Here is a 72089-nt window from a genome sequence, read left to right as displayed (position 1 = left end):
TTCAGATCAACTACCCTAAGCTGACGGAAATCGTCGACTCCAAGATGTAAGATTGAATTCTTTGGCGCCGTCATTATTGACATTGGATACCACCGGAAGGACCCTGAGCCTCGTTATCGTAATTTTCAAGGGGAATAACTCTGAATTGCCGTGGTTATTTACGAATGTGAAACTAGACTATTGTGTAATTGGTTAAGTTGATACCAAACAACAAATTATTCACAGGCTATCTCCTGATGCATTCAGACTAGGGTAACGTTTCAGTCTGTTTCACTCAGTTCAGCACCCGGTATCCATGGTTACTAATATATAAACATAAAGTTGTATTTATTGAAAATGGGTAAAATATCTGTTTTCATTCTAATTACACTATTTTATATTGGGGTTTTTTCTTTTGATTCTGCATACAAATTAAATTTGGTTAATAACAGGTGAAGAAAATATTTTTTTTCTAGTGAAATTTGTGAAATGAACAAATTCTGATGGTCTGACTGTCAATTCTAGGTGAGGAAAGTAAACAACGGTTACTATGGTGTCACTTGTCTGATGTTTCAGAATATCTGACATTTTTTTTGCTGTTCATCGGTTACAGGAAGTGTGTCTGTTGCTAGTTTGTTGTTGTGATGGGTGTTCTGGTGTTCATTTTGATATCAGTGAGCCTTGATGATGTCATAGATGCCCATTGATGATGTCATAGTTATGATGACATCACAGTAACTTTGACATCATCAAAGAAGACAGAAACATCATAGTATCACTGTACTGTTTGCTTTTCATATGCATATGATCTCACAGCATCATATTTCACCCAAAATGAAATTTTATTCATAAAAAGTACAAACCTATTCAAGTTTTCATTTTTCAGATTACATCCCTTTGTTGGTAGTTTGAGAGCAGAATTGGTAAAAAATCATCTGTCAGGAGAATTCATATTACTCAGTCACTATTAAAGCGAGTGTACAGTAGCGTATGGTGGCCATGGGTGATATTTTTAATACAATTTGAATAACCTCTTTAATAATACCTGTATCAAAATTAAAAACAAAAATCAGCACAATAAAATTTGCATATACATAATGAAGTTCGTGGACTATGTGGACTTCATATTTTTTTTTAAAATAAATTGAATTAGGTTCGAGACTACAGTTTTGGGCATTTACAAATCTGTGTCTACACAACAAAAGCTAGCTTTTCATGTTGTCTTTTTGTACTCGGCACATGTGTAAATATCGTGAAAAATCCACTGGAATGAACTACGCTACAACGTGAGTATTTTATCTTACATAGTAGGCAATATTTAATTTACGACAGGTTTTAAGAAAAATATTCTATATGCAGGGGGTCAAATTTTGGGTTATAAATCATGATATTTGTATTTTTTGGTGTTTTTTGATGTGGTAACCATGGTGTTCACACGTCTCAAATCTGGGGAAAACAGTTTTTGAACAAAATCAGTTCAATCAGTCTTCTAAACAAAATGTAGTTTATAAATATATATATATATGTAGGTGTGTTGTGCAGGTTGAATCCACTATCCATGTTTATCTGAGACATGCCCTTTATTTTTAGGATCAGGTCATTTCTACTGTACTCTGCTACCTAAGGCATTTTATTATATAACCCTGTTACCAAGTTTGAAGAAAATCGGTTAACATTTGTTGCAGTTATTGCATGGAAACGGCAGATAATGACGTTTTTCGTTACTCAAGGGGCCATAACTCCGCCAAATATAATCCACTGAAAATGTTCATTGAACTTGGCCGAGCCCTACTACCAAGTTTAAAGAAAATCGGTTAACATTCGTTGTAGTTATTGCACGGAAACGAAGCGTGTCAGACTGACAGACGGTCGGACAAATCCAAATTAATATCCCCCGTTTCGGTGAAAGTGGGGGATAAAAAAAGGTAGGTCACAATACACTGGAATATTGTATTAAATACAAAAACAGAATACATGTCTTGTTGTGCCACAATATTTTTCAAAAGCTTACTTTCATGTTTATGTGTTTTCAGGTGACAAGATAACCTTGCAACAGGCTTTACAAGTTGTGAGGTTTGGTTGAAATTTCAATTATACCTTAAATCTCAATAATGAAAGAAAATATATGATTCAATTGACAGTATCTTTTTCAACTCACTTTTTTGAATTATACAACATTTGTGGTACATTGTATAGGTACATACATTGCAAGATATTCCTTCTGTATAATTTCGATATTTTCTGAAACACTCTTAGTGTGCTGTGACAACCCTAGTAAGTCAGATACAACACCCAGGCTACTTACAAGCAGCAGGACAAAAATAATACCATGGCAAAAGAAGAATTTTATTATGAGTCATAAATTAATCTGATTTTGTTTCAATCAAGATGAAAATATGTTTTTGCTTAAAAGTAACATGTCAGTTTGCAATCACATCTTTTACTCTGCAATATGCCAACCAGTCAATCATGATGCCATCATTATTCACTGCAATTAAATACGTTTAGTTTTGGAACTCGTCTATTTATCGCCCATGCTGTGAATTCTGCAATACCATTATGGTCCAAAATCAAGGAAATGAATTGAGAAAAAATGTATAAAAAAAGGAACTTCATGATTTTGGTAAGAAGTGGCAAAGATTTAGTAATTAAATTGGTAAATGAATATAACCTTTTCAATGTGATTTTGCTATGCCATTCTTAAAAAGAAGTAACCCAGTCAAAAAGAACAGTGTGAACATTGTTGTATTTGCTTCAGTTATTTAAGAATAAATTTGAGAGATTTGTTTTTTAATTAATATTTGCTGCCAGCACTGTTTACATTCACTACCAGGCAAAGGGACATCAAGCAAAATGAGGAATGTGCACAGAGGAATGCCAAAAAGTGCCAAGCATCAGAACTGGAACAGCATGAAACTAGCCTCCAATAGTTATACATTGTTTGTATATATAGAGAGAGAGGATATTTGATGGTGTCATCAGTAATAACAAATATATTTCACGAGTGTGGATAATATTTTGATATTTTACATGAGTGCGCAGCACGAGTGAAAAATATCAAAATATTAGCCACACGAGTGAAATATATTTGTTATCACTGAAGACATCATTAAATTTTCTATTTATTACATTTTTAGACGTAAACACGAAAAATGAAATGCATTAAAAAGGGCGAGAATCAGGAGCGTAATAATTAGCGCCATATCCTTATGACGTCACACTTGACAACAAGGCTACGCACCATTTTGAATGGGATACTCAATGCAATTCCGACATTTTCTGCTGTTTTCTGGTATTATTGCTTATAAAAATGTTATCAATTATATATTTATGTACATACTTAAGGTAATAGGATTGTGTCACCATTTCTCAGCAGAATTTCTTCAAAGTTTTGTAGTTATATTGCTTTGAAGTAAAGAAAAATTTCTGCCACAAAAAAAAATATAGGTTGTCAGAATTTTAAGGATTATAAATGGAAATTTATGTAAAAAGGAATGAATTTTGAAAAACAAATGAAACTCACAATGTTTTGCAATATAATGTCAATAAAAATGATACTGACATAGATTAGTATCGTATTAATGTATATCAATTTCATAAATGCTGAAATTGTGTAAAATCAATTATCTATAAACGATTAAAAATTGACATTTTATAATGAAACCATATACACATAGTAATTGCATGTAAGAGTTATCGTTCTTGAAAAACTTCACAGAAGTGAAATAGGTAGCCGGTTTCCTGAAGTACAGAAAAATGGACACATGTGACTCATTGATTAAAAAACAACTGAATTAATACCTGGAAAATAGGCTTAACATTTGATACAATATCTGTAGCAGTTACTTTACACTAGCATTATGGTAACGGTAGTACAGTATTAGCCTAGTACTACAGTATAGTACTACTAATCTATTTTTAACAGTATTGTCAGTAATCAACTATATACATACCTAACAGTAGTAATTATCTCCGCAGAAGTTATCTCCCTTGGATAAAGCTATAGTAGTTCAAGTTTAAGAATTAGTACTCTCGTGGCCAAAGCTACAAGATTGTCTGACATGAACGTCTTTCGCGCTCCCTTTTATACCTTTATCACATGATCACCTGATCCATCTCAACCATTGAAATTGCTTCTCACATCAACTCTCACAAAAAGTTCCTCATCCTCTCGCATTATAAATCTAGTATTTACAAAGTTACAATTTCCTAACATGTGTCCTCTTTCTGTCCTTATTCTTATAATTATAATTAAAAGTGATTAAATCAGTAAGGACAAGATAAAACACAAAACTCATAAAAAGCACAAACACTTTCGGTCTCAGTTTGTCTCGCAAGAATAGCAGACGACATGCGTAATGTTACACAAAAATGGCGCAATAAGGCTAGAAAGATAGTTTTAATGATTATTACTATCATAATAAATCTAGAACATTTCTTGTATAACCAATCTTGTAGATAATATTTAAATATCAGCAATATTTCTATGAATTTATCATCTAGCTTACAAGTAGACACAGAAGCTCTTTTTCAAGGCCTAGCTTTACATTACATTCCAATCGGCAACTCACTTCCGGTTTACAAGCAGCTTCACACTCGCTAAATATAAGCAACAATTCAACAAGTTCTCGATGGCGGTTCGATATAAAAGGTATGTTGAAACGATGATAGAATGTCCCGTGTCTCGATGTCTTTACTTCCTTCTAGTAATGTCCTAATATATATATATAGCAGCAGTACTCTCTTGCATTACGTAGTTGATCCAGCTCTTCACATAAACTAGTTGATCGACGGTTCTTCACTTAAGAAGTAGGAGTTTTAATTAACTAGTGACATGCTTGTATGTTCACTACATTATTTCCTCCTTTCAAAATATTATTTCACCAGAAATATTGGAATTATCTATATAAAATGTTTGTTAATATGGTCTGATATATGTGAAAGTCCTAATCACAAATATGCTGTCCTCTAATATAATATAAGTTTTTATTTCTTAGTGTCCACTTTTTAGTCGGAGGGGAATGCCAGTCCTGTCAATGATGTCCAGGTAGCAATCTACTCTTTCACTCCTGACAACTGTTGCTGCCTTCAGTCCTTCGACGAACTCCTCATCCACAGACTCTCCGATCGCCACTGTCCTAAGTGCCTCATAATTGTAATACCTGGCTTTCCTTAACACAGGTTTCTCGTCATGCTCTGGGCGCAGTGTGCCTGGCAGAACAAGAAAATTATACATATCTAGTAGATCCCTCCTATCAATTGCTGGAAACAGTCCTGTCCTCCTTCTTTCGAGGGTCATTCCCGCGAACTCCACGGCCAGCAGACGAGTATCCATGGGCATCTTTTCCCATTTCCGGGGAGGCCATTCCAGCTCGTCAGTGAGGGACAGTGTCTGTCTTCCCCAATCCCTTCTTGCAGGTGGAAACAGCGGCATACAGCCTTTCCTTAATAGCCTCTCTGCTTCCACACAGCAAGATGGGAGTTGAGAGACAGACAATTCCGGCATCACATCAAAGCTTTCATCCCGAGACTCCTCCTCTGAAACTGCTTCAGTAACTGGGATGGAAGATGGTGCTGCTGGTGGAGGTCGAGGTGGTGGCGGCACTGGCACGACACTTCGTGGTCCTGTAGGGGACTTTGGTGTTGGGCTGCAGTTTGCTTGCAGCTGCCGAAATATTCCTTTACAGTAGGCAGAGGAAAGTCCAAGGCACCTAAACGTGGCATGTTTGTAATCTGCCAACTGGTGTGGTTCCCTCACCTCATACCATCTTCCTGTTGGCAGTGGCACATCATCCACAAGGCATGACATCCTTCTTGTCAGGGTCTGCATAGCCCTTGGATCCCTCAGGATTTCTCCTCTGAGTTCTACTCTAACCCAGCTCCCTCCTCGAAGAAACGCTGCCCATATGTCTCCGCACATGATTGATAGTGCCTTCAGCACAGTCGGCAGGCCATCTCTCCTTGGGTAGTCCATGCTTGGATGATCTGGGTCATAGGATTCCCTCCGAGGTTTCTTCATTGATGACGGAACACATGATGTCTCATCATAATCAGGGACAAAGGCACTTTCACTCTCCATAGATGGTGCTCTGGAGAATGAAAGACCTAGTGCTGCACTCTTCTTTGGCTTGGGATGTCCCTTTTCCCATCCCATAGTCCAGGTCTTCTGCTTTCCACCTCCCATCTTCTTCACGTGCTCCAGGATGCACACCCTTGCTCTTGTAGCCGCCAGTGAGTCCCAGTCTGTTGATACAACAGTCTTGGCATAGTCCAGACACTTTAGAGCAAACCAAAAGCAGTTTGGCTCTCCAAAGAAATCATCCGGCATATCCTTGACCACGTTGGTGTGTTCTTTACTGACATGGGTCTTCAGGTCTACTGCTCGCCTGAATAATCTGTCTTTAGGGCACCAGCAACAGACAACCTGAAGCACATTATGCAGGGCAGTGGACAGATGGTTTTTCAGGTCTCTCCTCTTATCGAACTTGGCAGGACACAACCACGTCTTCACGTGCTCCAGGATTCACACCCTTGCTCTTGTAGCCGCCAGTGAGTCCCAGTCTGTTGGTACCACAGTCTTGGCATAGTCCAGACACTTTAGAGCAAACCAAAAGCAGTTGGCTTTCCAAAGAAATCATCCGGCATATCCTTGACCACGTTGGTGTGTTCTTTACTGACATGGGTCTTCAGGTCTACTGCTCGCCTGAATAATCTGTCTTTAGGGCACCAGCAACACACAACATGAAGCACATTATGCAGGGCAGTGGACAGATGTTTTTTCAGGTCTCTCCTCTTATCGAACTTGGCAGGACACAACCAGCAGGACTCCATCATCTGTAAGATAGTAGGTAATGAAATATAGTTTTTCTGCTTGAATGGTACGTCATACATTTCCTCAATTGAAATCAGGACATCATAGTTCTTATTTACAGCAGTACACATTGTCTGTCATTTGTGTCAGTCATCATTCCTCACATACAGGTAGGGTAAAAGCTCATCACACTCAACTTCATTTTATTAAGAAAACATCCTTGTTTGAGTATTGTTTTATTGAGACATCATTATGAACAATTAAATTGAACACTGGTAGCTTCTATTCTCCTTCAGGATGTCGGCAACGCCTGTCATCGCTTCTGATCCTTGGAATTTTATCCTAAAGAAACAGCCGGCACGATCATGAAGTTCCTTTATTATCATCCACAGTCCTTCAACTGTCACCAGACAATAAACCTCTTCGTCCGGTACAACCTTGTTGAGCCATTGGATGATCAGTCCAGTCCCTCTCCAACAAGGTCCCCGCTTGTAATATATTCCCTAATTACATGCGTAACTCTGGTACAGTGCACTTGTTCACTGTATTTCCAGTAAAAAAATAAGTTGTGATCAATCTTAACTTTCACCTTAATTAACTCAACTGTCCTATTACTCAATGTGCATATAATCCATTATTAGCACTTTTTTTCTTTTAGCTCATCTCAACACCAGACTGGATTCTTTGGCCCTTCATATTTACGAAGTCTGTCAATATGATGCACCTTTGCTGGTTGTTTTAGACTCTTCTTCACCATGTATGTCACATCGTCTATGCGTCTTGTTATCAGGAATGGACCCTTCCATCTCATTGTGAGCTTCTGGCAAACTCCGACCTTTCCTGCGTGTGTCATGTACCCATACCAACTGACCTGCTTTAAGTGTTCTCTTCTTTGCTGTCAGATCATAGTACCGTTTTTGATAGTCTGTTTTCTTTTTCAGGCACTTCCTTGCCATACAGTGGATGTGGTCAAGCTTGCTTTGTAGATCAAGGACATATTCATCAGGTTCACACGACTCCTCATCACTGTCAGTTACTGGTCGTCCTATGACTGCCTGCATAGGGAGAGTTATCTCCCTTTCTAGCATCATTGAGTTTGGAGTTCTGCTTGTGCTCGCATGCTGTGAGGTCCTGTATGCCATCATCACCTGTGAAAGATATTGATCCCAACATCTTTGATCATCTTTGCAATACATGGTTAACATGTTAGCCAGGGTTCTGTCAAATCTCTCAACATTGCCATTGGCTTGAGGTCTCATGCATGTGGTTCTAGTCTTATCAATCTGAAATAAATCACACATGTCCTGAAACAATTTGGATCCAAAATTGGAGCCTTGGTCAGAGTGAATTTGTAAAGGTGTTCCAAATATACACAAAAAATCATTGACAAATGCCTTTGCCACAGTTTTAGCTTCTTGAATCGCTATGGCTATAGCTTCAGTCCATTTTGTAAAACAATCACAGATTACAAAGATGTATCTATTTTCACTTTCTGACACCGGAAGTGGACCAAGAATGTCCAAGGCAACTCTTTCCATAGGTTCACTTGTCAAATATTGCTTCATAGGAGCTCTATTTGATGCGTTCGAAGGTTTTCGTGCAGAGCATAAATCGCATTTGCGACAGTAGTTCTTTACAAAGTCTTTCATCATTGGCCAGTAGAAACTTTTCTTGATTTTCTCTAATGTCTTGTCTGCACCCAAATGTCCAGCAGATGGAACATCATGGTGGTACTTCAAAATGTCTGCTTTTCTGTTTTCAGGAACTATCAGCTGAAGAACAGACTCGTCTCCATCATCAATCATCCACTTTCTGTACAGCATGCCACCATGCATCTGAAGGCGATCCCAGTGTCTCCATAAAGTCTTGAGAGCTGCAGGATACTTTGAAACATCATTCCATGTAGGGCGGTTACATCCACTTTCGAAAGCACTCAGAATTGGCGCTATGTTTGGGTCAGTTAGTTGTTGTTCTTTTATCTCATCAGGATTCCAATCAGATAGTATGCTACACCCCATTGTTAAGTCACGCTCTTTCTGATTGTTATTCTGACTGCGTGTCACGACTCTAACAATGTTGCTCCTGACCGTGTCCTCAGGCATTTCCTCAGCAGGACATCCTGCTGCCTTGTGCAAACTTTACATGGATTACGGGATAATGCATCTGCATTTGTATGCTTCCGTCCAGGTCTGTGAGAAAAAGACAGGTTGTATGTTCCTTATAGCTCCAACAACCGCGCAACTTGTCCAGTTGGATTCTTCAGATTTCTCATCCAGCTGACAGCAGCGTTGTCTGTTCTTAGCAATACTTCTTGACCATACAAATACGGATGGAAGGTTTTCAAGGCACAAACTACTGCCAATAGTTCTTTCCTTGTCACACAATAAGACTGCTCATGTTTGTTCATAGATTTGCTCATATATGCTATGACTCTTTCAGAACCTTCAAATTCCTGGGATAGAACTGCACCGACAGCAAAAGCACTGGCATCTGTATCGAGGGTGAAGGACTTGTTTGATACTGGATACATCAATATTGGAGAGGTCACTAAAACTCCCTTCAGCTGTTCAAAAGCAGTCTGGCATTCAGACCCCTGTATGAAACGTCGATAATAGGAACATAACCCAAGAAAACTTCGTATTTGTTTTGCATTCTTGGGTACTGGCCAGTTTTTCACTGCAGAAATTTTGTCAGGGTCTGTGTGTATCCCATCTTCGGAACAATGTGTCCCAAAAATTTAACTCTCCTCTGAAAGAAAACACACTTTGAGGGTTTGAGTTTCAAATTGGCATCTAACAGTCTCATGAATACATGTTCCAATCTGTCTAATGTTTTTGAAATGATCTTCCTGGAACAATAATATCATCCATATAAAGCAGACATTCCTCCCATTGTAAACCTCTAAGAACGTCTTCCATTAGCCTCTCAAAGGTGGATGATGCATTAGCTAAACCAAATGGCATCACTGTAAACTGATAAAGACCATGACTTGTTGTAAAAGCTGTCTTCTCTTTATCTTCAGGTGCCATCGCAAGCTGCCAATACCCAGAATTCTAATCCATAATGCTGAACCACTTCGCTTCAGAAAGGGAATCCAGACAATCATCAACTCTAGGCAGTGGATATGCATCTTTGGTTGTGACGTTATTAAGGCGGCGGTAATCAACACAGAACCTTGGAGTTCCATCTTTCTTGGTTACCAGTACCACAGGGGAAGACCAGGCACTAATTGCAGGTTCAATGACACCTCTATCAAGCATTTTCTTTACTTCTTCCTTCTCTATTTCTTTCTTTCCAATAGGTAAGCGCCGAGGAGGTTGCCTGATAGGTTGTGCTGTCCCTGTATGTATGCGGTGTTGAACCCTGTCAGTCTTCCCTAGATCCGCACTTGATTCAGCAAAGGCTTTTTGATATTTTATCAACAAAGCAGTCAATGTATCTTTTTCCTTGTCATTTAAATGGATAGAGCTCCTTTCTTTCAAATCTGTCAAGTATTCAGGTAGTTGTTTGGAAGGAGATGTTTTGTCAGTTATCTCTACTCGGGCACATCGGTTAATACTGGAAGAAGTGGAATCTTCATAAGATGATTCACATGTTCCTATATTCATGTTTGAATACAAGGTAGCATCTGTCTGACCAAAATTGACAACTTGGATGTTTTGTTCTGGTAAACTGGTGTTCACTATTCCCCGTACAACTGCTATTTTATGATTTGAAAATGTTTCGGAAGAACCTTCAATGTAACCACTCTCAGCCAAATGGTTTGGTGTCTGTACTTTCACCTTGATCCACATTTTTGAATTCGGTGGTACCACAGTCCTCTGTCTAACTTCAACTCGACAAATGGCCTCTGTTTCTACCCCAATCCAACATGGTATCTCAGTCTCATTTGTGTGTAGAATCAATCTTTTATAATCTATCCTGTTGACATTTTTCATAAGAAAATCTTGACCTAATATGCCCTCTGGAGTAATGTCACATATCACCACTGTTTGATCATGCATAACATCTCCTAATAAAACTGTGAAATTTCCTGTGCCATAAGTCTTCAGTACCTTGCCATTTACATCTTGTATGTCAAGTGATGATTTTGTCAAATCAGGTCTGTCACATTCAGGTATACTCATAAAGGTATTATGAGATAGTAGATTTATAGTAGACCCACTGTCTATAAGAAACTCAACCTCAGATTTTCCAACAAGCCCAGTTGTATGAAGTCCATTATCCCATTTTCCTCTCTTTGCTCCAATATGACCAATATGTTTCTTCTTTTTTTGTTGTATTTGTGGCCTTCTAGTACTCTCCGTCAGCTCTCGGCCTTCTTTGCTGACGGAAGTTAGTTTTCCTGTTTGTTGCTTGAGCCAGAGTTCCCAAAGTTATTATTGTTCTGTTGACGTCTATTGTTTTGTGGACAATTACGGCACAAATGATCTGTGGAACTACAAACAAAGAATTTCTTGACTTGTTGAGAAAAAATAACCTCCTTTGTTGTACTGAGCAGCCTTATTATTTTCAAGCTGTGCAATTCTCTCCAGTAACTGCTGAATGTCTTTATCTTCATACTTTGCTTTTGTATTAGAGTCAGTTGTATCCTTAGTATTCAACTTTTGATTGGTGGTCATACGAACGGTTGCTCGTTTTTTATCGCTGGTTTCTCCAAGGACAGCTTCATACCTCTCAATGACTTCTACAGCTTCTGTGACATTCCTGTAATGTCTGTCAATGCAACGACATTTTATTTCAGTAGAGATACCTTTATACAGTTGATTCAAAGCAAGAACATCTTGAGCTTTGGTATCTAGGTTCGAATATGCTCGTTGAGCCATTTGCCTCAGGTCATCACCCAATGCAGCTATGGACTCCCCGGGTGACGGTTCCTCATCTCCAGTCTTGAGAGCCACCTGTTCTGCTGTCTGGTACTACCAAATCTCTGCCCAAGCTTAGACTTCAAAACTTCAAAAGTTCTCTTCTCTGAACCTGACAAGCTAATGTAAAATGTCCTAGCTGGACCTCGGAGACTAGCAGCTAATGTGATACCTTTGTTTTTCCCTGTCCATTGCCCAAGCTCAGCACAGTCTTCAAAATGGGAGATGTATTCTTCCCAGTCATCTTTTCTATCATATGGCTCAGGTTTCATGATAAAACCTCTGTGATATTGCCTCATCTCAGCAAAAGGGTGGCAGTCAGCATCCCCTTCAGTACGGTTACAGTCATAGAACTCATCATTGACATTCGGTTCTTTTTCTTTATGATCTGTATCATCATCACCCACAGTTGTGTCCCCTTGACCAATCTCTTCTTCTTCTTCATTAAGTTTAAATGGGTCATCCATATTTAGTCTTATCTCAGGATCTGGAGATGCTGCCATCATCTATTTGTTATATAGTACTTATCAATATACTTTGCTCCAATGTGTTTTGTTTGTGTTATAATAAAATAACAGAACTGTTGTTTTTTTTTTGTTTTTTTTTCACAAACACCTATAACAGTGTACAAAAATAAACTAGCAGCGATAGAAAATATATTTAATTTAAGAAAATGAGGAGCGACCACACTACGTTTTTAAGTAGAGAGATTCAGGAACTTCAGGTCCGCATCACAGGATGTCTATTACATTGAAGACATCCCACGTCTGACACCAATTTGTAGCAGGCCTGGCTTTGGTCTTCTGTGGTCATCAATTAGAGTTCACTAACACAATAAAAACAGTTCACTCATCCTCTCGCATTATAAATCTAGTATTTACAAAGTTACAATTTCCTAACATGTGTCCTCTTTCTGTCCTTATTCTTATAATTATAATTAAAAGTGATTAAATCAGTAAGGACAAGATAAAACACAAAACTCATAAAAAGCACAAACACTTTCGGTCTCAGTTTGGCTCGCAAGAATAGCAGACGACATGCGTAATGTTACACAAAAATGGCGCAATAAGGCTAGAAAGATAGTTCTAATGATTATTACTATCATAATAAATCTAGAACATTTCTTGTATAACTAATCTTGTAGATAATATTTAAATATCAGCAATATTCCTATGAATTTATCATCCAGCTTACAAGTAGACACAGAAGCTCTCTTTCAAGGCCTAGCTTTACATTACATTCCAATCGGCAACTCACTTCTGGTTAACAAGCAGCTTCACACTCGCTAAATATAAGCAACAATTCAACAAGTTCTCGATGGTGGTTCGATATAAAAGGTATGTTGAAACGATGATAGAATGTCCCGTGTCTCGATGTCCTTACTTCCTTCTAGTAATGTCCTAATATATATATATAGCAGCAGTACTCTCCTGCATTACGTAGTTGATCCAGTTCTTCACATAAACTAGTTGATCGACAGTTCTTCACTTAAGAAGTAGGAGTTTTAAATAACTAGTGACATGCTTGTATGTTCACTACAATATTTTCATACTGTGAAAATATCACTTTTGATATTTGTTACAGTGTGAAAGATATCAGTTTTATCAAGTTGATAGAATCCGATATTTCACTGGCAAAAATGTATTAATAAATATATATATGTAATACATACTGCACACTGCACAGGCCTTTGAGTCTCCACATCTGATATGTAAATATATATAGGATCTTACATGAGTTTCCATTTAATATGAGATTTATTGAAATGAAAATGAGTGTAAGATTCTTTTTATCACATAATCAAGATTTGTGGCATTTATTCATATAAAATGACAATTTTTAATGCAACATTGAAATGTAAAAATTGCCGTCATTTTGACTCCAGTGCATAAGTCTGTGACGTCCTGTACTTGTCCTAGTGTGACGTCACAATTGAAACTTACAACCAACACACCCACAGGGCTGATAGGTCATATTACATGGGTTATACGTAAAAAATATGACATGGGTATAATCACAGGATAACACAGTACATTATGTGATAAGTAAAAATATGAAGTAGTCTTCTCTACCCTACTATTTCTCAAAAACAAATAGCAGAGTTGATAAGATAAGTTACTTCATATTTTTTGTTATATATATCTACATAGCATTGGGTGACCAGTTTCTAAGCCCTAATTAAGGTAAGTCAAATAAACAAATTAGAAAAAAATAAACGGCAATGTTACATTATTTATCAATAGTGTTACCTGTTACATTGTAAGTATTTAATTTTTAAATGGAAAGTCAATTTTAAAACATTTCCTTTTCTCTACAATGAGACCTTAACCCACCCTGTTGCCATCATTGAACAATGCCATTTCATTACCAGTTTCTGTGTATGTCTCCTGTAAACACACATTGTATATATATGTATACTGTGATACCACTACACTCCATAAATGTTTGGTCAAGCTTAAGTCCTATTAAATGCTTTGGTCATTAAAGGACGAGCCAGGTTTTGGTGGTGGTGGAAAATCAGGAGTATTGGAGAAAAACCACCAATCTTGATCTGCAGCCAGTACCTGGTGAATACCCCACGTAGGCCTTGAACCCAGTGTTTGAGGCTGAGGGCTACTAGTGATTGTAGACAGTCAGAACCTTAACCTTAATAATCGAAATTGTTGAAGTACCGAAACAACTTACAAAAAGTACCGAAACATCTTCTTTTTGAAGCGGCGAAACTACCGGGTACCGAAACGACTGTCCCCCACCCCTGTGAGCTCATGAATACGGAAATGTATCAGTAAAAAAATTCACAAAATTATTTCAATGTCTGTACTGTATCTGCTATAATTTTAAATGAATTGAATGTACCCTACAGTACAGGGACCAATACAGCAACGCGGACAGTACAGGAGCCAATACAACAATGCCGACAGTACAGGGGCCGATACAACAACGCCAACAGTACATGGGCCGATACAACAACGCCGATAGTATAGAGGCCGATACAACAACTCACATTCAACGGGCCGATACATCAACGCCAACAGTACAGGGGCCGATACAACAACGCCGATAGTATAGAGGCCGATACAACAACTCCATCATTAAAAGGGCCGATACAACAACCGACATTAAAGGGGCCGATACAACAATGCCAACAGTACAGGGGCCGATACAACAATGCCAACAGTACAGGAGCCTATACAACAATGCCAACAGCACAGGAGCCGATACAACAATGCCAACAGTACTGGGGCCGATATGACAACGCCGACAGTACAGGGTTGATACAACAACGCCGATAGTATAGAGGCCGATACAACAACCGACAGTACAGTGGCTGATACAACAACGCCAACAGTACAAGGTCGATACAACAACGCCGATAGTATAGAGGCCGATACAACAACCCCTAAAGTACAGGGACCAAAACAACAACCGACAGTACAGGGGCCGATACAACAAACGACAGTACAGGGGCCGAGACAACAACGCCGATAGTAAAGGGGCCGATACAACAACGACTACAGGACAGAGGCCGATAAGACAACGCCAACAGTACAGGGACCGATAGGCAAACGCAAACAGTAAAGTGGCCGATACAACAACGCCGATAGTAAAGGGGTCGATACGCCAACGCCTACAGTACACGGGCCGATACAGCAACGCGGACAGTACAGAGGCCGATGCAACAACGCCTATTGTACAGAGGCTGATACAACACCGCCTATAGAACAGGGGATGATACAACACCGCCTATAGTACAGGGGATGATACAACAACGCCTACAGTGCAGGGGTAAATACGACAACGCTGATATTATAGGGGCCGAAACAATAACGCCTATAATATTGGGCCGATAAAATAACGCCTTCAGTACAGGGGCCGATACAACACCACCTACAGTACAGGGGCCGATACCGCAACGACTACATAACGCCTTCAGTTCAGGGGTCGATAGGACAACGCCTAAAATACAGGGGCCGATAGGACAACGCAAACAGTACAGGTCCGATGCAACACTGCCAATAGTACAGGGGCAGATAAAAAAAAAATCCTATAGTACAAGGGCCGATTCAACAACGACTACAGAACAGCGGCCGATAGGACAACGCCAACAGTACAGGCACCGATAGGCCAACACAAACAGTAAAGTGGCCGATACAACAACGCCGATAATAAAGGGGCCGATACAACAACGCGGACAGCTACAGCAACGCGGACAGTACAGGGGCCGATACAACAAAGCCGATAGTATAGACATCGATACAACAACGCCAACAGTACAGGGGCCGATACAACAACGCCACCAGTACAGATGCCGATATAACAACGACAATAGTGCAGGGACCGACAAAAAAACACCAATAGAACAGCGACCGATACAACAACACCAACAGTACAGGGACCGATTCAACAACACCAAAAGTACAAGGACCGATACAACAACGCCAACAGTTTAGGGGCCTATAGGTCAACGCAAATAGTACATCGACCGATAGGACAACGCCGATAATACAAGAGCCGAAAAAACAACGCCAACAGTACAAGAGCCGATACAAATACGTCATCAGTACGGGAGCCGATACGGTGGCGCCAACAGTATACATGGACCGATAGGACAACGCCGATAGTACAATGGTTGATAGGACAACGCCTACAGTACAAGAGGACGATAGGACAACGCCTACAGTACAAGGGCCGATACAACAACACCATCAGTACAGGAACCGATACAACAACAGCATCAGTTCAGGGGCCAATACAATAACCGACAGTACAAGGACCAATAAAACAACGCAAACACTACAGTGGCCGAAAGGACAACGCAAACAGTACAGGGTTCGATACAACAACGCCGATAGTATTGAGGCCGATACAACAACTCCTAAAGTACAGGTGCCAAAACCACAACCGACAGTTCAGGGGCCGATACAACAAACGACAGTACAGGGGCCGAGACAACAACGCCAACAGTACAAGGTCGATACAACAACGCCGATAGTATAGAGGCCGATACAACAACTCATAAAGTACAGGGGCCAAAACAACAACCGACAGTACAGGGGCCGATACAACAAACGACAGTACAGGGGCCGAGACAACAACGCCGATAGTAAAGGGGCCGACACAACAACGACTACAGGACAGGGGCCGATAAGACAATGCCAACAGTTCAGGGACCGATAGGCAAACGCAAACAGTAAAGTGGCCGATACAACAACGCCTACAGTACAAGAGGACGATAGGACAATGCCTACAGTACAAGGGAAAAATAGGACAACGCCTACAGTATAAGGGCCGATACAACAACACCATCAGTACAGGAACCGAAACAACAACAGCATCAGTACAGGGGCCAATACAACAACCGACAATACAGGGGCCAATACAACAACCGACACTACAGGGGCCAATACAACAACCGACACTACAGGGGCCAATACAACAACCGACAGTACAGGGGCCGATACAACAACGCTGAAAGTATAAGGGCCGATACAACAACGCCTTCAGTACAGGAACCGATACAACAACAGCATCAGTTCAGGGGCCAATACAATAACCGACAGTACAAGGACCAATAAAACAACGCAAACACTACAGTGGCCGAAAGGACAACGCAAACAGTACAGGGTTCGATACAACAACGCCGATAGTATTGAGGCCGATACAACAACTCCTAAAGTACAGGTGCCAAAACCACAACCGACAGTTCAGGGGCCGATACAACAAACGACAGTACAGGGGCCGAGACAACAACGCCAACAGTACAAGGTCGATACAACAACGCCGATAGTATAGAGGCCGATACAACAACTCATAAAGTACAGGGGCCAAAACAACAACCGACAGTACAGGGGCCGATACAACAAACGACAGTACAGGGGCCGAGACAACAACGCCGATAGTAAAGGGGCCGACACAACAACGACTACAGGACAGGGGCCGATAAGACAATGCCAACAGTTCAGGGACCGATAGGCAAACGCAAACAGTAAAGTGGCCGATACAACAACGCCTACAGTACAAGAGGACGATAGGACAATGCCTACAGTACAAGGGAAAAATAGGACAACGCCTACAGTATAAGGGCCGATACAACAACACCATCAGTACAGGAACCGAAACAACAACAGCATCAGTACAGGGGCCAATACAACAACCGACAATACAGGGGCCAATACAACAACCGACACTACAGGGGCCAATACAACAACCGACACTACAGGGGCCAATACAACAACCGACAGTACAGGGGCCGATACAACAACGCTGAAAGTATAAGGGCCGATACAACAACGCCTTCAGTACAGGAACCGATACAACAACAGCATCAGTTCAGGGGCCAATACAATAACCGACAGTACAAGGACCAATAAAACAACGCAAACACTACAGTGGCCGAAAGGACAACGCAAACAGTACAGGGTTCGATACAACAACGCCGATAGTATTGAGGCCGATACAACAACTCCTAAAGTACAGGTGCCAAAACCACAACCGACAGTTCAGGGGCCGATACAACAAACGACAGTACAGGGGCCGAGACAACAACGCCAACAGTACAAGGTCGATACAACAACGCCGATAGTATAGAGGCCGATACAACAACTCATAAAGTACAGGGGCCAAAACAACAACCGACAGTACAGGGGCCGATACAACAAACGACAGTACAGGGGCCGAGACAACAACGCCGATAGTAAAGGGGCCGACACAACAACGACTACAGGACAGGGGCCGATAAGACAATGCCAACAGTTCAGGGACCGATAGGCAAACGCAAACAGTAAAGTGGCCGATACAACAACGCCTACAGTACAAGAGGACGATAGGACAATGCCTACAGTACAAGGGAAAAATAGGACAACGCCTACAGTATAAGGGCCGATACAACAACACCATCAGTACAGGAACCGAAACAACAACAGCATCAGTACAGGGGCCAATACAACAACCGACAATACCGGGGCTAATACAACAACCGACACTACAGGGGCCAATACAACAACCGACACTACAGGGGCGAATACAGCAACCGACAGTACAGGGGCCGATACAACAACGCTGAAAGTATAAGGGCCGATACAACAACGCCTTCAGTACAGGAACCGATACAACAACAGCATCAGTTCAGGGGCCAATACAACAACCGACAGTACAAGGACCAATAAAACAACGCAAACATTACAGTGGCCGATAGGACAACGCAAACAGTACAGGGTTCGATACAACAACGCCGATAGTATAGAGGCCAATACAACAACCGACAGTACAGAGGCCGATACAGCAACGCGGACAGTACAGAGGCCGATACAACAACGCCTACAGTACAGCGGCCGATACAACAACGCCTATAGTACAAGGGCTGATACAACACCGCCTATAGTACAGGGGCTGATACAACAACGCCTACAGTGCAGGGGCAAATACGACAACGCTGATATTATAGGGGCCGAAACAATAACGCCTATAGTATTGGGGCTGATGAAATAACGCCTTCAGTACAGGCCCGATACAACACCACCTACAGTACAAGGGCCGATACCGCAACGACTACATAACGCCTTCAGTACAGGGGTCGATAGGACAACGCCTAAAATACAGGGGCCGATAGGACAACGCAAACAGTACAGGGCCGATGCAACACTGCCAATAGTACAGGGGCAGATAAAAAAAAAACACTATAGTACAAGGGCCGATACAGCAACGACTACAGAACAGGGGCCGATAGGACAACGCCAACAGTACAGGCACCGATAGGCCAACACAAACAGTAAAGTGGCCGATACAACAACGCCGATAGTAAAGGGGCCGATACAACAACGCGGACAGATACAGCAACGCGGACAGTACAGGGGCCGATACAACAACGCCGATAGTATAGACATCGATACAACAACGCCAACAGTACAGATGCCGATATAACAACGACAATAGTACAGGGACCGAAAAAACAACACCAACAGAACAGCGACCGATACAACAACACCAACAGTACAAGGACCGATACAACAACACCAAAAGTACATGGACCGATACAACAACGCCAACAGTTTAAGGGCCTATAGGTCAACACAAACAGTACATGGACCGATAGGACAACGCCGATAATACAAGAGCCGAAAAAACAACGCCAACAGTACAAGAGCCGATACAAATACGTCATCAGTACGGGAGCCGATACGGTGACGCCAACAGTACAGGGGCCAAGACAACAACCGACAGTACAGGGGCCAATACAACAACCGACAGTACAGGGGCCGATACAACAACGCTGAAAGTATAAGGGCCGATACAACAACCGACACTACAGGGGCCAATACAACAACCGACACTACAGGGGCTGATACAACAACGCTGAAAGTATAAGGGCCGATACAACAACCGACAGTACAGGGGCCAATACACTGGCCGACAGTACAGGGGCCAATACAACAACCGACAGTACAGGGGCCGATACAACAACGCTGAAAGTATAAGGGCCGATACAACAACGCCTTCAGTACAGGAACCGATACAACAACAGCATCAGTTCAGGGGCGAATACAACAACCGACAGTACAAGGACCAATAAAACAACGCAAACATTACAGTGGCCGATATGACAACGCAAACAGTACAGGGTTCGATACAATTACGCCGGCAGTAAAGGGCCTGAAAAACAATGCCAACAGTACAGGGACAGATACAACAACTCCGATAGTAAAGGTTCGATACAACAACGCCGATAGTATAGAGGCCGATACAACAACTCCTAAAGTACAGGGGCCGATACAACAACTCCATCATTACACGGGCCTATACAACAACCGACAGTACAGTGGCCGATACAACAACGCCAACAGTACAGGGTCGATACAACAACGCCGATAGTATAGACATCGATACAACAACTCCTAAAGTACAGGGGCCAATACAACAACCGACAGTACAGGGGCCAATACAACGGCCGACAGTACAGGGGCCAATACAACAACGACAGTACAGGGGCCGATACAACAACGCTGAAAGTATAAGGGCCGATACAACAACGCCTTCAGTACAGGAACCGATACAACAACAGCATCAGTTCAGGGGCCTATACGACAACCGACAGTACAAGGACCAATAAAACAACGCAAACATTACAGGGGCCGATATGACAACGCAAACAGTACAGGGTTCGATACAATTACGCCGGCAGTAAAAGGCCTGAAAAACCAACGCAAACAGTACAGGGACAGATACAACAACTCCGATAGTAAAGGTTCGATACAACAACGCCGATAGTATAGAGACCGATACAACAACTCCTAAAGTACAGGGGCCGATACAACAACTCCATCATTACACGGGCCGATACAATAACCGACAGTACAGTGGCCGATACAACAACGCCAACAATACAGGGTCGATACAACAACGCCGATAGTATAGAGGCCGATACAACAACTCCTAAAGTACAGGGGCCAATACAACAACCGACAGTACAGTGGCCGATATAACAAACGACAGTACAGGGACCGAGACAACAACGCCGATGGTAAAGGGGCCGATACAACAACGCCAACAGTACAGGGGGCGATACAAAACGCCAACAGTTCAGATGCCGATATGAAAACGCCGACAGTACAGGGTCGATACAACAACGCCGATAGTATAGAAGCCGATACAACAACCGACAGTACCGTGGCCGATACAACAACGCCAACAGTACAGGGTCGATACAACAACGCCGATAGTATAGAAGCCGATACAACAACTCCTAAAGTACAGGGGCCAATACAACAACCGACAGTACAGGGGCCGATACAACAAACGACAGGACAGGGGCCAATACAACAACCGACAGTACAGGGGCCGAGACAACAACGCCGATAGTAAATGGGCGATACAACAACGCCAACAGTACAGGGGGCGATACAACAACGCCAACAGTTCAGATGCCGATATGACAACGCCGACAGTGCAGGGTCGATACAACAACGCCGATAGTATAGAGGCCGATACAACAACTCCTAAAGTACAGGGGCCGATACAACAACCGACAGTACAGGGGCCGATACATCAACGCTGAAAGTATAGGGGCCGATACATCAAAGCCTACAGAACAGGGGCCGATACAACAACGACAACAGTACGGGAGCCGATACAGTAAAGCCGATAGTACAGGAACCGATGGGACAACGCCGATAGTACAAGGGCGGATACAATAACGCCAACAGCAAAAGAGCCGATACAACAACGCCAACAGTACGGGGGCCGATACAGTAACGCCGATAGTACATGAACTGATGGGACAACGCCGATAGTACAAGGGCCGACACAACAACGCCAACAGCACAAGAGCCGATACAACAACGCCAACAGTACGAGAGCCGATACAACAACGCATGCAGCACAAGAGCCGATACAACAACGTCAACAGTACGAGAGCCGATACAACAATGACATCAGTACGAGAGCCGAAACAGTAACGCCCACAGTATGACGTCATTTTAAACTTGTTGAAATAATTCGAAGTTTGAAATGTGGTCTGACACAATTGGATATAATCAGCAAGAACCGTATTGTCTGAAGAACCGTGGACAATCTAATATCGATAGATTATAAGATATACTGGTACCCTTATATGTGTCATAACTGATTTGTAGCCTTGAGCTTCAGTCCATTGGACGTTTGAACATGAGGGAAATTAGAAACATACAATGAACTGGAATTGAGTTACACGTGTATATTCCGAAGATCAATATGTGTATATGGTTTTGTTGCAACTGAGAGTTTCTCTTAAACAAGATCATGGCTAATTCATTTTTTACAAAAAAAGGAACGTCAAAATATATTGATGATTACAAAAACATTTAATGTAACTTTTTCTTTTGAGGTGATATAAAGTTACAAGACATTGATGTGAAAGTGCATTATTTAAAACATTTTTAACGCTTTTCAGCATAACTGTTTTGAAAGTACAAATGTACACACCAATAATGTGATATAACAGTACACATGTACATCAAACCCAATACATATTTATGTTGTATGGGTGTGAACCTGGATCCATAAATTGGCCGTAATTGTCATTATAAAAACATTACATGTGTATGGTATTTACAGAACTCCTTGCGTACTTTCACTGAAGGAAAAACAATACAAATGTATAATCGAAATGCCCGGTGATGTGTAAGGCGGAATATCATATAAAAACAAAAACAAAATCTGAAAGCAAAATGTGGAATACATCAAGTACATGTGTCCCTCTGTGAAGATCGCATTTAGCAACAACTAACTATGCCCGGAATACATCAATCGTGATCAAAATTGAGAAAGTTCATGCAACGCTAAATAGTAGTGTTTGTTCAACGCAATGCGCTACCCCGCGTGTCCGGGTTTTTATACACGGGTTCGGGTCATCTTCGGCTTTAGTTTAAGTATCTCCACGATGCAAATACCATCACTGTCTCTGGAAGCTCTTGTCTTGGATTAAGTTGAACATATTCCATTTAATCAATTTCAAGATGTTTGTATCAATTTATCATAAGACTTTTAATAGCTCGTTATATATTTACTTTTTTAAATTCAGTAGCATGCACGATGTAGACTAAGGATGGTATATGTCTATGTATCCAAACATTATTTTTTTTGCTAAATAAACAATACAGCGTGACATGAAGCAGTGACATTTTATATGACTGTAAATTGTAGAGCATGAATTCAACCTCTCCCTACCAAATACACAAACAAATTATAAACACAGGTCGAATCGGCGTTCATTATTTCCCCTGACATTTTCTTACTCTCGTTATATAGTCCACCATAATACATACACTTAAAATGTTCTTTAAAATGTGTTCGGAGGAATGATCTGGAATTTCTGGATGGAGAAATAATTTGGTACAGGTAGAATAGGGTCACAATAGTGTATTAATATGTACCGTTTATAGAGCAGAAAATTCACGTCACCCTTTTTTGGGAGAATTTTAAGTATTCGATTGAAAAAGCTTTAGAAATTACTTCGAATGTTATTAGTGTTGGTGATATAAATGTAGATATGCTAACGTTGTCACGTAATCATATTTTACATCAAGTCATGTTAGAAATGGACTTAGCTATGTACCATAGAACTTCCAGATCATTCCTCCGAACACATTTGAAAGAAAAGGTCACGGGATTGGCTTACTAAATTTAATCAACAGAAAACTGATGTGTTATTAATATCTAATTCGCGAAATATACTTCCTTTACAGATTTGTTCTGGAAATGAGACTCTGAATTGTGTTGAAAGTCATAAACATTTACGCGTAAAATTTAGTGCAGATGCAAAATGGTCTTTGACATATTTCCGAAATTAAAAAAAACATGCATGAAAGTTTTTTGCTAAGTAGGAATACTTTGTTAAGAATATATGAAGTATTTGTGTTGCCTGTGTTGGAATATGCCTGTGAAGTATGGGATGGTTGCTGGGAATTATTACTGGCCTATACTCTTTTTTCTAGGAAACAATCATTGTATCGAAAAATCCAAATTTGAACCTCTATCTGAAAGAAGAAAACTTAAAAACTTTCCCTAATGTACAAACTCCACAATAAACTAACACTTTCTTATTCAATTAACCTTCTTCCTCCTAAAGTATGCGAACGCAATAGCTACAACTTGAGAAACACCGAAAACTACACTGTTCCCAATGTCCGACAGTCTAGTTCAATCCAATTCTTCATCCCTTCTTCTGTAAGACTATGGAACGATTTACCAAATCCTGTCGGAGAACAGATATCCGTTAACATTTTTAAATAATCGATTCAGCGTAACCAAGGTTACGTGTGTGCCTCAGTTTTTCTTTTTGGAAATCGTAAACTAAATATTTTACATACAAGATTGCGTGATTCGTGTAGTAGTTTGTATTATGATTGATATAGAGTTAATATTATAGGTGATCCAATGTGTGAATGTGGAAATGCGTATGAAAATGCAGTCCATTATTTGTTTTGATTGTATGCTGTATACCAGACAAAGGCAAATTTTGATTCATGACATCTCTCGTTATTGTAATATTTATCTTAATGTTATTCTGCACGGTTCTCCAATCTTGTCGGATGAAGACAATGAAAATATCTCCATATAGTCCAAACCTATATTAAAAATAGTAACAGATTTTAAGGTCAGTAATGTTATCGTATCATCTCTCTTTCTTATTCTTCTGAATTTCTTTTTCTTCCTTTTTTCCCTTCCTTTCTTCTTTGTTCATATATATTTATTTCAAAAACATATTTGTTTTTGTTGTCATCTAATTAATATAATGCCAACCTTTTTTGCTGAGTGAAAAATTATCACTAGTATTATGTAACTAACAGAATTATGTTATAATTCTTTGGCATTGAATAAATGCTCATATTCGACAACAAATTGGAATTTTAGTTGTTTTTCTGGTATTTGCAAAAAACATAGCAGAGTTTCCATGTGTGCTACTACAACCTTGTTATCCTGACATTCTAAACATGATGATATAATTGTATTTATGTGAAACATAAAGTAATTTATATCATCTGTTTGAATATTCCTAATTTTTATAATATTGTAATGACCGGATCATACATGTTAATTCCGGATCGTATATCGCCTGTGTTCCGTACTTTAGTATGTCCGTATGTAGGTCATTTGACCTGTTTGTTTTGGTTCGAGCGACAGCTGATTTTGGAGCGGGATATTTTTTTCAGAATTCCCACCACCTTCCCCTTTCACTTTTTGGCCACCTATGTTTAGTTTGAAATGTACATGTTTTTTATGATGTCGAATTATTAATGTACATGTTTTTATGATGGCGAATTATTATGTAACAGAATTATGTTATAATTCCTGATCATATCCTTAGCCCAACCTTTTTTGCTGAGTGAAAAATGATCACTATTATTATGTAACTAACAAAATTATGTTATAATTCTTTGGCATTGAGTAAATGCTCATATTCGACAACAAATTGGAATTTTAGTTGTTTTTCTGGTATTTGCAAAAAAAAACATAGAAGAGTTTCCATGTGTGCTACTACAACCTTGTTTTCCTGACATTCTAAACATGATGATATAAAATGAAATGTGTTGGAGAGGGCGTTTCTAAGTTGAGATAACTTGTGCCTAATCCTTTTTGTTGAATGACACATAAAATATGTTTAAATCAAATATACGTCTCTGATCAGATACATTATAACAGAGGATACGTTCTTTATGATCTATAGTTGTCGTTCTTGATCGTATCACGTGATGATTTATTTTGACGTCATAATTGATTCTGCAATATTCGTCCTGGATACCATTCAGTGAGACACAGAGAACGTTTGTTGATGATTATTTTTACAGACAGAAAATGCCAACTTCTCCGAAGCCGTCCAAGATCTTCTTTTCTAAAGTATCGCCACTTCCAGCACATCAGACTGATGTCGAGGATTCCATCACGCAACAAAGGTGTCCTGTGGAACTATTCCTGGCAAAGCGGGGATTTCAGCAATCCAAACTGAAGTTAGTCGTGTTGCGTTAGACAGGTTTTCGTTTTAAATGGTGCCCATGTCTCTTATTACCAGATAAAAGACATCTAGCTATCTCTACTATGATAGCTGGATGTGGCCGTTCTTTCTTTCCGCCATTTCGTTCTTCCGACGCCTAAGAACGAAAAACGCCGTTCTGTTTTGATAAATGTATGGCACCTTGTTGCTTACATGTAGTGGCTTTTGTTGGCGCCAAACTAAAAACTCTCGGTTTAGCTTAATTAAACGGCACTTTTCTGCCACGGCAAAAAAACAAACAAAAAACACCAAAAAATGACCAAGCGCCATATGTAACGCGAATAGCGACCAAGAATGACGCTTTTCGTGCTGCGCCTAGAAAACGAAGGGTACTTGCGGCGAAAAAACCCACCGTTTAATTAATAATATAAATTACATAAGCTACATTGTACCTTGTGAATTACATATAAGATACATATTTAACAATATTAACAAAGATACTAGTGCGTGTTTATATAATGTAAACGTATCTGATAAAGTAAATGTATAGGGTCGTCTTTTTAGGTGTTAAGATATTTATGTATTATTAAAGTTCAAAATATATATAAGATAGCGTATATATACTTGTAGAGACATTTTTTTGGTGGTCAATATGTTAAGAGAGCTTGGAATTTTATAACACATGGAGCTTATATTTCTTAGGGAGGTTAAAAGAAGAAGGAATGTTGATACATATACTTACAAAAAGTGTTTGTGCTTGAATAAAGATAAAAATTAAAACAGGCATATTTTCTGATTCCACTATGATGAGCTTGAGCCAAACACTTCCGTATGTCGTTATATGTGCTGTAATTAATTGACAATCCTTATGAGTTTAAGAGGGATACTGTAATAAAGGGAGGAAAGACATAAAGGTAAGCTTTAGCTAGGGCTGTTTTGTGACCTCGTTTATGTCACAGAATCATCTAGACCATTGACATAACTGGGAAAGGTCATGGACTCATAAAATGATATAAATTTGTATGGGTTTTTTTGCTACTGATTATTTCTGTCATTCTATAAGTTATAGTACTGAACATGAATGATAATCAATCGTATGTTTAAATCCCTAGGTACTTACAAAAAGTGTTTGTGCTTGAATAAAGTGTGAAAAGTCTGTAACTTTTTGAAATCTAACTTGTCGGAAGCCCGATAAACTAGAATTATGAAAAATATTTTCGTCAATATTGCACAAAAGAAGCATTTGTTTATTTTGATATAGTGTTTAATTCATTTAAATAAATATGTTTAACACAGCTTTTTGACCTCAGTGGTAGAGACTTATGACGCAGATCTAGAGTTCGGATGGCAGAGCAGCCAACGGTAAGTGTACACGACAAACTCCAATTTGTGTACACAACTGTTATTAACTAAAATTCTATATATTTACTCCTATTAAAACATCAATTAACTCACTCAAATACAGTATTGTCCCTCTCGATCCAACTGCACGGGAATATTCCTAGTTCATACAGGAATTTTAAGTTTGGTGCGCACATGAGTTAGTTTCTAGGACTATTCTCTTTCATTCAAACGAAATGTACTTACATAGAAAGAACAAGTGCCCGATTACTTATACTGTTTGGCTGAAGTACGATACATTTCACAGCCTTATAAAACTACATATGTATACAACATGGTGCGTGTACAATTTAATTGTACATGAATATACATTTAATTGTACATGAATATACAGTACTAATGAAATGAATATTTTTTGTCAAATATATCGTTGTTGTATTATTCAGTGTGTTCTGAAAATTATTAATACCGTCATAGTGTCTAACGTACATAACTAAATTCATTACAGCCAGTCACTGACCCTAAAAAACGAAACAAACAACAACGGTAGTCCGAAAGATGTTGAGTCGGATAAAGATCTCGACAGCGCAAGTACGTCCAACTCTGGTTCAGGTATCAGTATGGTTGGTAAGAAGGGCAAGATCAAAGCATTCCGGAAGGCTCTACGCAGGCTCGTGAACAAGTCCAATATAGTCCAGCCAAAACACTACTTGTAATGACAAAATACAATGGGTTCAAAGAACGCGTTTATTTAGAAAAAAATGTGTAAAACATGTATTTGAAAGGCGACATAGAAGTGTGTTCTTGCATGCATTTACTTATTCGTTGAGTTGTAGAAGAAGCTGAATAAACAATAAGTCAGATATTTATATTTCTTTCTTTCCTCCTTTTACTTTTGTTATCATCTTTTCGATAATTAAACATGTCAAATCGAAGTAACAAATTTACTTAATTATGACGTCAATTTTCAGTATATTACGTCTAACGTGCAAGTTTACTAATATATGACGTCAACATTACGTTTCTGACGTCATTGTGAAGACTATAAAATAGAACGTTTAACGTCACCGAAAAGGACTATCAACAATATGTCTCCGAAGACTACGCTTCTAGTCATGTGTGTACTACTATATTTACTGGATGTTGCTGTGAGTTTATGTGGTAATGAATGCCAGCGACAGTTGCGTGTAAATCATATCCAAAATTCCAATGGTATAAATTCTTCAAATATTTCAAAAAGGAAATGGGAGTCTACTAAGTCTCTTTTCCGTGTGAAGCGTAGTGTCCGCAGGTATGGCAAAGGGAGCTGGCTTAATGCGGTTATTAGGAACACCCCTGAAATGGATAAGTTATTTCCAAACCGTATGAAAGATAACCTTTTAGTTGTTGGTCTTTACCTAGCAGCTCATAAATACTTCGAAGTTGATAGAAGATACACGTTTTCGACGACTAAATATGAAGATCGTAAATTTTTCAAGCATTTTCCAATTCCACGCCTAAAGAAGCTCCACCCTACCGTGGAGAGAGAATGTAACAAAGGTGCATTTGAATGCATCACGCATATCTACAAAACCGCTTTGGTGTCCGGATCACTAGCCAGCAAAAAAATCTTAACCGAACACAAGAACTTGAAGAAGGGTTCGATTCCACTTGAGTATCCATTTGACTCAGCATTAGAGCAGTTCCAGTATAGGACTACAGCCAGCTACTTCATGTGTTGGTATACGGAGCTCGGCGACGACCTTCTAGCATTCGAAGATGAAAAAGGCTGTTATTTTAATCTCGTCGGGATTGTCCAGGAAGCGGTTGACGGCAAAGGAATATATGACATCAGGTCAGAAATTTTGAAATATGAGGCTTCACTGAAAGAGAAACGCGTATCTCCTCATACTTGTCCTTATTTATGGTTCTGCCCGGACCCATGCTATGGGAGGAGTACCTTAGGAAATGTTCGTCCTGGCAAATACTTAGACGATCCACTCAACCCGTGCTCGCGGCTGAAAGACCGTGCCTGTTTCTGGGAGACCGGCAATAACAAAAACTTCGAGTACCTCATAAAAAATAGAATTAACTATACATGTAATTGTGAAAATGAACGGAAGGGTTTCATATGGTCACCAAAATATAGTATCTGTATTGACCAAGACGAGTGTTATAATGACGTAGCGAACTGTTCAAGTGACAAAATCTGCCGAAATACTATGGGGTCTTACAGCTGTAAGTGCCGTCGAGGATTCAAACTGAACAACTCTACAGACAGGTGTGATAGACACGCCTTGTTTCGTCCCAAGTCTCACGTGGGCATGAAAGGGCGTCGTAATATACAACAGGAGGAAGATCAGACAGGAATCTGGGCAACTATTGACCGTCTGTTTGGCCTGAATTCATCCTCAAAAACACATTATAGTGTATTATTGCATACTTTGGTTACATTTCTGTGTATTGTGTTGCAGTATATTACATAATTTGAAAAGTCTCTCGTGAACTATTTGTACCCGTGTACTGCAGATTCATAGGCAGATCTAGATGGGGTGGGGGGGGGGGGGCACACCATTATTTATGGGAAAATGGACTTGCTGCCTGTGTATGTCTTCTGTATTGTCAGTATTCGTGTAACTGACGTTTTATCATCCATGCTGCTGGTTAAGATACCATTGAAAAAGCATCCTCTTATTTGTGTTATTAAATCAGATGTTATATACGAAAATATTTACTCAATGAGGGCGACGTGTATTTTGGAATGTGGACAAGCTATAAACTAAACTAAAACTTTGCTTACTTACAATGTAATACTATGTTTAACAATACATAGAGGAACTCAATTAGGGAAGCGATATCAGGTAATACAACTAATAGTCAGTGCTTAACAGTGTTACAATAACAAGCACTATAGTGTCTTATCTTCCTTATATATATGGATCATTGGTGATTTTTTAGTCTATATAACGATATGAATGAGATTGTTTCTTGGTGAAATTCGGGTTGAAAAAACTCCTTTGAAATTTCCGCGCAACACTAGATTGGTGTGAAGCAAAGCGATGTTGACGTAAAAATAACCCAGCAGCTGGTCATACAAGACTTACGGTCGATGTTTGATATGATTACCCATATGTGTGTTTCGGAATTTGTCGTGTAAACATTGTTTTTCTCATCGCGAGTACGTGGGTAAAATAAGGAGGCCGTTACACTTTTGAGGCAGAAAGTGGGGGAGGCAGAAAGTGGGGGAGAAAAATAATTTATTACTCATGCGTGTTGCAGACAGAAAAATCTCAGATTTTGTAGTTTGAAGCCTCGTGCTTTACTTACAAAATTTTACCCTTGTATCGAGGTTCCTCTGCCTTCGTCACACAGGCATTATCTGTTCCTACGCCAAAACGGTAATGTACTGTGAAGCGTGGAGTATTTATAGAATAGTTTACCCCCCGGGGTGTGTAAGATAGAGGAATCTGAACTCGAGGGGGTGGGGCGGGGCATTCGTAACTTGTCAACTATGAGACTTGTCAAATACATTGTTACATGTAGACGTACAGTTTTGCTCGTCTGTGATTCATTACAAAGCGATATCGATATGTGTAAACTGCAAGCAAGCGTATGAAGCATTGCACACAAGTTGGAACTATAGTTTGTAATTATAAGCGTAGCATGTTTTTGCCCAAGTATGCATCAATATTGGAAACCATGGCATTTAACGTTTTAATAATTATTTAAATATTTTATTAAAGGGTGTTGGCTCATATTCAACTGTTGTGATAATGTCACAGATCTATATCTTCTGAAATTGGTTTACAAATCGTTAAAAATATGTCCAAAAAACTTTTTCATTGTAAAAAGGACCACAACGAGCTGAGCCGGTATGGCTTATCTGTTATTAAAAGGAGTTAAAAGACTCCTCTCAAATTTGTGACTCAGTCACTTTGAGAGTAGGTCAAGGTAAAGTGTATTTGTAAATTCGATATTAAACAAGTTTACTAAGTATAATACAGGCTAAATATCATAATTTATACATTTAGCTTGTTTTCACTGCGTGACCTTTAATACTGTTTAATGCCATTTCTTTTAGCTAACCCTCAAAGTTATGAACGGCAACACATTTGACCCCTGCGACATTGGGTCTATTGTCTTTGAAACATCAAACGACTTCTGACCATGGCAATATAGGTAAAAAAAACTTGATAGCTCATTATACCAACAGGTCAAGGACAACTAGTATTATTTTAGGCCATTTGCATCTATTCCGTCTTTGCGTATTGCAGAGTTATCTTCTCTTGGGAGCAGGTATTGATTGTTATGTCACTTGTTTGTGAGAGTAAGGTCATCAATTTTTGAGAAAACAACGTAATTTTCTCACACAAACAAATGATGTAACAATCAATACCTGCTCCCAAGAGAAGATAACTCTGCAATACGCGAAGACGGAATAGAAGTCTTTCGAATATTTTAACATATTGACCCCTCTGACCTTTCAAGTATTTAAAATCGACCTGATGGAAACTTGAGAAAATTACAATGTCCCAGCAAATCCCATATTGATGAAACCGTTCTCATGCTCAAACATGGATTCTGTGCTCAAACCAACATTCTTGTTTCTCGTTCAAAGCATGCGACAATCAAAAAGTAGTGTCAGCATTTAAAACGTATCTCCAAAATTCTTGGAAATCACCGACAAAATGTGATTTATTATTATCACTGCAACAGGAATTTAGGCTTGAGCACAGAATCCAAGAATGAGTATGAGAACGATTTCAAGAATACCTACGGCCCAGAGTTCAAGACGGACACTTTGAATTTCAAATCAGCCCAAAAACAGACAGCTGGTGATGACATATCATGTAAAACAATTACTTAACATTCACCTTTATTACACCTGGCCAGTAGGATATTTGTCCCATTTCCTCTATTGAACCCCATCGTTGTTTACCCGGTTTACAAAGGAGAGCTTTCATCCAGAGATGTTTCATGTCATGCCAAATTAGGTGAAAATCACTTAACTGGTGTTTGAAGAATAGTATTTCAAACATACCGTAACTCATCAGTACTGTTATGCCTTTTCAGCTGAAACACCTGTCCCCTCCCTTCCAAGGAGACCCCTGAGGCAACACCGTCTCTAGTTATAATTATAATATTAAAACTTAACCGTCTTTCATCCTGGTATGTTACATGTACACACCACTTTGAAAAATGCAGGATAATTACAAAGCTGCCTGTATACATAAGCAAGCTTATTCAACAGGCTAAGCACATTGAATCTCGCGGATAAAATCTGTTTAATTAAGGTTAAAAGTAACACTGCACCAGTTATACAGTGCAACCATGAAGAAGAGTTCCATCCAGAGATGATTTTTCACTGGGAGTAATCCCCCTTGCATATAAACAAGATGTCCCTTGTCAAAGTATCCATCTCTCGGTCAATATTCAATCATGAATGTTCCCTTTCTTGTAGACCTTTTGGCCTAAAGGTTAGTCTCTCATTTTGATGCTGTGCATTAATTAATTGTGGTTTCTGTGTAACGTCATTGATAAGGTCTATCTGGGCGGTGTAAAGGTCCGAAGTTAAGACCCCTGTAAGACTAAGGATCATAATTCTGCCAGATGTATCGCAACAAGTCATCTATATGGCATTTTTTTATAGAAACAGACTATATTAAAAATCTTATCAACACAAGGGTAATAACTTGATAGTACCATTTACCTAAAGAGTGAACTTTTTGGCCTACACAACATTAAGTTCCAATAAATGAGTAAGACATACACAGGTTAAAGAAATTTCATTGCATTAAGAAGTCTTTACAATGTTTGATGCATAGATTTGAACTATACATTGTAAATGTCATATATAGAAAGAAAGCATATATACGTTTACTTACACTAGTAGTACTGTGAAGCTATAACTTTATAAAAAAGTTTCTGACAAGTCTCATATTTAATTTATCTGATTATATACAATCATTGTGACACCAATGTCTGTTACATTCATACAACCAAGGGGTGTTTAGACCAATTACATGCTCTACAGTATTGAAGTATCTCAACCTATTAGTAATTAAATACATATACCATTTAACTGGACTTTTCACTTCAAAAATGTAAACTAACATACAGGAAGGTACAATGTATATGATGGACTGTCTGGCAATATTTCTTTCCCAAAAGAAATATTTTATGACAAAGTGAAACAATACAAGATTCACAATCACATATATTGAGCCCTAAACAAATGTTGGTTCATAGGATACGACCAATTGTAGCAGATATTGGTACATGTACTTATCTTTTTACTATGAAATTTGAATTTGATGTTAATCAATGACCCATGACTAGGCCAATATAACAACTGTCCTCTGACCAATGACCCCCCCCAAATAGAAACACACCACTTAATTGCACTGCAATGCTGTATACAAATGGTACAACTTCAAACATTGCTTGTTTCACAACCTCACAACACAATGACTTTCATTCTCGACTTATTTTCCAGGCTATACCAGGCATCATTTTCCCGACTCATTCATGATCAGCTTTACTATCTTATATGGTAATGTGCATCTTACTGAATATAATCATTCCTGTAACTCTCGAAGTACAGTAACACATGTGAAAACTAGACTAGTATTAAGAGCTTCCTAACAGAATACAAAACACATTGACATCACACTGACTCATCATTACAGGGACTTCAGGTTGACAGCGCTGTTACTGCTTCTTTGCACATTGTCACAGCTGTTTGGAATTCCTCTGTCTCCTTCAGTTCGTCAGCTTGTTCCTGAAGAAAACAATCCAAATAGTAAATACGATCGGTATTAACGCCATTTTGGTCTCTGTGGAGTATAACATCGAGATAGGTGGAAGGGAAATAACTCTTACTTTTTCTATTTACTTAAGAAATAGTGAACGAAACAAGAGACTCTAGCAATGAGGGAGGTCACAATACACCTGGAGTGTATCACCATATATTGCAATACAGATGGAAAATATTGTGATGACTTAAAAATGTATAAGGATAACAATTAAATAGTAATTGTTTTTGGTGTTTAAGTGTGAACAACTTAACAGTGACTAACTGTTAACACCTACTACAAACTAAATTGATGAAGGTAACACAGTACACTTACGGTATAGTACTAAAGTTATTGAAGTAAAAAATGAAAAGTCACATGTATAACCAATGCACTAGCTGTGTACATATTGAATAATGTAACAGTAGTTGAAGATGTTTTTTCCTTTTTAAAATATTTACCATATACTTCTGGAGATCCTCTAGTCCTTTAGTAAGCCTTCTCTTTGTATCAGGGATCATGTCCTTGGATTCATCGAGAACTTCTCCCTGCAAGTAAAGACATTTTGAAAAATTGGACAATTTAAATGCGAGATAATGCAATACTGTACAGGCTATGAAAACAAATGTTGATCAGACACACACACAACTGTAACACAATATTTGTTGGTCAGTTGTTGATGTAGGGATGGCAGTGACTATAATCATGTCTTAGATCACAACTACAATTTGTAAATGATTTGGCAAGCCTACGATAGTGAATGCTGAATTTGAACATTTCGATTAACAGAGTAATTTTAACAAGAGCCCCATGGGCCTTAACGGTCACATGATATGTTTATACAGAGAGGTGATTTGGTTTTTAACATGAACAGAAATATTGTTCAAAGTGACAAAAAACAATAAAATCACCTTATTCAATATCTAGCATACAGATTTAAGACTAAAATGTATTTGAAACTAGCACCTCCGATTCTAAACAAGGAAAATGAAGAAATTTCAGCACACTGACTCTTTTGGGCCCCACCCTACAGCCCTTGGGGTAGGGCTGGCTCAAAATTTTCAAAGTATCAAACTGTCAACTCAGGGTTATAATTCCAATCAAGTAATATTCAAAGATCAAGTAATATTCAAAGTATCATTTGCCATTATAAACCATAATAAATTTTGCCCTTTTTGGCCCCAACCATCAGCCTGGGGGGTCAGTCAGGGCTGATATGTGCATACCATCAAACTGCTATCCAATACTGATAATGCTAATCCAAATTGAATTACTTCCAATGGAAATTAAACAAATGTTGGTCCAAAATGTAATTTCCCTATATAAACTGTAGTAAAGTTTACCCCCTCCCCAGGGGTTAACTTGAGACCCCAGGGTCATAAAATTCACAATATTGGTAGGGCACCTTAAGACCCTTCCATCTATGAAGAGTGTTTGATTCTACCATATCTGGGTCTTGAGGAGAAGATTTTTGAAATTTCAGTCAATTTGACCCTTTTTGGCCCCACCCATCAGCCCCTGGGGGTCAGTCAGGGCTCATATGTGCATACTATCAAACTGCTACCTAATACTGATAATGCTTACCTAAATAGAATTACTTCCAATGGAAATTAAACAAATGTTGGTCCAAAATGTGATTTCCTTATATAAACTATAGTCAAGTTTACCCCCTCCCCAGGGTCAAGAAATTCACATTTTTGGTAAAGCACCTAAGACCCTTCCATCTATGAAGAGTATTTGATTCTACCATATCTGGGTCTTGAGAAGAAGATTTTTGAAATTTTAGTCAATTGGACCCTTTTTGGCCCCGCCACCTCAGGCTAATGTGGGCTGGGGACCAAACCGGCCACTATTTTTGTTGACCTTTGGCCATAGAAGGTTTCTGCAAAATTTCATTGAAATTGGTTCAGGGGTTTTGGAGAAGAAGTCGAAAATGTAAATTGTTTACGGACGGACGACGGACGGACGACGGCGGACAAAAGGCGATCGCAATAGGTCACTTGAGACTTTGTCTCAGGTGACTTAAAAAACCCAGTAGCATTATTCATGGTAAAGATATACATGGATATATACATGACACATTTAGCACCTCACAGGGTAAGAAGATCCTAACCAGCCCAATGTTACCATCATAAGCCATTTATTACGGTAAGGAATTGTGCCATTCCGTTGTTCGTCTTTCGCCCCGAAAAGACAAAAAAAACACTGAAATCTTGTTGTTTCATCTTTTCGCCCCCGAAAAAGACAAAAGTCTGAGGGCAAAAAGACGAACATAGAAATGGCACAAATCAGTGTACATATACATGTACATACATTGTTATTTTCATACTGCAAAACACATTGTCAAAAATAATTCTTTAATGTCCAACTTAGTCCAACTTAAAGACTGGTCAGTGTAGTACAGGTAGTCCTAAGTAAACATTTCAATACATAACCAATGTTGAAAAATAAAAAAAATAAACGGATTCAATATATATATACCTGTTTCTTTATATCATATGGATCCTTTCCATCTGCTTTCATCTTTTCTATGTGTTCCTCCTGCTTTACCACTTCCTTCTCATAAGAATATTTCTCCTTCGTTAATCTGTAAGAGCAAAAGAAACTTGAATGCTCTACAAACATGACAGGGGCAGCAGTGAATTTACTGACCTATTCCTGTATTCTAAGATCTAATAATTTTATCTGAAAGACCAACTCAAATCATGTCATTATAAAGGGCTATTGCGTCTCATGAGGTAATATATACATTGTACACACATTTTATTTATGTTTTTAATTTTGAGCACAGGGAATCTCCTCAATTGAAATTTCAAAAAGTTGGCAAGTATGAAAAAAGTTTTTTTTGTTTCATTAATACATGTATACCCTAACATCTTTCCACCTCCCCCATCCCTACCCGAACCCCCACCAAACATTTTCTTTTACAAAATAAGCACTTTTTATTAGTACCTAATAGTTCTCTTAGAGCTATCAGGCACGGCAACTAGCTAGAAACCAACAACGAAATGAGTCTTTATATAAGAAGCAGAGATTCATCTGTATCTTAAAATAAAGGGGTGAAATTATTTAAACTCTGTTTAGCTATGCCTAGATAGGCCAAGAAATAGTGTATGCTTAAAGGTTGTCACAATAAATCAAAACAAGCAAATTCGTGGAATTTATATCCCCCGCTTGCTGGACATAATGTCGATAAACATTATTTAGGTTAGGTTTAAACATGTGAGTATCGTGCTGTTGAGACATAATATATACATGTAGCTTGAAACTCAAAGAAAAAAATGCCTTATACAGAAGTTAAAGAGTTTTTATTGAACATGTAGGTATTACAGTGTAAATTAATCATTTAATCCATCAGAATTTACGAACCTCATTAATTATAAATATGCACAAATGACATTGGTTGGCAAACTTAGCATGAGTACGATGTACATACAGAATTTGGTTGAAATATCTGCACAATATCTACAGCAATTATCACATGAAAACCAAAGAGTGCCCAAGATGGTTGGAAAGACAGAGGAACACAAACATTGTTATCAAGTTTGAAGGAATTTGGCTAATATTTACTAGAGTTATTAAGCGGAAACTGCAGATAATGATGTTTTTCTTTAATCAAGGGGCCATAACTCCGCCAAATGGAGTCTGATTAAAGTGGTTGTCCAAATTGGCCGAGCCCTTAATGCGATGAACCTTGTTACTAAGACAATCGGATAATATTTGCAAGAGTAAATGAACAGAAATGGCAGATGAAGTTTTTCGTTATTCAAGGGGCCATAACTCCGCCAAATATAGTCCACTGAAAGGGGTCAATTCTGTTACCAAGTTTGAAGAAAATCGGTTAACATTTGGTTTCCGCAAGTCCCAAATCTGAGGAAAACAGTTTTTAAAAATAAATTCAGTCTTCTAAACAAAATGTATTCAAATTGTAGTTTATAAATATATACATACAGTATATGTAGGTGTTGTGCAGGTTGAAACCACTATCCATGTTTATCTGAGACATGTATGCCCTTTATTTTTAGGATCAGGCCATTTCTACTGTACTCTGCTACCTAAGGCATTTAATTATATAACCCTGTTACCAAGTTTTAAAAAGTTTTTCGTTACTCAAGGGGCCATAACTCCGCCAAACATAATCCACTGAAAATGGTCATTGAACTTGGCCGAGCCCTACTACCAAGTTTGAAGAAAATCGGTTAACATTTGATGTAGTTATTGCACGTAAACGAAGCAAGACAGATCGACAGACTGACGGACAAATCCAAATGAATATCCCCCGTTACGGTGAAAGTGGGGGATAAAAAAAAGGTAGGTCACATTAATACACTGGAATATTGTATTGAATACAAAAACAGAATACATGTCTTGCTGTGTCACAATATTTTTCAAAAGCTTACTTTCATGTTTATGTGTTTTCAGGTGACAAGATAACCATACAACAGGCTTTACAAGTTGTGAGATTTGGTTGAAATTTCAATTATACCTTAAAACTCAATGATGAAAGAAAATATATGATTTAATTGACAGTATCTTTTTCAACTCACTTTTTTGAATTATACAACATTTGTGGTACATTGTATAGGTACATACATTGCAAGATATTCCTTCTGTATAATTTCGATATTTCCTGAAACACTCTTAGTGTGCTGTGACAACCCTTGTAAGTCAGATAAAACACCCAGGCTACTTACAAGCAGCAGGACAAAAGTAATACCATGGCAAAAGGAGAATTTTATTATGAGTCATAAATTAATCTGATTTTGTTTCAATCAAGATGAAAATATGTTTTTGCTTAAAAGTAAAATGTCAGTTTGCAATCACATCTTTTACTCTGCAACGCCAACCAGTCAATCACGATGCCATCATTTTTCACTGCAATTTAATACCTTTAGTTTTGGAACTCGTCTATTTATCGCCCATGCTGTGAATTCTGTAATACCATTATGGTCCAAAATCAAGGAATTGAATTGAGAAAAAATGTATAAAAAAAGGAACTTCATGATTTTGGTAAGAAGTGGCACAGATTTAGCAATTAAATTGGTAAATGAATACAAGAGGCCCAGAGGGCCTGTATCGCTCACCTGAATGTGTTTAAAATAATTGGTATGAAGTCAAGATATAGCACTCCATGGTAGGTGCTGTAAGTACATATGAAATTTCAGAAAGTTCCATCCAGTACTTGAGATATAGCGAGAACAAACTTCCAAACAGAGCCCCACCCCTATGCCCCTAGGGGGGTCATACCCACCAATTATACAAAATTGAGACCCCTTGGTCCAAGGATGCTCCAGACTAAATATGGAAAAAATCCCTTAATCTCGATGGTCGAAGAAGGATTTAAAAGGATTTACCTCTATTTCTCCTATTGGCCCCCACCCTTCTGCCCCCTGGGAACCACACCCACTGCATATACAAAATTGAGTCTCCTTGGGCACAAGGATGCTCCAGACTAAATTAGGATAAAATCCTTTAATCCCTCTGGTAGAAGACGGATTTTCAAGGTTTTACTTCTATTTCCCCTATTGGGCCCCGCCCCTCTGCCCCCAGGGGGGGCACACCCACCGTTTATACAAAATTGAGACCCCTTTGCCTAAGGATACTCTAGACCAAATTTAGTCAAAATCTACTTGGCCGTTCAGGACTAGTAGCGTTTTAAAGGAAAAGTTGATGGACGGACGTTGCGGTATGGCATAAGCTCACCATGGTCCTTCGACGGACCAGGTACATGTAAGCTAATAACCTTTTCAAGGTGATTTTGCTATGCCATTCTTAAAAAGAAGTAACTCAGTAAAACAGAACAGTGTGAACATAGTTGTATTTACTTCAGTTGTTTAAGAATAAATTTGAGAGATTTGTTTTTGATATTTGCTGCCAGCACTGTTTACATTCACTACCAAACAAAGGGACATCAAGCAAAATGAGAAATATGCATAGAGGAATGCCAAAAAGTGCAAAGCATCAGAACTGGAACAGCATGAAACTAGCCTCCAATAGTTATACATTGTTTGTATATATAGAGGATATTTGATGGTATTGTCAGTAATAACAAATATATTTCACGAGTGTGGATAATATTTTGATATTTTATATGAGTGCGCAGCACGAGTAAAAAAATATCGAAATATTAGCCACACGAGTGAAATATATTTGTTATTACTGAAGACACCATTAAATTTTCTATTTATTACATTTTTAAAGCATAAAACACAAAAAATCTAATGCATTAAAAAGGACGGGAATCAGAAGCGTAATAATTAGCGCCATATCCTAATATAATGACGTCACACTTGACAACAAGGCTGCACGCCATTTTGAATAGGATACTCAACGCAATTCCGACGTTTTCTGCTGTTTTCTGGTATTATTGCTTTTAAAAATGTTATCAATTATATATTTATGTACATACTTAAGTGTGTGTACCAAACATTTACCATAACAACCACTTATTCTGCCGCCGCTTCATTTGAACCTGAACAAAAATCGGTGCCTTTGAAAGATACCGTTATGATTGGTCAATATCAAAAAGTGATATTTTCACACTGTGAAAATATCACTTTTGATATTGTCACAGTGTGAAAGATATAAGTTTTAACAAGTTGATAGAATCCGATATTTCACTGGCAAAAATGTAATAAATATATATATGTAATACATACTGCACAGGCCTTAGAGTCTCCACATCTGATCATGATATGTAAATATATATAGGATCTTACATGAGTTTCCATTTCATATGAGATTTATTGAAATGAAAATGAGTGTAAGATTCTTTTTATTACATAATCAAGATTTGTGGCATTTATTCGTGTGAAATGAAAATTTTTAATGCAACATTGAAATGTAAAAATTGCCGTCATTTTGACTCCAGTGCATAAGTCTGTGACGTCCTGTACTTGTCCTAGTGTGACGTCACAATTGAAACTTACAACCAACACACCCACAGGGCTGATAGGTCATATTACATGGGTTATGCGTACAAAATATGACATGGGTATAATCACAGTTTAACACAGTACATTATGTGACAAGTAAAAATATGAAGTAGTCTTCTCTACCCTACTATTTCTCAAAAACAAATAGCAGAGTTGATAAGATAAGTTATTTCATATTTTTTGTTATATATATCTTCATAGCATTGAGTGACCAGTTTCTAAGCCCTAATTAAGGTAAGTCAAATAAACAAATTAAAGGGCAATATTACATTATTTAATAAATAATGTTACCTGGTAAGTATTTAATTTTAAATGGAAAGTCAATTTTAAAACATTTCCTTTTCTCTACAATGAGACCTTTACCCACCCTGTTGTCATCATTGAACAATGCCATTTCATTACCAGTTTCTGTGTATGTCTTCTGTAAACACACATTGTATATATACATGTATGTATACTGTGATACCACGTACTACACTCCATAAATGTTTGGTTGTTTGTGCTTATAAGTCCTATTAAATGCTTTGGTCATTAAAGGACGAGCCAGGTTTTGGTGGTGGTGGAAAATCAGGAGTATTGGAGAAAAACCACCAATCTTGATCTGCAGCCAGTGCCTGGTGAATACCCCACGTAGGCCTTGAACCCAGTGTTTGAGGCTGAGGGCTACTAGTGATTGTAGACAGTCAGAACCTTAACCTTAATAATCGAAATTGTTGAAGTACCGAAACAACTTACAAAAAAAACCGAAACATCTTCTTTTTGAAGCAGCGAAACTACAGGGTACCGAAACGACTGTACCCCACCACTGTGAGCTCATGAATACGGAAATGTATCAGTAAAAAAATTCACAAAATTATTTCAATGTCTGTACTGTATCTGCTTTAATTTTGAATGACAACAAAATGTTTTGCATCTTTTTCTATAGGGTACTGTATACTTATATACAATAACCACGGATTATAATTCCGTGCAATAACTAGGAACTGAGACGACAAACATAGGATACATAATATATAATATGGGGCTTGTACAAGTCTAGAGCCATGATGATGATGGTCAATGCTATATTTACCGGTGACACAGCCTTCCACCATGCTGGCGAATGATGTCATCGGCCTTATGTCACACTTCATCATTTCACACAGTAAACTAGTATATCCGATCAATATATACTGAAAGGTTATATTATCATTATTTCACAGATGTAAAATACATGTAGCATCATGCTGTCATGTACTGAAGTAGCGTCCACGGTCCAAAGCTTGACAACAAATCGTTAGCCTAACGATGCATGTTTTAAATGTCGATCTTGCTTATAAACGTCATGTATTCTTGATATGAACCATACATTGAATATCCCTTACCTTTTTACTACTCCTGTTTTAATTTTCAACTGTTTCATATTTGGGTCAGCCATGATAAATGTAGTCCGATTTGTTGTGATACCAAATGCTTGTTGCTCCACAGAACCTCGCTTGAAAGCCCGGAAGTTCACATCACATGTAGCAGGAGAGTTCCTTGTATATTGTATGTGAGGCACAACAAGGGATAATCAAAATGAAGCAGTGCAAAAGAAAATATACTTAGTACCAACATTGAAATAAGAGAACTGTAATTTGTAATGAAAGAGAGAAAAAAAACTCACCCATCACCCATGAAATATGAAATCTGAAGATGTATTTGAAATTAAATAATGAATTAGAAGAGAGTTCTTGCTTAAATGTGTCATGAAGGAAATAACCCTCACACATCAAGCCGCCATTTTAACTTGTTTATTCTTACAAAACTGTATTTTCAGAGCTAAATGATTGAATTTTGCAAATATTGTAGCAACCTCATTTTTAAAAAGCTGGCTAGAAATCATATGTAAGAATAAATATCAGAAGATGTTTTTGAAATTAAATAATGAATTAGAAAAGAGTTCGTGTTTTAATGTGTCACGAAAGAAATAACCCTCACACATCAAAGCCGCCATTTTAACTTGTTTATTCTCTAAAAAATGTATTTTCAGAGCTAAATTATTAAAGTTTTCTAGTATTGTAACAACCTCATTTTAAAAAGCCGGTTAAAATATTTTTAAAATAATTAATTTCTGAAGACTTTTTTGAAATTGTCTGAAGAACAAAAACGGAGCCCTTGTTTTCACAGGGCCACGGTCTTGCATGTGCAACCCTTTCGATGTTTTTTAATTTCAAAACTTAATTTTTCAAGTTTACATTCAGTGGAGCGCTCCCAAACCGCATGCAAGTCTCAGCTAGCTATGAGTTTAATGTTACGTTGATTTTCGATGTTTTCTCATGGCATAATTATGTTTGAACAGGCCATATCCAATAGCGTAACTTGCGATATGACATCCGGTTACCGTGACCAATTCTCTGTCCTCGAGCTCTGATACAAGTAAATTAAACTGTGACACAAAATAGTATGCTCAGTTTTGAATATAAATTTACCACACATTACGTACATTTTCATTTAATCATTATATTCTAACAGTGACGTACATGGCTTATATATCTGCCTCTGATTCTATATTATAAGTTCATTTGTAGTTACGGTACGTATGATTTGTTAATTAACGTTAGTGTAAGGTGACACATCCTCAATTTCCAGGGGTTACGCTCATTCTGTAGAGAGTGAAAGTGAGCGTAACCCCTGGATATCAAGGATGAAGGTGATAGTACCCAAATTGGATCACCAAAACATCATTTTATTCATTCATTGGAAATTCTGAGGATGAATTATAATCATGTATGGTTGTATTAATCAAAGGAAGAATATCGATTGGTGTTCTTACAACAACAAAAAATAGCACCCGGGTCTCACGTGAAATATTTTTAGGACGCCCTGACGTTACCTCTCATCGGTTCCGGTTTATGAGAATGTTAGGACACAAATCGGATCAAGGCTTGAATTTTGCAGTATATAATTACACTTCAAATGATCATTTTTTTGTCAGCATATTAACATTTTATGATGACATTTGGAATTTATATGAAAACAAATATTTCTATGGGTAATTTGTTCCTATATTCAACAGAATGCATAGTCGTACGTCGTCTGTGCGTCCGTCCGAAAGGTTTCCGGATCATATCTCCTGTACTATTTCACCTACGGTTATGAATCTTGGTTTGTGGGTACATGCATGGAAGGCGGTGTGTCGCGTACCATATATAGGTCACTGTGACCTCTACCGTGACCTCTGACCTACGTAATATGAGACTTGCAGCATATAAACTCTTCACTTGATTCTTCCAATTCACATGCCCATCACTCCCACCAATTCCCGATCAATCAAAGCGGGGGTATTCACGAGACCCCCATTCGAGTAACATCTAGTTTTTCATGTTTCATAATTGTAAATGCCATTTAGTACTTAAGCAATAAAGGTTATACATTACCAAAACTTTTATTCAATGGATTAAAGAAATCATATATATATATATATATATATTAGCGTATGTTCCTCTTCGATGTTAACTGGAACTTTTGCGTCATTGCACCGATTTCTTGGCCCATGTATTCCCCTCTGTGTCTAACAGTGTCCTATACCCCAACGATTGGCGGTATACAACCATTATGACGTCATAATCGGTTTTTGACTAAAAACAAAATTGGAAAACTCACCCATCACTCATCCTGAAAGCGTTCCTTAAGAACGGATGTCATTTTGTTTTCATTTTAAGATTCAACTGTACAATTGAACATGTATACTATTATAATTATATGGAATAGTTATTCTTATAGATAGGAAATTTCTCAATGATTTAACTTATATAATTAAGCGCATCTGAGAAGACCAAAATGCGGAAAAAACATAAACTCTTTGTAAAAAGAGCACGATTACGAACTGAGACATATCAGGAGGATGGTGAAGGTTTTGAAACTACGACAGTCCTTTTTTGTTAATTTATACGACAAAACAACACAAGCTTCCGCGCAAATTGTATTTTTTTGGACAAATTTGAACTTATTCATCCCGATACAGGTAGACCAACACTACAAACATATAGAACCAAACTGAGATGATATTTCAAAGCAAGTGTGTCAAAATACAAATCAGATTTTTTAAAACCTGTGTGTAAAGTACTTTAAGCCGTTTGGATTTCCAACGTTTTGGTCCTTACCATCAACAATGATACCCAAAATGAAAACACAGCTGTACGATGTAGTGAAATTATTTTTTTCCCGCATATTGTATCTTTTACCTAATTTCAAAGTTGCAATTACCTGTGTGTGTGGTGCATTCATCTTTCTACAATTATAGACACCGTTTACGATGACATCAGTAGAATCTATGTCAAAAATAATATGGTGTATAGATTATCTGATTTATTACAACAAATTCTGTAATTGTGTGTAATAGAAAATTTCATATTTGTTATAGCGACATGAGTGAATGCAATTATTTCAATTTAGTCACCAAAAGACTTCCTGATTATGTTAAAACTTATGGAAAGAATATATTCAATGTCTTAGTTTGGGGAAAACGCTGAATAAACTCTATAAAATACAATATGTGATCAGTCTCCTTGTGATGTAGAAATCCAGTCCGGTTTGGTCTTGATCAATATGTTTGCTAAAATGTATCCAAAATTCAATCGTTGTTAAATAAACGATAATAAAAATAACTGTTATTTTTTTAAATGTAGTTTGTACATCTCGTGCGTGGAAAAAGTTAAGAGCGTATTGAAAAAGCAAATATCTCAACCAGCATATAACTACAGATTTCACGTCAGCCAGCTTAAAATGGTCGACTACGGTCGATTCCGTTCGCCTCAAGGAATGTACAATATTCAAAGTGTAGACTTGTCATCATTTTCATGTGTAATAAATATATATCATCTGTAGATTTTATATTTGTGATGGTAGTGATTATACATATGTTCTATGACTAATGTACAGTGTACTTGTGTGTGCGTCATGTATTAAGTGTCATTTTCGACGAGAAAACAAAGCACAAAACCAACCCAGTTGTTTACCCGTCATTTATATAGACTTCAAGCCGGTTACAACAACAGTATACAAAAAATATGGGTCTAGCTCTAGATAACCCCAATACCCAGACGTGATAATTTGTACATAGCATATATATATATCACAATGGATTTCAAAACTCCAAAGCACTATGAGAAATATATATGTCTTTCGCAATGAAAATACCTAGCTGTTATGTCTTTTAGCTCTTCAAGCGATGAGATGAGATTAACTTGGTGGTAATACGTGTTGTTGAAACTGAACACATTTCAGATTGTAACTTGCACAATGGCTGTATATGATGCACAAACATTTACATTACATTATAATACGGAAGCTTACACGTATCATGAAAATATTCAAGATAATCCTTATAGGTTTCCGTTAAATGGCAATGGTAAATATTGAACAGGCGTCCTTGGAAAATGTCACCAAACTTTATGAAGGTATATGAGAATTAATTTACACCCGACTATGATAACTGCTCGCAAGAGTGTAGACGTCTTGAATTATCTAAATATGTGTGTAAATTAACCATCACAGTTTACAAATACAATTTACGTGCCATTCAAGCCCTTGGGGGTTGGATGCCGTGAGTATCCCTCATGTGTTTCAGTAGGTTGTCCCGCCTGCTGTACACTGCGGAACACATGGTACAGAAGTGTTGTACTCCCATGTGATTGACAGCGTGTCTCCTTAAAGAGTCCCTAGTACTGAGTACAGTCTGACACACCACACAGGGGAACCTTTTCCCGGTCCCATAGTCCGTGGGAAGTACATTATTGTGTTGGTCCCCGTGTTCCATGATTGCTTCCCATGATGTCAGTAACATACCACAGATCAGGCACTTGTTGTTACCTTTACTTATTTTCTTCCTTCCGGTGAATCCTGTATTAGAAGCATCCATATCAAAACTCTTGTTCAAACTGTTTGAAGGCGAAGACTCGTAGCTTGGAGGAAAATAACTTGGATATATATTTCCTAAGAACTCAGTTGCTTTGGATAGTATATCCCCCGATCTGGTTCCAGAATACCCGGCTTGCTGTATCGGTGTGGATTCAGTATGTTGAAAGCTTCGCATGTCACTCAAATTCTCAATGTCTATTACTTCTTCAAGTTGAGTGCTGCGACTTCCCAGGGCCATTCTGATGGTTTCATCGTCTAAGCCCGACCCGTGCGAGTCGTTATAGAGATACAGAGCCTGGCCTTCTACCGAGTCGTTCGCGACGATTGGATCGGCAGTAGTCACATGTATGTTTTCGTTCGACATACTGGTGTGTATACCACTACCAGCCATCTCTGTGGACATTTCGTCTGAATGGAACGCCGAGACGTGGTGCTGAAGCTTCTCGAGCTGGGGAAACTTTACATCACATGTGCTACAACTGTAATTGAGAATGGAATTCGAGCTTAACGGGTTTACACCTTCCGTCGTGGGAACATCATTTGATGCTTGTGTTCCTCCAGCGGAGTATAAGGCAACAGGGTCAGTTGTATCTCCCTCCGTTTGTTGGTTCCCAGGTATCGTGTTGGTCTGATGAACGTCCTGACCATCAAAATACCCCTCCGGTTCTTCTTTTATCTGTATTGGAGAGTCATTAGGCTGGACAAGAGGATGACACACCTCTGAATCTGAGTTGGGATCAGGTATTCTGGAAACCACCTGTGGTATATCTGAAGGCACGTCGGTTTCCATTGGAGGGTGCATGGTGTTCTCTGTCGAATCGTTTGAAGACGTCGACAATACTGGAATCACAGATGTATTTCCAGAATCAGAAGTAGAGTCACCTGGTACTTCAATAAAGCCTTGACTTCCATGGAGATCATGATGAGATGCTGGTGTCTGATGAGTTCCTTCGATTTCTTGAATCGGTTTCGGGACTTTTCCCAATCTTGTTAGCAATTGCTGTGCTCTCCTTTGCATCGAATTAATGTTATGTTTCTGAAACAGATGCGACGTAAGGTTATCTTTACGTCTGTACATGGCAGGACAGAAGGGACACGTGAACGCGATGTTGTGAATGTGACCGAGGAAATGTCTGCGCAAGTTACTGGTCGCTGGCAACGTGATCCCACACACCACACACTGGTTGGGAAGGTTATGTTTGGTGCTATGTGACTGGTTGTCCGCAAAACTTGTCAACACATCACCACAAGCACAACACTTTGCGTCATTCGCTCGCTGGCTTGGCGGCTGTTGAACCAGCTTGCTTATTTTAGTGTTCCTATACTTCCTTCTTTGTAAATGAAAATTCACTCTGGATAAAAACGGTGAGCTGACCCTAGGAGCATGCACCAGTTGAGTAACTTTCGTTTGTGATGACGCTCTAGGTTCTCTAACTGGACGTAGGAAAGTGTTAGACGACCCCTGTCTTCTATATGTATTACCAGACGGTGCTGTGACAGTGGGTTGTGCATCCTGTTTGTTTTGGGGTTGACGGCCTGCTAGATCAGTTAAGTCAATGACACTTACATTCCTGGTGGGCATGTCTTCTCCGCTGGGAGACTTGTAGTCTGTCTGTTTACTCTTACTCTGATCATATGGTCTTTGTCTTGATTTATCACTTGATGAGTACAAATACTGAACTGATTCTTGGTCCACATTTCTCTCGTGTATTGTTTCTTTCGTATTGTTTAGTGAACTTGCCTGGTTAGCGTGTGCAGTGTTCCGCAGTCTGTGTTCCGGTGACGTTGAATGAGAATTGTTTTCAAAATTGTGTCCTGTTGCGACCTTCGCTAATCTCTCATTTCCCATCCACCCACACGGCGAGCTTATCAAGGATACAGAAGAGGGGACAATGAGGGTTGCGCGACCCGTACCTCCGGAGCATGGGTCATCGATATCAATCACGTCGTCTTTGTGAGCGTTTCTTGTAAATGTTGACGCTGGATTTACACCTGAAAAGCAAAGTTAAAAGATAGGTAACAGTTATATAAGTTTATGATTTATACCTTAACATCACATTCACAACATGGTACTCCAGATCTGTATGACCTCTTTGATAGCACAACGTTTTAATAATACATATTATTTTATCCAATGTTACTTAGCTCGCCAATTAGTCGCAGGCAAATATGCCTAGTCAGTACATTTACCACACGAATTTGATATATTTGAATCACATTAGATCAGCACATGGCTTTGAACAGGATTCAACCGGAGACATATATGAGAAATGAATGCAGTAAGCTTGCAACGTTTTTACTACCCTGTCTGTCGGTTTTTCTAAGATAAGTAGAAGGTTAGTGTATATCTGCAGGAAGTACATTTCAGGTTATTTATGACTCTTTTTGATAATGTTAAATCAACGTACCTGCTGTTTTGAATAATTAGTCTGTCTTATTAGTACGGGGCTTCCAATAGACAATTGAGGCTATTATTTTGAGTTCCCAACAATCAGTTTTGATGGTTGGGTCTAACTTCTAAAGGACAGGCCTATTTCAATCTGATTAAAATCATGTTACATGGCTTCGTTAACTTCAGGCGGAGCCATGTAACAGATGATTTTAATCAGATTGGGCCTATTTGACATGTGTTTTGACTGTCAAATTAAAGGGGGAAATTCTATTTGAGTTTTGGCTTTGGAAACTATCAAGGATCAACTGAAAGCCATGTAGTGATGATATTGTCCTTGATAGGAGCTGTACTTGATTTGGTTGTTGTCAAGGGCAGTGTTTTGTAGATGCAGTTATGAAGTATCATTTAGGGACAAATGAGTATTTATAGATAGACAATGCTTGCTTTCGGGTTAACTTAATTTGCTCATCAAACTGACACCCAACTAATTCACTCCATATTACCAATACATATGGATTATATTGTGTGTTTAATCAATATCTTTCTTTCATAATTTGTATTACTGTGGCCTAGTAGACTACATTGTATTTTACTGAATTTTGATTTTATATATTTTCGTATATTGTATTTTTTAATTCATATTGTATTTAATAACAGCAGGTAATTGTATTTAGCAGTATTGGTAGGGACCATTCAGGATAAAAGGGATTACAGGTTATTGTATTTAGCAGTATTGGTAGGGACCATTCAAGATAAAAGGGAATACAGGTGTATACTCACGTTTCTACAGTAAATGTACCTGTACATCCAATAGATCTAAAAAGATGTCCAGTACTAACATAACCATGGCATAGCCCATAATCTTTTGGCCAAACACAAGTGTGTGTTGGGGGGGGGGGGGGGCAGTTCCTTTCTCTGCGATCATGTTGTAAATTAGATAGGGTTATAGAGGCTGCCTGCGTCAATCAATCAACAAAATGTAATTAACGGCACCTAATATAATGAGAAAGAAAATCGTGGAAACAGCAAGACATATTCTTAACTTTAAACTTAAAGGGGTTGGTTTTTTTGGAGAGGAAGAATCTAGATAAATATGTGAAGGATATCACAGTAGAGATCAGTGTATGACCATCAACCAATGATACTAAAATCATAATTGTACTTCTACTTTTAAATGGTAATGACCAACTTCAACAAGTTGAAGAAAATGTCATGAGGGAGAAAGAGATTTAGTTGATTCAGAGAAAGCCAAAATGATACATACATGTAAACAGATTTAATTTTGAGGGTACAGTGACAGGAGAGCAGATTTAAAAGATTCAGTAGTAGAACAGGAGAATATGATATCTGGTGGGATCTTATTCCACTCAGATATTGATCGTGGAAAAAAAGGATTGTTTTCTGACCTGGGTTCTGCAGTGTGGTATTTGGAAGGATTGGTGATGGGCATGCCTGGTTGCTGGTATAAGTCTAGGTTGTTTACTAATAGCTACCTGATTGTTTACAATTTTGAATATCATACATAGGCTTGTGTCTCTGTGTCTGTCGGCAAAGGATTCGCCATTTAAGATGGTTCAACATATTAGAGACCCTAAATGTCTATGAGTGTAAACGTTTTAGTTTAATACGTAACGAGCAGCCCTGCGTTGTACCATTTCAATTATATTGATGTTATCCTGGGTGTATGGGTCCCAAACAGGACAGGCATACTCTAGGGATGGTCGGACTAATGATTTGTATGCCTGTGCCTTAACTGATGTTGAACCTATTAAGTTTCGACGGAGGAAGCCAAGTGTGGACTTTGCTTTGTTGGTAATATTATTTATGTGGGAGTCCCATTTTAAGTTAGATTGGATTGTAACATCCAGGTATTTTGCTTGGTCTATGTGTTCTAGCGTTTGCCCATGGAGGATGTAATCATGGATAATGGGGTTTCCTTCTTGTTCACAGACAACACATTTAATACACTTGCTCGGGTGGAAGGCCATCTTCCATGTCTTTTCCCAGAGCGCCAGATTGTCCAAGTCTTGTAGTAGAGTTTCAGCATCACTGTTAGACTTGACTACTAGATAAGCGATAGTGTCTGCTAACAGTAACAAGCAGATGTTAGCGTTTAGGCCCACAGAGAGGTCGTTAATGAAATAAAGAAATAAACTTGGTCCGAGGACCGATCCCTGTGGCACACCAGAATGGACGTTGACAAAGTCAGACATTTCCTCCTCCACAACTACAGATTGCTTTCTGCCATTGAAGAAGGAAATTCTCAATCCAGTTTACTGACTACATTGTACCTTTCCTTTTACATCATAGTACTTAAAGTCTTTAGATTGTGGATGAGAAGGGAATGGCTGACTTTGTCGAAAGCCTTGGCGAAGTCCATGATGAGAATATCAGTTTGGCTTCCTTCGCTAAGGTTTCTGGATATATGTCATCGGCTTGGGGGGTTCATATCTAAGTCGCTGTATGCCTATAGCCTAATATAAAGCATCAATACGTACCTGACCCAGTAAGGAACTATTCGTTTATTAAATCCTTATGAAACCAGTTACATAATAACATCACAAAAAACAATAATCACACACTCTACTTCAATGTTTTACCTGCTGCAGTCGAGCTATCAGATGTGTTGGTTGGTTCGACAAGGAGAATTGCAACAGCGCCAATGATTTTACTTTGATTCACATCAAGTTTATGGCGGCTGTGGATGGTCATGAACCCCGAGTGAGCGTCAACAGAAATCTCAGCCATGTTTAGACTTCCCATAATGCCAGTGTCGTTGTTTTACCAGTCACAATGAAGGTTTATATTGAAAATTACCATTGAAACATCGCTTTCTTCCTAACTTAGCTTTGTTGATAACGGAACCGGAAGTTTATATACCAGTCAAAGGGGGAATTAATTATAGCATCAAATGGGGCTCCATTAGGGAAATCGTTTTACAGCTAAGCGCTTCCCGCTGATTTTCCGCAAATTAATCAATTTTATTGTGAAAATTGTAAACCGATATATATTTTCCCTGATTACATCAGATTGGAAACGAAATGATTAATTAAATAAAAAAATAAACACAACTGCTTCATAGGACCAGAGACATATAAAGCCATTGATAGTATATGTACATACGTCTCTGATAGGACTTCATTGTATATGTGTGTGTTTTTTTATACTCATCAATAGAAAAACACACCATTAATGCTTTAAATACACGTGGAAATCCGTCTTTAAATAGGTAGTATATCACATCGTGTTGAACCCTTTCTTCTTAAATATAGTAAGGTTAAGTTAAACTACGACATGTTAATTAATTAACAGATGCACGACTGCGATGTATGATTTAGTTCATGGAGACAAAATATACCATGTTCTCGGTGTTAAAATCATTCACGTCTGGAGTTTTAGCATAATTCAACAGAATATGATTTACAGTAATATACTTCGCAAAATATGTCACCATGCATGCAGTACGTACCGATTCCACAATATTCACAACCTGCTACCGCCAAATTCCCTTTGATTTTTTTTTATATTATATGCAGTGTATGGGACAATGTACAATGACCTTTATACTATAGATTTATGATCTAACAACCGATTTGGAATTATACAAAAAGCTACATGAAACAAAAATGAGACTTTCACAAAATTGTAAGTCAGAATTTCATATAGGATTGGGAAGATAAAACAATTACTTAAAACAACTGTATTATTTTGGTATATTTTATAGTTTTCCTTAATGAAAATTAAAGAAGGATAGTACCTTTTTATTAAAGTATATATCATTCGAAATACATATATATTTATATCCTGGTCGTCTTTCCAAATCATATGGGTATATTTATCATACGCGATGTTAGTTCATAAATTATTGCAATAACGCCTAATTAACCCAAAGCCAAGGAAGCGATACTATAGGGATATATCCCAGTCATTTAGAGTAGGCCTTTTATATTCAACATGTGACATTACATTACATATATACTTCCTTTATTTCATTAAGCGTAAAAAAAAATCCCCGAAGATAATTACATCCGCTCGCAACGACGTCCTGTAAATTATAACCTTTTTTTCTCAGTCAAGGTTGCTAGGCTTATTGAAATTGTATTTTGTTATATTAAGCAATTAACATGAAACAAGCATACCGAAGCCTTTGTGCCAGAGGTCAGTCATCCGGGACAGCTGGCAGATAAACTAACGCACATAAATTTCAACTCCCTGCAAGTCGTTCTGAATTACAATGTAAGAGTCGCATGACATGAAAACAGCTGCATGATGGGACACGCATGTTTTTTTACTTCCAGATTCCATGTGGTTGACAGCGAAACACCAATGCTAACTGACGCACTGCTTTGACAATGTGTGATTTGTTCGTCTGCAATGATGTGTCATTCATTTCGACTGTAACGCCATATCAACACAGTTCCGTGCTTACATTTACCATGTTCAAGCATTTTAATTAATATCACAGAAAATAAAATAAGCTTATCATTTCCACTTTTCATTGAGTAGATAAAAACAGACACCACGCTACGATTACAACGTCATCGATGAAGTAAACACGTGGGTCATGGCATTTACAGCCTGAGTGAATGTCATTTGTTAAACCTGGTACAAGGAGAAAAGGCCATACAATGGTAAACTAATACTTATCTGTAGACACTGGATACATTAAATAAAAGGACAAGCCGATATTATAAGTCACTGTTTATTTCATAATTCAACATAACCGATGAAGATACATTCATCCGTACCATGCAGCAAACAATACGTACATTTTGAGTTAATGAAGTTTTAACCTTTTCATGTCACAAATATGGCGGTAGTGTATGAGCACGTGATACTACACTGGTAGGAAACGGGAAAAAATATACTACTGTACATTTAGAATCCTTGTACCACTGCCGAAAACCGTAATTGTGCAATGATTTATTCCAGCATGAATACACAAAATATAGCTGAACAAAAGCAGGGATGTGTAGTGGACACTACACATCCCTCTGACAAAAGCCATACCTTGCCATTTTCACAAATGATATTTAAAAATGAAAACAAAAATAATCAACAAGGGTTCTGAGCGTACAAAACAATTGGGCCCAGACAAGGATTCGAAAAAAAATAATAAATATTACAGTGAAATTATCTAGTGTTTTTCCTGCAGTGGGACAAGCATCCTTAATAAGACATACATGTATATATGCATCATTGAACTGAAATTTATGCTACAAATTAACAAAGTATGTCAACAGCAACATGAAAACGTGGTAATACCTGATACAGTGTAGCATACTACAATTAGTATACAAACTGAAGAGGATAGTTGGCGACTCCACTGTTTGACAGTGACAATAGTAATACTGAATCATTTCTGGATGGATTTTTTTTCAAACATTACTATGTAATGGAGGGTACTGCTACATCGAAATATGTCCAGCGTATATAATGCCCACTTACTAAGCAAACTGGCACAAAATTATACAATATTTGAACTTCTATTATGTTAAAGAGTATTTGTCGGATATTTATATCTCCTTTGTTATCCTTGACATTTCAAGGGTTACACTCTCTCTGCACATCTTGAATATGTGATGACGAAATCGAGACTTTGTAAGCGCCACCTTTTGGGAAATTCAAATATAAAAAAGAATCGGGCGGCACTGTTACTGTAAAATTGACTGGCTTAAAGTCGGGTGTCGCTCCTCTGTCAAACTTCGATTTTGTTATGACATAATATATGGGTTGAGAGAACTAATTAAGTGAGACAAGCTATTGGAATTTCTATGTGATTCTATTTCTGATACATTTTAACACCAAAGGTAACAAATAAGAATTTCAATAATTCTAGTTTAGATGTAGCATTCTTTTGATAATACGACACTGACTTATTACTCATTGTTTGAGACGGTGTTAAATTTATCCACAAGTTGAGCGTCTACATTTTAGGAGACATTGGACTGTCACACAATAAATAATAAAGATAAGGTCACAGATGATAAAAACTAGTCCGATCTGATCAATCTGATTATCATAAAGTATTACATACATGCATATACGATAGGTAAAATAGTGAACAATACTGAAAATCCTATATGACGGAATACTCCGTCTTTGCGTATTGCAGAGTTACAAAATTACATCGTTTTCTCAAAAATTGATGAGGTTACTCTCACAAACCAATGACGTAACAATCAATACCTGCTCACAAGAGAAGATAACTCTGCAATACGCAAAGACGGAATAATGTACATGTGATACCAGCACATTTTCAAGAACAGGACAATTAGCCTATACTAAATGAGGACAGGTGCCTACTTTGTGATACAGTATGTATCGGTTCAATTCCACAATAACTCAAACGTGGCAATGAAATAAAGGTTGCAATCATACAATGCAAGGATAAAAAAGTATGGGCTACATAATTTATCACATGACCTTATTCGACATTACACGAAATACCATGTATACTAACATCTACTTGCACGACTAAAATGGTGAATCTTGGAGACCAGGCTTTTCTCCAAATTTCAGGAGGAAATGTAGTAATGAGAAAAATGTAAAAGAAAAATAAAAGTTTTTTTAAAGGAAAATGATACCCTTTTGATTGTGGGAGGTGTGCGTCACGGTGGGGGGGTTGCAGTTTCCTGGATCCTCCACTGAATCATGCCGGTCAAATGCTATCTCATAATGATAATTTTAGATCAAACAATTCTTGTTAGTTTCATTACTTTATCGGTAATTATTACCGTAATTCGTGTGAATTATAAGCATCGATAGTGGATCTATTTCAAGATTCACGCAAACAATTATTCATAGACTGTTTGAGACATACACGTTCAGTGAAACAGTAATTAATTCCTCTGAGACAAGTACACATAGATAAAAGGTCACCAAAACTAAGTGGGTGCAAATTAAAAGCAATCTGCAGTATATTTTCCTCATTAGTTATGAGATGCAAACACGCGTCTGACAATATATTTATGGAAACAAATACAATTTTTGGCACTGAGCAATTGACAACTCAATGAAAACAATCATTAAAATTATTAGTATAAGGTGAATACAATTACTGTGTTTCATATCAAAATCAGCATTTGAAGGTAACACCAATAGAGTCGTGATGGAATACACACTATGCCAATACAAAGACTTTCTTCTAAGTAACATGGTTTAATTGTAATAAGGGACCATACACTTATGTAATGAATACATATATATTTGTACCAAGTTCAGAGCAAGGCCTAGTACCAATTTTCTGACTCCATAACTCATGCATAACCATGTACCTTATTAACACTCCAAAGGATCCAAATTTTCAATAGCACATTTGGAAAAGACATTTGACATTCTGTGGTTTTGTCGATCTTGGCTCTGTAAAAATGGAGATGTGCACATGGAACAGAACTCTAAAGTACCTGAATATCATGAACAGCTGGGAGATCCAATACAAAAATAAATAATAGGATCATCATGTGACAGGCCCTGTCAACAAATGCCCCAGAAACTCAGGTCTGGGTGGGTGACCATTAAAAACTTCTGTATATATACATGTTGTACATGGAATAAACACAAGCAGTGATTGACATTCTAAAATTAACAATATTGCAACTAAACTGCAGTAACCAGTGATTGATATTCTAAAATTAACAATATTGCAACTACACTCCAGTAAACAGTGATTGCACCTAGTTTTAGTGTATATACATCATAATGTAACTGCAGCTGTGAAATAGGAGTCATAGGCAGTGCAGTGTTCCGTGCAGTGTACAATGTACAAAGTAAGTTTACTAAATGTTGTTATTTAGAAACTGAACTTTTCATCTTCAGAAACTCACTTAAATGCTAGTACATAAAATTGTATTTAAAATGGGGTATATTGAGCCTTTCTGTATGAACAGACGATGAGAGAATATATTTCTACCCAGAGTAGGTACTTGTGTGGTACAACTGCTAAAAGGGCTGGTAACTCCAGCAGATTGGACTGTAATAGAACATGTACATTATATTTATATAATCAAGTTAAAGATATATGTTTGTTGATGATTCAATAGAAAATACATGTATGCAGATGATTAAATAGTATGTATATAATCACATATCAGACTAGATTGTCATCAAAAAAATTGTCTTTGACATTCGGAAAAAAACAAAACATCTTTCAGATGAATACATATATGTACATTACATACGGTATCAATTTTCAAAAATCAGTAAAAATGGCGATAAATTAATACCAAGCTGGAGACTTTGAACAGTGTTGTGAGCACCCAATCTGATTAAAACCAGACCGTTGATTTCACTCCCGATACTCGACGTTCCTTTTACTATCGTGAGTGGAAGCAAAGATCTGGTTTTGACCAGATTGGTGAGCACCTGTACTATAAATACAAAATATATTTTTTATTGTTGATCACAAACAATCACAGACATAGTGGAAATTATTATGAAATCAATGTGGAGGTCTGACTAGAAACAATGTGAAATGTAGAAAGGTTGAACCAGGATGCTATTTCTTCATCAATAGAAAAGATGTACAAGCATGTGATATAGCAACGAGATCTTTCCTAAACAGTATGTGTAGTCTTTGATTACTATTAATTAAAAAACCTAATAATAAGTTGAATGTTAAATGTATTCATAAAAATAAAATTAAAAAAATGTCACTTTCAGAACCCTCCCCACTATTTTGTGTCCTTACAGTAGTAAATGGAAGGTCTAAATAAAGACAGTGTTTACAGATGATTGTGCCATTCAAGGACATCTTTAAATTCCATCTTGCTGAAATATCATAGTTTGAACACTGTCGTGATATTCTACTCGGTAAAACTTTTCTGACAAAAAAAAGGTAGACATATACAATTAACGTACAGTAATCATGTCTACAATATCACTATACAGAAAACAAAATCTGACCAATGATCAGTAGTTACAACATGTATAAATTGAACAACAACATTTCTAATAGTAAAGGATGTATGCTACCTTACTTTAACATGTACCTCCATTCTAAAAGAGTTCGAAATACAATCTTTTGTAAATAGTCACGACGTATTTGAAGATATAGCTGCATTTGAAAGATACAAAAAGAATACATGCACTCATGCAATGCTGAATAAAACATTTTAAACTTTAATAAGGGACATGACTCTATTAAATAAATCTGAGGTACATGTGTTTTTCTTTAATTGTATTTTTTAAGGGGCCATTAGAAGATGGAGTAAGATGTTTGTGGTAGCATATATCCTTGAAGAACACATCTGATTGATAAACATTTTAACAAACTTATTTTTGAAGAACTAAAAGCAACTATGGTATGCTGTAAACGTCATACCACTAAAAAAACAAGTTATAACATCATCGTTGACACAAATGGATCAGGTGACAGGTCCAGACTAACGGTGTGTGTTTGTTACCTTGGCTCCTCAGGTTGGGCACAGTACAACCCTCTGTGTACTCCCTCAGTGATGATGTCATGTAGACTACCTAGAAAAGTTTAATAGAGTTTATTGAAGATAATAAGACATGAAGACCATATACATTTTTTCGTATCAAAAACATTTTTCGCGAATTACTTCCTTGCATGATCCAATGGGGATTAAATACAGTAAAGGGAGATAACTCATGAATAGCTCATGGATATTTCTTAATTTTAGGCATGTTTGAATTTTATTTAAATATTTAAGACCTTACCTACAAAAGGAATTCAAATGAACTTTTCTACTTTTTCAATTTTTGCAATCCCTTAAAACTGGTGAATTTCTGTATGCAGGTATCACACAAATTTATCAAATATTATACAAGTCATTTCAAAAATCACATAATCTGAAATCTCCTATTCAGACGGTTCTGTTGATGAGGTCCACCCATTTGTTCCAGCCAAATCTCTAGCATATTAGATTAACCTAAGATTGATAAAGTATACATAATTTATGTTCTGTATAGCAAACTTTGTTATAAGTGTTTAGCTAAACAATAAACTTCATTAAACAAGATTTTATGAACTCCTCTCTGAAATGAGACCAGGAACAATCAACATGAACATACTTTTATTGTTGTCCAGTAGGAAAGCGTCCGGCTGGAACCCAATCATAGGCTGGTGAGCCAGAGATACATCATGGTCAACTTGGGTCAGTGGCCTAGATTAAGTACACATACACACAATGTTTTGATACAGCGTAGTAGCAGAAAAACAAGGGAAATAACTCCAGTTTACAGATAAAATGTCAGTGGTCTCGAGCAGGAACATATAATCATGTACAGTAAACAACATCTCAATACAGAGAAGGGAACACAAACAGAAAGATAAGGGAGATAACTCTGATTTACAAATAAAACTTGCCAACTATTAAATTATGAAGAATTTTATTCACAAAGATCTTCATAGATTATCTTATGGTACAGTGTGAATTATTTTTGATTTTCTGGTTAAGTAAAGCCAGCCTGCATATAAATGTCATATTCAGGAATATAAGCCCACCACCCCTAGTAATCACAATATTTGTTTATTACTTGAAGTGTACATGTTTTCAGACAATGAAAACATCAATATTATAAATAATGTACTTACTCCATATTGTTGATAACGGGTAGCGTAATACACAGGAACCGCTGTATACTTTTTGAGATGTATTCATTTTCCACAACTCCCTGTAACAAAAACAAAATCCTAACTTGATGATGTCACATTATAGCAAAGACATTAACATACATGTTTAGACAGAGAATGGTTTTCATCACATATAGTACTTCAACTGTCTTTATGACAAGATCTGGGAGAAAAGCAAAGTTGATCATTTGTAATGACATGTCTGTGTGTTCAAGCTGAGGAAGAAGAACTTTGTTTTCAGAACTTCAACAAGCCTCATTAATTCTGACCAAAAATCTTACTCCATCTGATTCTAAGAATTACTACAACAGAATATATATAAACTTTAATTAGTTTATAACAATTATAAAGCAACTTTTTTTCAACTTATATTAATCACTTTTGTTGGCCCAGATGGAAGCGTGCAGCAGGTCTTATCATGAAAAGAAACAGAAGTATGCAGGGAAAACCAATGACGTTGGGCAGGTGACCCAATTCTTATTCCTGTCCAGTCAGTATATAGGTACCTGTAGATAAATCTGAAGACAAATGCGTCTCTGTTCTAGGACCTTCCTGGTCGTGTGTCCAGTATGACTGGCAGTAACATATATAGGTACCTGTAGATAAACCTGAAGACCAATACGTCTCTGTTCTAGGACCTTCCCGGTCGTGTGTCCAGTATGACTGGCAGTAACATATATAGGTACCAGTAGATAAACCTGAAGACCAATGCGTCTCTGTTCTAGGACCTTCCCGGTCATGTGTCCAGTATGACTGTCAGTAACATATATAGGTACCTGTAGATAAACCTGAAGACGAATACGTCTCTGTTCTAGGACCTTCCTGGTCGTGTGTCCAGTATGACTGGCAGTATCATATATAGGTACCTGTAGATAAACCTGAAGACGAATACGTCTCTGTTCTAAGACCTTCCCGGTCGTGTGTCCAGTATGACTGGCAGCAACATATATAGGTACCAGTAGATAAACCTGAAGACCAATGCGTGTCTGTTCTAGGACCTTCCCGGTCATGTGTCCAGTATGACTGGCAGTAACATATATAGGTACCTTTAGATAAACCTGAAGACCAATGCGTCTCTGTTCTAGGACCTTCGGATTCCATTTCATCACTTTTTTTGGTGGAAATTCTGGTGTTCTGATAATCTTTTTCAGCTGAAAGATAAGAATATATATTTGGTATAGTCAATGAAATATAGTCAATGAAACCTTGTTGCCAATAAACAAAAACTTGTAGACATGATGTGAGTCTCTGTTCCAAAACCTTAACTCATTCACCCATGAAATTTCATAATGAACTATTCCAACCTTTGAATTGGAAGAGTTCAAATGCATCTTCAGGGGTCAATGAGTTAATAGAAGAATTTCTTTCAATACTTTATTTGGTGACAATTTTGATATACAGGGTACCTGTTATAATTTTTCAGAAAATACAAATAGAAATATATCATGTGTATGTTAAAATGTCCATTAATACAATGAAGATTTGAACATTCCTTTAAAGTACATGATCTGTGATCAAACTGGAGTCAATTTATTAATGTAAGCACCATCGCTGTAAGTCTAGGGGACCTAGTGCACAAAAGAATAGGTCATATGTCGGGGAGACTGATCGCCCAACAGAAATTTACCACTGGTGGTAAAATGTGGTACATGTAGTGTATGTGGCATCTGATCTTTCAATGAGCTGTCAACCAATACTTGCCAATTCTTCACATTTTGAGAGGAAAACTCACAATTTACCTCCAATTTATAACATTTGAAATCAGCAAGCAGTTTTGATTTTTTTTGCTGCCATTACATCAATTAATTCACTGTATGGCATTTTACATTATTATTTTGTCAGATTGTGATACTTGTTATAATTTGTAAGGAATTTCCAAGACTTTTCAGATTCTTAAGCAGTTTCTCTCTCATAAAAAATAAATGATAAATACTGTTCGGAATAATACTTTACCTAAAATATAATTTTATAATTTTTAGAGTTGTTATATAAGAATGAATAATTGAGCAAAGAGATAATCAACCAAATTTTAAACAACTGCATGTACAAATATAGGTATATATACAAATGTAGCATATGATGTAGAAGTCTTACATTTTGATTACGGTATCAGTGAGTGTAGTAATATATATATATGTAATGTACATTTCAACAATACCTGTTTATGGAGATCTTCAAATTCAGAGTATCGTTTTTCTACATTGGTCAATCGCCCGGAAGCACATACTTCAACATTAAAGACCTGATACAAAATAGAAAATGACAGTGCAGTAATCAAATTCAAGAAATTTCAACACATTTCTTTTATTTTTTATGGTAAAAATGCACTTATTCATTGCATTTGAATTTTATTACATTTGATATAGTTATAGGTACTCTAAATCGAGAGATCGTCAGAATACGTACATTATTTCAAATAAACTGTTATATCAAAATTAATTTGGATACCACATTCATGTCTGAAGTTACAGAGATCTGCACTAAGGATAATACCTTAGAGTATGTCAGGTTCTGTTGAACTTTATGTACTTTGATGGATGAAGTACAGATCTGTACATTTGTATACGTATCTGTTAATTAGGTTTCTATATATATCAATTTACTTTTATCTGCTCTTCAACCTTTTTAGTGGGGAGCAAGTCCATTTAAGGGAAATTACCTTAAAAATGGAACATGTTAATTAATATTATACATGTTATCAGTTAAAATAACTTTAATCCATTTTACAGTAGTGGTCACTGGTGATTGGGGCCCCTGTATATTTATACTTACTTATACAAATGTGTCTGAAATAGGTCTCTGATTACATCAGGGACATACACATCTGACGTTTAAAATATATCTTCAGTTTTCCATGGATTATTTCTTTAGTACATTTTAATTTAAATCATTAGTTTATTATATAACTTATACAGATAAATGCATTTCTATAAATACAAGTTGTATATGTGAAGGATGTTCATTCGAAGATCTATATATATAAAAATAGAAGTATATATGAACTATATGTCATAATTCTAAATTCTAATATGCTGAATAATATATAGTTTTGACAGGCCAATTAAATGTGCATGTGCGTATGACTCACATGATGATTGTCACAGTAGAAATTTTCTCCATAATACACTTTTCTTTGCCATTACTATCTATACTTATTAGTACCAATGTTGTTAACTGATATTTTAAATGGGGACGTTTAGAATTATATATATATATGTATATTATCTAATTAACATCTTTCTATCACATACACTGGGTACAGTACAGTAGGCTAGCAAGTGAAATTTGTGGGGGCGTGTCTTTGTTCTTGATAAATTATGCTAATTCAATTTTCGTATTCATTTCTTACTGTATATTAAAATAAAAACTGCATTTATGTAACATAAATAATTCTGATAATAACATTTGTTACAACGACAGAAACTCTTCATTGTTAATGAACGGATCTTCTAAAGAATCATTCAAAAAAATAAACTTACTGCAGTACCGTTGGTGCCCCCTAGCCTGTTCAATGCAATTCTGTTGCAATGAGAGAGAGGAGAGAAAAAAAGGTCTGAACGAGCAACCCAGTCAGTACTTACAGTATAAGAATCATTGTTGTCCCCGCCTTTCCTAAAGCTTGGAACGGTCACTCGAATCATGAATATTTTCTGACCAGAAGTACTTCTGACTTTGTTTTGTTTACAGCTGATCAACGAATGTCAAAGTCACGTACAAGCTTTATTAACCGTGGAACTGATTTAAGCTTCTGTACGACACTGCCGCACAAACCGGTTTATTAAGGATAATTAAGTGCTCATTGTTTTAAACCCGAACAAAAATAAAATACACGAAAAAAATATACGCCAACATCCGGGCCAGCAAGAGTGATTAATATAAATGAAATGTATTTTCTCAAACACTGACTGGTAATACTACTACTACTAAATAATACTAATACTAACTTTATTTAACGAGGGATACACATTTAGTACAAGAGTAATCTTCCATGCGGCCCTCAAACACATATAGTACATGAATGCATGAAGAGATTACATAAAACAATGATATGATATAACTACAAACCACAAAAACAATCAATTAATGAGATTACTGTAAACTGACTAGAATTACATGTGTTGTAATGTCTATGGTAACGCGTACGTATGTCCAACAATATCTTGCATACTAACAGCATATGTGGAACCTTACATTATAGGTTTTGACAGTGTCCTGTGGAATTTCAATACCAAACTTTTAATTATCATGAAATTGATAATGTTCATTTATCCATTTAAGTAAAGAGACAATAGGTGACTCTTGAGATTTTTTTTAAACGTGAAGACTGTTATATCATTCTTAATTTGGTTTGGAAGATTATTCCATGACACAACACGGGTGTAGTTGAAAGATTTTTTGAAGAATTCAGTGTTGTGTCTTGGTATAACTAGATTATTATGAGAAGTAGATCTTAATCCATAGTTATATGTATCATGGCATAGACTTAGGTTAGATTTAATGTAGTCTGGTGCTAAATCATTAAGTGCTTTGTATACTTATATACAAGTATGATATTTAACTCTGTAATCAAAAGGGAGCGTATCACATTCTTTAAAGAGTTCAATGCCTGGAGTTAAGATGGGCTTATTTAATACAATACGTATAGCCTTTTTCTGGATTTTAGTGATATACTTTCCTTGTTCAATTGTTAAACCACACAATAGCAGCATAGTCCAGTATGGCAATGAATATGCGTTATAGTAAACTTTTCTGGCTTCTTGATTCAAATATCCTGCCATTCTACGCAAAAGTGCAACAGAAGTTGCTAATTTGGAAGATACTTTTTCGCTTGGGTTACCCAACTTAGATTGTTATCAATATACATACCCAGAACCTTTTGACAAGAGGAAGACGCAATTTCGTCATTGTCTACTACCAAACGTAATGGATTTAGATTTGTAAGTTTATGTTTGCTGGCTATTACCATATTTGTGGTCTTATTTTTATTCAAGCTCATGTTATTATTCACACACCATCTCACTATATGATTTAGAATATCTTGGAGATTATCTGCAATAGTAGAGGAGTTATCTCCCTTCAAATGCACTGTACTATCATCCGCATACATGTCAATCAAACAATTTTGTACATATAATGGCATATCATTTATATATATAATGAATAGTAACGGCCCAAGTATTGAGCCTTGAGGAACACCTGACCTAATTATTTTGGGTGAAGATGAAATATTGTTTGATTTGACAGATTGCACTCTATTTTCTAAGTATGATGTTAGCCAGTTCACACTGGTGCTAGAGATATTTAGTATCTTAAGTTTATGTAGAAGAATGCCATGATCCACCAAGTCAAAGGCCTTTCTTAAATCAATAAACACTGTACCAATTACTTCATTATTATCAATACCCTCAATCCATTTATCAAATAGGTTAACTAGGGCAGTCTGACATGAGTGTTTTGCTCGAAAGCCTGATTGCGAGCTATGCAAAAGGTCATACTTCAATACATATTTATATAAGTGATTTGAAGTATGTCTCTCAAATATTTTGGATATAGTAGGTAGAATAGATATTGGTCTGTAATTATCTAAAATATCCTTATCTCCGCCCTTGTGTAGTGGCGTCACTCTTGCTATTTTTAGAGCGATTGGAAAGATGGACGTTGATATACTCAAATTAATTATATAAGTTAAATATGGAGATATAATATGGTTGCAAATTTTAAGTATTTTTGGACCAATTCCATCATTTCCAGTCGATTTAGTGTCGTCAAGTTTATTTATGTACGTTTCGACATCCTTTAAATGTATGTAAGGAATGATGAATGGGGTTTGTTTAGAAATTATACGTGAAACATGTTGTTCCATCACAAAATGATCATTANCATAGACTTAGGTTAGATTTAATGTAGCCTGGTGCTAAATCATTAAGTGCTTTGTATACTAATATACAAGTATGATATTTAACTCTGTAATTAAAAGGGAGAGTATCACATTCTTTAAAGAGTTCAATGTTTGGAGTTAAGATGGGCTTATTTAATACAATACGTATAGCCTTTTTCTGGATTTTAGTGATATAATTTCCTTGTTCAATTGTTAAACCATTTCCCCACACAATAGCAGCATAGTCCAGTATTGGCAATATATAGGCGTTATAGTAAACTTTTTGGGCTTCTTGATTCAAATAGCCTGCCATTCTACGCAAAAGTGCAACAGAAGTTGCTAATTTGGAAGATACTTTCTTCACTTGGGTTACCCAACTTAGAATGTTATCAATATACATACCCAGAACCTTTTGACAGGAGGAAGACGCAATTTCGTCATTGTCTACTACCAAACGTAATGGATTTAGATTTGCAAGTTTATGTCTGCTGGCTATTACCATACTTGTGGTCTTATTTTTATTCAATTTCATGTTATTATTCACACACCATCTCACTATATGATTTAGATTATCTTGGAGATTATCTGCAATAGCAGAGGAGTTGTCTCCCTTCAAATGCATTGTACTATCATCCGCATACATGTCAATCAAACAATTTTGTACATATAATGGCATATCATTTATATATATAATGAATAGTAACGGCCCAAGTATTGAGCCTTGAGGAACACCTGACCTAATTACTTTAGGTGAAGATGAAATATTGTTTGATTTGACAGATTGCACTCTATTTTCTAAGTATGATGTTAGCCAGTTCACACTGGTGCTAGAGATATTTAGTATCTTAAGTTTATGTAGAAGAATGCCATGATCCACCAAGTCAAAGGCCTTTCTTAAATCAATAAACACTGTACCAATTACTTCATTATTATCAATACCCTCAATCCATTTATCAAATAGGTTAACTAGGGCAGTCTGACATGAGTGTTTTGCTCGAAAGCCTGATTGCGAGCTATGCAAAAGGTCATACTTCAATACATATTTATATAAGTGATTTGAAGTATGTCTCTCAAATATTTTGGATATAGTAGGTAGAATAGATATTGGTCTGTAATTATCTAAAATATCCTTATCTCCGCCCTTGTGTAGTGGCGTCACTCTTGCTATTTTTAGAGCGATTGGAAAGATGGACGTTGATATACTCAAATTAATTATATAAGTTAAATATGGAGATATAATATGGTTGCAAATTTTAAGTATTTTTGGACCAATTCCATCATTTCCAGTCGATTTAGTGTCGTCAAGTTTATTTATGTACGTTTCGACATCCTTTAAATGTATGTAAGGAATGATGAATGGGGTTTGTTTAGAAATTATACGTGAAACATGTTGTTCCATCACAAAATGATCATTATAATCCAGTGGTTTTTTATCGACCATATTGGAGACATAAACAAAATGCATATTTATTCTGTCTATGATTTCTTGTTTATCAGTAATGGTCATGTCATTATTTATTTTAAGATGATTAGGAATAGTACTTCGAGATTCACTGGATGAAATGCATTTTACGTGTTTCCAAAGTAAGGCACTAGGTTTGTGATCAGTAACAACATTATTTAACATACCTTTCTTTGAATTTAGTATTAGCAAATTAGTTTTGTTTCTCCATAACCTATAGTTATCCCAATCCTTTGCCGAATGAAATTTATCTCGTAGGCGCATTGCATTGGCTATGTCCTCGTTAAACCATTCCGGCTGTTTGTTTCGTTTGACCCTTTTAGTTTTCATCATGGCATGTTTATCTAGGATTTTCAATATTATGTTATATAGGAGTGATAGTGCTTCATTTGGGTCAGTCTCTTGGGCTACCTCATCTATATTGGATTCATTGAGATCCTGTAGAAAATCTTCATTTACAAACTTTTTGAAACATCTGTACTTTATCGTAGTGTGTTTAAATTTGCTTTCCATATAACGCAAGTTATGTTGTACGGTAACACATACAGGATAATGATCACTTAAAGCTATACATGGTACATATACATCAGAAATAATATCATCATTACTAGTATAAACATGATCAATGATGGTTGAAGAGGAATTAGCTACTCTGGTGGGCTGCTTTATCAGCTGGGTAAGATTGTGAGTGGTGACAAAATCATCCCACTTTGTGTTTATATTATATTAATTTTTATTTTAAATTCTGAAACAGTTAATGATGCGTTTTACCATGGAATTAGATCTAAGTCCGTGGTTTTACCAACTATATGATGTACTCACTACAACTATCAAGACATGTGTCCTCATGATAACATTAAGAAAACGATGTTTTCCAACATGGTATGACAATGACCTTATAGCAATGGTTAAAGAGAAAGAACGTGCGTACATGTACAAAGTCTATGTCAAGACCGGTAAACGACGTGATTCTCCTGAGTATGCTATTTTTTCTTCTCTGCGGCAGGAGTTAAAATCACTCCAAACACCTAAATACGATGACTATATCACAATCCCAAACGTTTTTGGGGAATTGTGAAAGGAAAGCGGAAGGAGGGGACTGTCCCGGACTCTGTCTCAGACTGTTCATCATCGTCTTCCAACAATGTTGAATCTGCAGATATTTTTAACGCTTTCTTTAAAAATGTGTTCTGTATGGACGACGATTGTGATCTTTCTCAAATATATGTAAAAAAAAAATGGATTTGACTTCCCGCTAAGCACACTTATTTTGAATTGTACTGATGTCCAGAAGGCACTTACACAAATAGACGTAATACAAGCTTGTGGCTACGACACGACAACATATCTGGCGTAGTTGGTTTAAGAGTGTGTTGATGAGTTAAATGTACCACTGTGTAACATTTTCAACCGTTTATTGAAAGATGGTATCTTTCCAAGTATTTTTAAAAGGGCTAATGTTATTCCCACTTTTAAATCTGGTAATTACGTAATGAAGTCTCTAATTACAGACCAGTATCTTTACTACCAATGCAATTACATGTATATCTAAAGTTTTCGAAAAACTGGTGGACGTACATTTTTCAAATTTTATAAATCCGCTTATCTGCGATGAGCAACATGGTTTTATGCCAAAAGGGTCTACTGTTTCAAACCTTGCATGTTTCACCGATCAGATTTCCAAAGCGTTTGAGAAAAAAAGTAGAATTACATGCTGTATATACTGATTTTTCAAAGGCAATTGACAAAGTAAACCACAGATTATTATTGCATAAATTAGAATTGTATGGTGTAGAAGGTAGCATTCTAGATTGGTTTACTACGCATTTGAAAGACAGATTCCAGCGTGTTACTGTCAATGGGGCAACATCCGGTTGGTGTGATGTAACTTCCGGTGTGCCTCAAGGTTCGATACTTGGACCTAAACTTTTCCTTGTTTTTATCAATGAACTGCCATCTATTGTGAATTTTTTAAAAACTCTTATGTTTGCCGACGACAGCAATTTTTTCAAGTGTGTACGAACGTTGTCTGAGTGTGAGCAGCTACAGAGCGATATAGAAAGAGTGTATGATTGGTCACTGTGTGGAAAATGGCTGACCTCTTCAATGATTTTTAGTACCCACATTAGACGTACTGTTTCCAAATCACTGCGAATGCTCGGTTTTATAAAAAGTACATGTAAAAGTTTTACACAATTACCTGTTTTGAGGTCTTTATATATAAGTCTTGTCAGGAGTCAGTTAGAATACTGTTGTCAGATCTGGTCTCCTTTACCAAACATCTTTAATTCACCAGGTCGAAGTTGTCCAGCGTAAATTTTTGATTTTTTTTTTTTATGTTTTAAGGCACAAGTTGGCTACAATTCCATGTCTTACGCTGACACTTGTAGGCATTTTAATCTTCTTAGCCTCGAACATAGGCGGGCATTTTAAGACTGTGTATTTCTTTACAAATGTGTTAATAGTGCTTTTGATTGTCCATATTTAGTCAAGCAAATGTGTTTCTTAGTCACTGGTCGTAATCTACGATCAATTCGTTCCAATCAGTTTTACTGCCAGAGAAGTAGAATAAACGTTAGAAAGTGTAGTATTTTAAACAGGATTCAATGTAATTTTAACTCTCTTGATTTTGCACCAGACTGCGATATGTTTCGTTCCTCTCTCGCCGAGTTCAAAGTACGGATAAAGAATATTTGCTATCACTAATTCCTTTTGTTTTACATATGAGTATCTTTTAGTGTGTGTTACATAAATAACTGACTGTGATATTTTATACTTGTGTTGTAATGTTGTTATCCATTCTGTAAGTGGACCCTTGGGTCTGTTGAATTGGAAATAAATAACATAAATAAATAAATAAAGTTGAAATAACTTGCTTCATATTTGTTGTAAAATAAATCAAGTTTAAATTTAATTCGGTAAAGGGAAATTCGGTGAACCAAATGTATGCCGTACTAGATCAACCCGCTTGCTCCCCAACATGATTAATTCCTTAGAATATTTTGATATCTCCGTAAAAAGAAATGGGATTATTATTTCTAAAAATCTATTCCTAATATCATCAATTTGATCTTATTATCATAATAAAAGAGTTTCATGATATCAGAATGAATAAGTGAATTCTTCTCTTTATCAGCTGTTTATAGACTGTTCGGCTCTTTATAGACCAATACAACCAAGAAATTATAATCTTGATACCCGTAATTCAAGAAGTAGAATAACTGGTATAATTATTTTACAAATGCATTTTAACTTTTAGGTATAAAAAATGACCGACGTCAAAGTTATTTAACTATAAGGTGGCTATCAGGGCGTACATTACCATATGTATCTTTTTTTTCCTAGGCTGTCTCGACCAATTTTTGTTCAACTTTTTTAAATTATAAATTATTTAAACCCTTTACTCATTTTCGCGAATCTCAAAGAATAAATTAGCTAAATACTCATTTGCCTAAATTGTGTTTCTCAAATAAAGTTTAAGGCTTATCATAAGTGGATATCATAAAAGTCAAAATGTACATGTACACGTATGCTGAATATATATACATGTTAAGGTACTGTTCTTTTCAGTCGCGATATGGTACCTTCCAGTTTCCCGCTGTCCCTGTCATCCATTGAAATAGATAGGTACATGTGGCATAGGCTTTTACCAAATTAATTTCAGTTACAGTTAATTTACATACCTTACAGCAATTATGATACAGGTATATATAAATATATATATATATATATGAATGAAGCGCGCATTTGATCGCAACGAAAACGTAGTTACGGAGAAAAACTGTGGACAGGAAATTGAAACTATCACATCCGATCGGGTATCAAACCTCTTATCAATTTAGTGAAAGAATACAGCAATAACGTTACCAGTGTGCCAGTTAAACTCTATTAAAGGGGATACTGTTAGTTCACGATGAGAAATGTGTCCGTATTGCCTAGATAGCTGTCAAGGCTCAAGCTGTCTAGAAGTACATGTACTATCGGCAATAATGTTATGACCACCTTGCATATACCATTACTATTCTTACATTAACTTATTTTTGAGAATGCTTATAATTGTTTTTGCAGGATGTGATAATCATCGTTTAAAGATGATTTTTAAAACCTTATTCGTTTACTTAATTTTTCTTTATATCTACTTTCGCTGTTATCGGATTAGGATACGTGCTATTTTCACAGCTACTGTAGTTGTATATCCTGTTCAGCAACTTAAATAGCTGTCAGTACAATCTCACAGTAACGGATTAATATATCCCGGATGTATCTCATCACTTAACGGAACCGCTATAGAGAGGGCAAGACTCAGAACGTGCTACACATGATCTTTATTAATGAAGGAATGATATAAGACAATCTAACATACAAACCTTGTATTGCAGAAAGTTTCCATTTGGTGTTACCACTCGATTTTCTAGCCTATCGAAGATCAACTACGGCACCTACTCAAAGGACCCGTCTAAACATTCACAAATGTTATCCAAAATAACAAATACATGTATCTATTTTAATAATGCAGACATGAGGGAGGGATTGTTTTGGGTTATCTGATGCATAGGAAATTCCTAATTCCACCATCAACAAAGAAACGAAAGAAAATATACAGGCGATCAACGATTACCAGACCAAAGGAGTCAAAATAATTTATTGACAGAGATTTTCGGGAGAAAAGACAGCAAAAAACATTTGACAAAGTATCTTCATTGAAGAAAAAG

General features: G+C 37.2%; 4 protein-coding genes across 7 annotated transcripts; 1 reads left to right on the top strand and 3 right to left on the bottom strand.

The window, feature by feature from the left end:
• The first annotated feature begins 25893 nt into the window (after positions 1–25893).
• LOC110445635 lies at positions 25894–29998 on the top strand. Of its 4 annotated transcripts, none has more exons than XM_021490341.1 (3): positions 25894–26135; positions 27416–27481; positions 27969–29998. In XM_021490341.1, the coding sequence occupies exon 3, from the start codon at positions 28549–28551 to the stop codon at positions 29923–29925; it is 1377 nt and encodes a 458-aa protein (XP_021346016.1). In that variant the 5' UTR covers positions 25894–26135; positions 27416–27481; positions 27969–28548; the 3' UTR covers positions 29926–29998. The 4 variants fall into 2 exon arrangements, with proteins under 4 accessions (XP_021346016.1, XP_021346018.1, XP_021346017.1 ...); XM_021490342.1 differs by lacking the exon at positions 27416–27481.
• Positions 29999–33210: 3212 nt separating this feature from the next.
• LOC110445634 (tubulin-specific chaperone A-like) lies at positions 33211–42676 on the bottom strand. The gene is made up of 4 exons (XM_021490340.1): positions 42533–42676; positions 36715–36820; positions 34695–34781; positions 33211–34220 (listed from the first exon to the last, which is right to left on the bottom strand). The coding sequence occupies exons 1-4, from the start codon at positions 42583–42585 to the stop codon at positions 34134–34136; spliced, it is 333 nt and encodes a 110-aa protein (XP_021346015.1). The 5' UTR covers positions 42586–42676; the 3' UTR covers positions 33211–34133.
• A 3471-nt stretch (positions 42677–46147) lies between these two features.
• On the bottom strand, positions 46148–52294 carry LOC110445633. The gene is made up of 2 exons (XM_021490338.1): positions 52041–52294; positions 46148–49040 (listed from the first exon to the last, which is right to left on the bottom strand). Exons 1-2 carry the CDS (start codon positions 52201–52203, stop codon positions 46711–46713), a joined length of 2493 nt encoding a protein of 830 aa, XP_021346013.1. The 5' UTR covers positions 52204–52294; the 3' UTR covers positions 46148–46710.
• A 3316-nt stretch (positions 52295–55610) lies between these two features.
• Positions 55611–63743, bottom strand: LOC110445632 (sorting nexin-24-like). Its single transcript, XM_021490337.1, has 6 exons — positions 63619–63743; positions 62196–62279; positions 61084–61188; positions 59999–60078; positions 59476–59567; positions 55611–58914 (listed from the first exon to the last, which is right to left on the bottom strand). The coding sequence occupies exons 1-6, from the start codon at positions 63676–63678 to the stop codon at positions 58841–58843; spliced, it is 495 nt and encodes a 164-aa protein (XP_021346012.1). The 5' UTR covers positions 63679–63743; the 3' UTR covers positions 55611–58840.
• Between the last annotated feature and the right edge of the window lie 8346 nt (positions 63744–72089).

This window comes from Mizuhopecten yessoensis, unplaced genomic scaffold (assembly GCF_002113885.1).
Source record: "Mizuhopecten yessoensis strain PY_sf001 unplaced genomic scaffold, ASM211388v2 scaffold2329, whole genome shotgun sequence".
NCBI classification, from domain to species: domain Eukaryota; kingdom Metazoa; phylum Mollusca; class Bivalvia; order Pectinida; family Pectinidae; genus Mizuhopecten; species Mizuhopecten yessoensis.
Note: the sequence above shows the minus strand (reverse complement) of the source record. Positions and strands in the feature narration are given on the sequence as shown.

Coding starts and splice junctions, on each gene's coding strand:
- LOC110445635 (XM_021490342.1), top strand. CDS start 28,549: ATGTCTCCGAAGACTACGCTTCTAGTCATGTGTGTACTACTATATTTA.
- LOC110445634 (XM_021490340.1), bottom strand. CDS start 42,585: ATGGCTGACCCAAATATGAAACAGTTGAAAATTAAAACAGGAGTAGTA. Junction 34,782..36,714: donor CATATGATATAAAGAAACAG/GTATATATATAT, acceptor CTTTACTTGCAG/GGAGAAGTTCTCGATGAATC. Junction 34,221..34,694: donor AGGATCTCCAGAAGTATATG/GTAAATATTTTA, acceptor TGTTTTCTTCAG/GAACAAGCTGACGAACTGAA.
- LOC110445633 (XM_021490338.1), bottom strand. CDS start 52,203: ATGGGAAGTCTAAACATGGCTGAGATTTCTGTTGACGCTCACTCGGGG. Junction 49,041..52,040: donor TGATAGCTCGACTGCAGCAG/GTAAAACATTGA, acceptor TTTGCTTTTCAG/GTGTAAATCCAGCGTCAACA.
- LOC110445632 (XM_021490337.1), bottom strand. CDS start 63,678: ATGATTCGAGTGACCGTTCCAAGCTTTAGGAAAGGCGGGGACAACAAT. Junction 61,189..62,195: donor TTGAAGATCTCCATAAACAG/GTATTGTTGAAA, acceptor CTTATCTTTCAG/CTGAAAAAGATTATCAGAAC. Junction 60,079..61,083: donor GTCTTCAGGTTTATCTAAAG/GTACCTATATAT, acceptor TTTTTGTTACAG/GGAGTTGTGGAAAATGAATA.